Here is a 55,906-nt window from a genome sequence, read left to right on the forward strand (position 1 = left end):
CCTAGTCAGGAGCAGGAAAATCTAGTTACAAGGTATTTTGCAGTGTAGCTCAGTGTAGGGCATAGGAGATAAGTAACGTGCTAGGCAGTGGACAGGTGGCCAACAGTGAGGAAAATCCATGGAGAGTCACAAGAAACTGCCTTTCTGTCCTCCTTGGTTCCCTATTTGACAATCTCTGCCCCTCCTGATATTCTAGTCCTTCCCTTGAAATGGAGACTGGTCCCAGCCTATCCCAGCAGACCAACCACTTTATAACAAACTATGAGGGCTGAACATTTTCCCAATGGCATTGCTCTTCCAGGAATCAGCTACCCAACTTTCAACCAAGCATAAATGAATCTGACTTTGTTAAAATTAAAAATAGCAAAATTTTATTTAAGGACTTGCAAATTGGAAATACTACCAGGTAATACCCAGAGTGTTATCAATGGAAGCTGGGAATCCCTTTCCCCACTGGGTGTAGGGGGCCAAGTTTTTATGGTACCTTGAAAAAAAATTTTTTTTTAATCTCACAAGGGAGAATAAATGATTTTTATTTGCATGTAGTTATATCCCACAGTTTCCAAAGTCCCATTTACCTTAATCCAGTCCTGGAAGAGGTGCAGTTAGGAATCCAGCAGAACTAAACAAAGCTAGTGTTCAGAGTTTCCTTTCCATGGTGGAGAGTCTGGCAGAGCATTAGACTAATTCCAGTCCATCAGTCCATGGGGTCCACAAAGCTATAGGCCACTGGGCGAGTGCAGAGCTTTAACAGCCCTGCAAGCCAGGAGTCAGGCGTCAGCAGCAAGAGCAACACGAAACCTCTTTGTTTAGGAGTTTAAATATTAAATCTCCGGCTCTTGCAGTGGTCGTGCCTATATGACTCCTCTTACCAATGCTCTGTTCCCAGGTATGACTGACAAGCACTCTCCTTTAGGATTTATTGGGCATGTATGTAATATTTGGCCTTCCCTCTCTTCCTTTCCAGTTAATTAATAACTGGGTTAAATTATAACAATATCAAGTGTTCCAAAGAAAAGAAAAAAGCTGAGAGCTCTTAACAGTAAAAAGTATATTCTTAAGAAAGAAGAAAAAAAAAAAATCAGTCCTGCATTCTTAACTTCTGGATTGGTCCAAAATGGTAATCTTTATCTAGTGGTCTGGATAATTGATGTCAGGTGATCTGGATAACAGGTGTCAGGTAGTCTGGACACATGAACATTCTTTCCTATGTTCTTCAGAGAATGATCTACACACAGGATATATATAAAGACATTGATAGACTACTAAAAATTCAAATTTTAAGTCTGCAGGCTAAAACAAGGATACAATAATTTTCTCTTGCCTCAACCTACTTCATTTTAATAATTTAGCACTTGACTGTAATTTTATTTCTTGACTCTTTCCTCTCTACTTTAATGACACATGGGTTTTCATATGCAGGAAATCTAAGCCTGCATTTGCAATGCACATGGCTTTGCCCTGACTCTGGCTTCTTTAAACATCTTGTAGGGAAAAAAATTTCACCATCTTCTGTGGAATAAGAGACTCAGGGTGTGAGCGCTCTATCACTCATTGTGGATGTCATCTTTTGGGCAAGAAAGTCTATCCTTGCTGTCTTATGTAGGGAAAAACAAAGGAAGTTCAATTTTTTCCCCTCTATTCATTACCACTAAATAAATATAAGTAGACAACTACTTGTTTTCTGAGATCCAGAAAGTGTCAGATAACCACTACATTTTTAAAAGGCTTCCTATCCAGGAGTGCTCACTGTGAGCCTTTTTCTTCAAGAAAGGAATGAGAGAATAAAATGCCACTGAAATTTAAACTAGGCTCTATAATTAAGCACTTTAAATCTGCACAAAACAATTTCCAAATATTCAAATGCTAACAGAAAGCTGCTTTAAAAATATGAACAGACAAGAAAATCAGCCCTAAGGTTCATTGATCCAACAGGAAAAAAATTTATTGTGGAACTTAAGTTCAATGATTAAAAAAAGAAAATTATCATGAGTATTTAAAAAGCTAGGTTGGGTCGGTTAATGGCAAGAATGACCAGGTAAACCTCATCTAAGTACCCTAGTTAAAATAGGCTTAGAGATGGAAAGTTGGCCTAGATCTGATCAAACTATCTTGGCCTTTTAAGAAAAGCAAGGTGAAAGATACGAACGTACAAGCTTGGATTTTCAAAAAAAGCACACCTCTATTTATTATATTTTGCAACTATGATCTTTTAAAACAGTGGCCTTAGGAAAATCTGCTCTGGCAAGCAACTGCAGAGGCTCCTGTGGAGAGGAAGTGGAAAGACTGGGCTTATATACAAGGGCTGCCGGCACCTTCCAAGCGCAGGGAATGGTTCACAGCAAAATGTAGTCCTAAGTAAATGGGTTTCAGGCAATTTCAGTGTTAAGATAACATCATTAAGAGTAGAACAGATTGTGCTCAAACCCTGCTGTTTATAATTAACACATTGCTTCCAAATACTCCAGGGCCCCTGGTAAATAGTCTTCAGCTCACATCCACCCAGACCAATCAGAGTATTTTCATCAGATTCCATGCTGGGCCAGCACCTGTCTGGACAAATCCAGTAGAGCCAAAGAACTCCTCTCCCTGGCCAGCTAAGTAGTTGGATGAACACAGCTTGGCTTAGTCATTGTCACAGTGTCCATATGGCTTTGAAGCTTGTTTTCACAAGAAATCATACAAGTATTTTATTATGTCAAAGTTCACCGTCCTATAAACAAAAAACAGATAATAGGTTAGCATCCTCACCCCCGAGACTGCTCAGCTTTACATGTATGACTCTGGGAAACACGTGCAAAATAATTCACACTGATGGTGAATAATCCTATGGTGCTATCAAAAGCACCATGATAGAATTGACAATGATTTTTCAAAATGTTACTAGGAAAAGAGTTTCTTTAAAAAGTTTATTTTCCCTCTCATGAAGTTTGTTTTTCTAAAAAAAGGAAATGAAGTTAGAACTATTCAACATTCTGCATTTCAATTATACTGCAGAAAGTTTAGATTTCATTTGAAAGCTATTTGCTTTTTGTCTAATAATCAGAATAAAGTAATTAGAGATGCAAAAGTATTTAAATCTTCTTTGCTTTTGAATACTGTTTATCTTCCAAAACACCTGTTTTGTCATTAGAGAATGCATAGCTCATCTGTCCTCATTTGTAGTTTTTATTCTTTTAAGACTGGCTGACCTGTGTGCGTATTGTAACTAAATCTGTATGATCCAAGAATATGCTACAACAGACGACGAGAATGTATATTTTTGTACTCTTGTAGCAGGCAGAATAAATAGCAGTGAGAGAAAGACACATAATTATTTTCCTTCCTCCAAACTCATTCTTCACTATAAATATTCAGACGTAGAGGTTTATTATTTGAATAAATGGTCAAAATAATTAGATATAATGATCTAGCAATAAGTATAAAATTAAAGCTTTAAAGTATTCAATTCTACAAAAATAATCACCCATGTGAAAAATAGCCTTCTAAAGATTCACTAATTGCATGCTCTTATTTATTAAATCATCACCAATTAATGTTTTTGTCTATCATTTTATAATATACTTTCTAAAAATGTTTCTAACCAAATGACTGACATCAAATATTTTTTAAGATTTGGAATGTGGAAGTATAGATACTGCTTATGAAAAAACATTTAAAAATAGCTGAAATGAGATTCTATGGATATTGTGGTACCTAATGGTGGACTGAAAAATACCTTAATTGTCTTATTACAACTGTGCCTCTCTGAAAAATTTCCAAATGCATAAAAACACTGCCAAAACAACCTTATTATAACTAGCAGTTATAAAACAACTAAAAATAGGTACTAAAATTTTTAAAATCTTATCTCAGGCATAAAACCACAAAAGATATAGTTATATACCATAAAAGCTATTTTAGTTTTATGTGTTTTTCTTTCATTCAGTTCTAGAACACTTACTAGCAACAAGGTATTACTAACAAATCACTTTTTTTTATTTTATTTAAATCATGGTATTGGTTGAAAAGATGTGTTTCAGAGGATCTCAGAAGAAAACATAATAGCTATTTTTAACCACAGGTAAAAAGGGAGGTGAAATTTGTACATCTCTCCAGGCACCTTTCCCCATGATGACTGGATCTTAAGGTTATAAACCTTAAGTGATAAGGTAAACTTAATGCTGTTTTAATGCCATTTATCTTTGACATTGGGTGAAAAAGAAAGTTTAGAAGAAGCTAAAGATTAAAATAATTTAACTTCTAATACTCTGGGATTAAAAGACATTTGATAGAATATTACATAGCCATACAAAATGATCACTATGAAGAGATACCTATACTAAGAGGGGAAAGGAGAACAGAGAATTGTACTATGTTGTGACATAATTGTTTGTATAATGGACTAAAACTAGGAGAGAAAAAAAAACAAATTAAAATATTTGTTTCTGGTAGGATTCCCTATTTTACTTAGTAATCTATTTGTGTAACTATAGCACAGTTTGTGCAATAAAATTTTCTTTAATAGGATGAATGAACTGATTTAAAAGTACTAAGCATTTAAATGCATTCATTTATAAAAGCTGCATTATACTCTATTCTGCTTTGCCCCTGGAAGTATTCAAGCAAACTGAATCATATAGTTAAAAACTTTTTAATTAAAAACCAAATTAATCAGGAAAAGGATATGAAAGATCATTCCCTTAAAAAATATTTGCTGATCAACATGCATGACTACTTTTATCATCCCACCATCCCCCAATATAAACAGATGACTTGGCAACTGATCCCCAAATTAATTATTCTAAGACATGGAAATATTTGACAGAATAGCCACAAGGGCAACATCAAAAATTATGTAACATATTCCAAAGATAACTTTGTGCTTTAAGGACTTGGAGACAAACAATTCACATTAAAGAAATTTTGTTTGCTTAGTTGAAGTATATTTATATTTATTTCAGAGAGGAAGGGATAGGGAGAGATAGAAACATCCATGATGAGAATCACTGATCAGCTGCCTCCTGCATGCTCCCTACTGGGGATAGAGCCCACAACCCTGCCACATGCTGCTGAAGGTCACCGCTCAACTACAGATCCCCACCAGTTGGCCTAAAGGAAGTTTTAACTTACAAAGGGAGTTATGTACTCTGCAAGTACTTTCTCTCATTTTTCATGGTTTCAGATGCAAATTAGATTCCAGGTCTACTATCCCTGGTCCCTTCTAAAGTGGTAAATGGAACTGCATTTCTCTGGATGGGTCTAACATCACTGATATTGTGGATTAAGTAATGCCCAATTCAGTTTGGTTCACTGCATATTCTCCATACTGAGCATTCACAAATCTCTGCCCTGTTCATGATTATGCTGGGGCACGACTCAACACACTTAAAGCAATGACAAAACTCCTGAAGTAAAAGTGCTTCATTCAAAAGTTATGCCTTTGATATAAGCTCCTATATATAGAATTATTAATACCATTGTTTGAAAATAAAGTTATTGCCTTATGGTCATACTGAATACAGTCAAAAAATACTTTGCTCAATTTCTTCTGTGTAAAAATTTGCCCAATTTTATTGTAACAACACATTTCAAAAACCTTATTTCATGTTTTTGAGTCTATATGCCAAAATATCTCAAATACCGCATCATATAATCACAGATCTTTTAATTCAGAAGAGATTTCAGAGTACAGGTTGCTAACCTGTATATTTTAAAATTTTAATTCATTAGAGATCTGCAAATCCATAATGTCAAGCACTGTTTTTAGCCGGAATAAGTAATGTTTCACGACTATGTGTTATTAATTTGAAATAAATGTACATACTCTCATGATTAATTTTAAAAGAATATTAAAATAAAATTTTCATATTCAAGAAGGCTGGGAAGCACTGTTTTATGGGTTATCTTTTGCCACATGCCAGTCTACATTCACATTACCCCTTCTACTACAAGTCCCAACAGATTATTATCCAGCTGCAACCATGAGATGAAGTAATTTACTCATATAAAATGGCTGGAACGTTTTCCCTAACAGCAAATATACCTCTTTGTGAGAACGTGTTGCATTTTTAGACAAACAGTTCTTTCCTAGAACTTCTAATGCTCTATGATGACTCAGAATTAGTTCCACCCATTTTGTACATGACAACCCCTGAAATACTTGAAACAGCTACCATATCCTTCATAAGGTTTTTTCTCACACCCTGTCCCTCAGTCAGACATGGTTCTCCTCATTCCACCACTGTCATCCTGCCTTCTCCTCAGCATATTCCCATTTGTTAATGCCCCTCTTAAAACTCCAAACACAGAACACCAGATTTGGCCTGCCTAAGGCAACACCATAGTAGACAGACCTTTTACTCCCCTTAAATGAGACACCAGGATGTTTAAAACCATGTAGTCAGCTCAGATACCCAGAACTTAAGCCAAGTCTCTCCCACCTTGTTTTATTACATAGGCGAATTTTTTTTTGTGTTAACTGTCATTATATCTGACCTTGCTATTAAGGGGTCATTTTTCCATTCTGTTGTCTTTAAGAATCTTAATTTTTGCCATCCAGCATATTAGCTAATTCTCCCAATTTTATGCCATTTGTAAATTTGATAAGAGGGTTCATTTTACAGTGAAACTTATTCATTTGTGGCACTTAAATATTCTTTCCTTGCTTAAATAACTACCGTATTTTTCGGACCATAAGACGCTCCGGACCATAAGACGCACCAGTTTTTAGAGAAGGGAAATGAAGAAAAAAAGATTCTGAAACAAATAGTGTCCTAAAATATTTTATGTGCATTAAAACCCAACATCACAGTCATAAACACATGTAATCAACCCTGTAAAGTAAACAGCAGCATTTAGAACCATTTTAGAGCCGGGCAAGCACACAGAGACCACACAGAGCCGGGCAAGTAAAAAAACTTTTTTTTTAAAGTATATGTGTAGGCTATATTTGGACCATAAGACGCAGGGACTTTTTCCCCCCACTTCTGGGGGGAAAAAAGTGCGTCTTATGGTCCGAAAAATACGGTAATGATATTACATTAATTTTTACATTTAGTATATAATTTCCATAATTCAAGACATTTTATGTTCACAATTACTCTATGCTTACCTAGCGATAGCTCTGATGAAGTCTAGAGATACTGTGCATTTGTATTTTGGTCCATCAAGCTGGTCATCATGGCCAACCAGGGTTAATAGCTGCAAGGTCACTAGAGAGGTAATCTAAATGTAAGAAAGCATTGTTATAAGAAAATGTAGCAATGAGTACATCACGACTTTATTTCTAAAACACTTTATAATTCCTTTGATAAAAATATATAATTGAATTCACAAGAATATGTACAAAGAATGTTACTACTATAAAATGTATACTAGTATACACAAATTTGTAGATATGCTTAATGTCCTAGTTAATCAAACTAACAGTAAGTCACTAAGGATTCCACGAGACAGCTTTGTTCCGTTAATGAGTCACATGCAACTGCTAACCTTTAAAAAACTTCAAATAAATCACATTCCTTCTCTCTACTTAATAATTTTATGGAGTTTCTAAATACTTCAGAATATCAAATGTAAACTCCCTTGAGAATCGAGTTAAAATGTAGATGTGGACCTTTTTCAGAGCTGGGTAGCTGGATGGACAAGCAATAAGAAATACATCCTTCTGAAATGGGCTTAGTCTTGCTTTAAAAACTGATTACCAATTAAATAGTCAGGAAAACACCAGAAGGACTACCCTAAACTAAAACAACCAAAGGTTTGCTATAACAAGATCCCTTATCAACGAAATTCCTAAACTGTACCTTCAAGAGGAAGAGATCCCATTGAGAAGGTCTGAAATGTAAGGAATGAATTTTCTTGTATACCTAATAATAATAATGTATTATGGGTTTGAAAATAGGATAGCCTGGCCAACATGGCTCAGTGGCTGAGTGTCGACCCAGGTTTTGGGCAAGGAAATAAAGAGGTCAACGGTTTAATTACCGGTCACGGCACATGCCCAAGTTTTGGGATTGATCCCCATAGTAAGGGGTGTGCAAGAGGCAGCCGATCTATGTCTTTCTCTCAATACCTCTCCCTTCCTCTCTCTAAAAAAAAATAAATAAGTACGTAAAAACAGGATAAATACGCAATACCAGTAATATATATTGGAAGCGGAGAAAATAAAATAGAAATGTTCTAAGGTCCAGTGGCATCTGAGAGAAAAACAGAAGTATTCATTAACTTTCAACTTTGGTAATTCAAGTATAAATATGCATTTATGTTATAATTTTTTGCATAGCAAGTAAGAGAATAGAAACAAGAGTATCTACATCTTCGCCCTGCCGACTTGGCTCAGTAGATAGAGCATCAGCCTGCGGACTGAAGGGTCCTGAGTTTGATTCTGGCCAAGGGCACATACCTGGCTTGCGGGCTCGATCCCCTGCAGTATGGGGTGTGCAAGAGGCAGCCAATCAATGATGCTCTCTCATCATTGATGTTTCTATCTCTCTTGCTCTCCTTCTCCCTTCCTCTCTGAAATCAATAAAGAAGTATATATTTTTAAAAAGAGTATGTACATCTAAATTAGCAGAGTGGGGAAAAACTAAGTTATAAAAATGATAAATCCAAAGAAAATAAAACAGGTAGTTTTATTTTAATAAAATAAAAAAATATAAAATAAGATAATATAAAAATTACAACAATAATTATAAGTAAACTAAATAAATACTACAAATAAAAGAAAAAGATTGACTAATTGAAAAAAATAAACCCAACTATATACTGCTTAAAAGATACATCTAGAACAGAAGACTATCAGAAGGTTAAAAGTCAAAGGACAGAATAAGACACATCAAATAGTAACAAAAAGAAAAATGAAGATATATTAAAACAGATCTTAAAAGAGGTTTAAAGAAAGGCCCTGAGGTCATAGCTCTTACAATATGGGTTGCTTCAGACCTTTAGAATGAAGGGTGAGACAGAACAGGATGGGAGCCACGGGGTACTGGAGTCTTTGGGGGGAAAGTAAGTATTGCTGAAAGTAATTATTGCTGAAAGTCAAGACAACCTCATATCCCTCCCAGTTTAGAAACAGGTGGAAATCATGATAAAAGTAGACCTGAAATTGTAACAAGTGAGAGATACGTAAGAGTTAAGAGTCTATTATGGCACAATATATTCATTAATTTCAATCCATTTGCTAAATAAAGTAGGTAATAGTCATTTGAAACTCATTAATCTCCCTTTATTATTATTTTTTAAATATATTTTTATTGATTTCAGAGAGGAAGGGTGAGGGAAAGAGAGGAACATCAATGATGGAAAAGAACTATTAATCGGTTGCCTCCTATTGGGGATCGAGCCCACAACCCAGGCATGTGCCCTTGACCGAATTGAACGTGGGACTTTTCAGTCCACAGGCCAACACTCTACCCACTGAGCCAAACCAGGCAGGGCACCCTTTATTATTAATGGCAGGTTTCTTTAGTTCTTTTTCTTTTCATATAAAAGAAACCACTGATTATCTTGTACTTTGCCAGTGGCATTTCTTTATAATAGAATTATAACTTATAATTTCCTGTGCTTCAAATATCCTCATATATTTGATCAATTCTTTAACTTGAATAATATACTAAATTACTCTTCTTCCATATTTTTCATAAACACAAAATCTGCCCTTAACTGAGTTAAAATTTCATGAATATTTTCAGATACTTATAATATTTACAGTATTATATTACATTTACCACATTAATTACAACAAATTTCCAAAGGCAGTAAGTTGAACCAGAGAGTCCCTTAAAGTCACTCAGTTCTACCAGGATTTCATGGATATATAAATCATGTAAATTGTGCAAAAAATACAGTATCATTTTAAGATGTAGCAGTCAAAAGGCATTTCCAAATATTAAGGTAAATGCTCAATTTGTGGGGAAGGGATCTGATCTAGGAAAAGCTAATACAAAAAAATTTAAGCCAATAATTAAATAATTAAATAAGGATGTGATTTTTCACATTAAAAAATAACAATTTCAGATATTTGTTTTGTTATTCCTTAACTTTACCATATCAACACAAAAACAACACACAAAGTTTAGAAGAATATTCCATAATGCACTGTATAAATGTACCAACAATTTAAAAGTACTTTGCCAGTTTATTAAAATATTGCTATAGCAAAACTGAATAAGAAGTTCTTGAAAAATATATACAACTTTGGAAAAATTATTTCTATGCATGCAGAATGAATTTTCACAGTAGCTTTATTTGTAATAGCCAAAAAACTGGGAAGAACCCAGATGTCCTTCAATGGTGAATGGTTAAACAAACTATGCTATGCTCATATTATAAGTACTTACTCAGCAATAAAAAATAATAAACTATTATTAGCCTACACAATAATTTGGATGAATCTCAAGGACTTAATTACAATGAGAAAACGTCAATCTCAAATTTTACTTACTATATAATTCTAATTTATATAAATTCTTGAAATGACAAAACTTTAAAGATAGGATTAATGGCTGTCAGGGATTGAAGGAAGGGGCAGGAGGAAAGTGGGTATGGTTATCAAAGAAGGGGTCCTTGAGATGATGGAACTGGTCTGTATCATGACCGGTGGAAAATATACAAACTTACACATGGACTAAAATTTCACATACCAAATATGCACAAAGATACATACAAATGAATACAAGTCAAAGTGGGAAATCTGAATAAGTTCTATGGGTTGTATAAACTCCGATTTCCTGGTTGTGATATTGTACTACAGTTTTGCAAGATGTTACTATTGGGGAAAACTGAGTAAAGGTACTATAAATAAACCTCCACCTCTAAAGTTTAATAATGCTTCCACTGGCGTTTTCCCTCAAAAAAAGAAATTCTAGTTCTTGGTTTGAAAATAAACTCCATAAAATCTGAAGCATCTTGTTATCAAGACAATGGTATTTCCCTAGCTTTCAACATTAGCAGCATATTGACACTAACTAAAAGATTTCATTTTACTTAACTTAAAATAATCACTCTAATTCAAAGCCAAAGTATTTTCTCCTGACTAGCTCCTAAGGCATGACTGATGCATTTACAAAGGAAAAATGAAAACTTCCTTATACACAGAATATTTTTAATTTACCTCTTAAATGGGGTTGGGCAATATTTGCTTAATCTTTGTTCTGTGTACTATTATGTTCTTTGTTCTCATCCACGTGGGGGATGAGCAGATTATTTATGTCCTAACAATAGGAGTTCATGTACCATGGTGAGGATTTTTTCTCCTTAATCTGAGAGGCAGTCTCTAACAAGCTTCGGCTGGAAGTGCTGAATGTTAAAACAGTGTGAACCTGTTCCCAGGCTAATACACTACGTTCTTTCTGCCAACAAAAGAAAATCAATTTACAACTGTAATTAATTTTTAACATGCTCATTATTTTTATACTTTCATAGGCTGGTTCATGAAACAGCCTATCCTAACTGATTCATGAAACAGCCTATCCTGCTTGCCTTGGAGGAGCTTTATTATCTGAAACATAAAAATTATTTAAATAAAAAAGCTTAACATGTGATATGTCAGGGTATGAGGTTCACACCCAAAAAGTACTACATTTGATCTGATTTCAGGCGATGTATTAGTTCATGAGCATGTGGCATATAACAAGCAAGTTTAACGGACATTTTTACACACACACAAGGAGCTCATGGGTGCAGCAATTGAGAGACAGGCAAATACCATCAAAGCTATTCAACTTAAAATCATCACCTCTAGAAATTTCTATTTCCCCAAAAAAGGCAGGAAGTGGATTGATCAGTCTTTAAATATGATCAGGTGGACAAAAAGTGAAATGTATATTTATATACAGAGGACCTAAAATAGCTCCTCTCCTCTCTGGAACCTTTTGTACACAAAGGACTGCAAACCTCTATCTAGTAATCAGAAAGGCCATGACTGCATAGGTAGGGAAATAGAAATTCATTGAGTGAGTGAATCCCATGTTCAAGGAACTGTGCCTGAGTCAGAAAAACCTTGTCAAAGGTTTTTGCCCTCAAAAAGTTCAAGGTATTGGGGAGACAAACACACAATAAAATGGTAACAACACAATATGAGAGCTATACTGGTGAAAAGTATAAATGCAATTATCTGATTACAGAGAAGCGAATAAACAAGAGGAAAGGAAGCAAATGTGAATTAATTGAAAAATGACATTTGCAGGATAAACCATGAAGCATAAAAGAGACCACAACAGTGACTGAGAAACAACACATGTTAACGATACAAAAGAATTGGTGTACTTTTAGGGAACAGCTTGCTGTGAATGGTGCACAGGGTGAATGAAGGAAGTGGTAGAAAATGGGGCCAGTTTGTAAAGAACCTCACAAGAAATGTTATGGAATGAAGACTTGCTTTTATAGTTAATGTAATTCACTTAAAAAGTGTAAGCAAAAAATGAGACCAACTTTTTAAAAATAATTTATACTGATAACTGTATGGAAGATGAATTCGGAAAGTGTCTGTTGACAGAAAAACCAGTTAACGATGTAACAATTATGTTAAACTCAAGGCCGATAGGCCACATGCCTCGTTTAAGTAAACGAGGCAGTCCTGACTGGTTTGGCTCAGTGGATAGAACATCAGCCTGCGGACTGAAGGGTCCTGGGTTCAATTCCAGTCAACGGTGCATGTCTGGGCTGCAGGCTCGACCTCCAGGGGGGTGTGTGCAAGAGGTAGCCAATCAATGATTCTCCCTCATCATTGATGTTTCTCTCTCTCTTTTCCCCCTCTTTCCCTTCGTCTCTGGAATCAACAAAAATATATTAAAATAAATGAAACATGTGGCCCACCAGGTATGAGTTTGACATACTTGGCCTAAGAAATAATGAAGCTATGAATATAAGGCAGTGGCATTCAGGGTGGAAAAAGTTCGAGAGACATTTGTACTTAGGAGGAAAAAAAGATTGGATTTGTTGACCAACTAAATGAAGTAAAAGCAAAAAAGAAGGTTCTGAGATAATTTCTCCACTTAACTAAAAAATTAAAAACCAGATATTAACTTTGTTTAATCTTTATTATTTAAAGTACTAGAGTCCCGGTGCATGAATTTATGCATGGGTGAGGTTCGGCCATCGGGGAAGTGGGTGTAGGGGGAGGGGGGGGAGGTTGGCTGGCCAGCCCCATCCCCTGTTCGAACTCAGGCAAACTCCCAGTCAAGGAGACAATTTACATATTAGCCTTAATTATATAGGATTACAGAAGTCTCCTTTTTTCTGGTGTCTACCACTCTACATGCCACAAAGTATGTGCTTATTAACAAATAAGTAATAAATGAATTAGTTTTGAAATCTGAAAAAAAAAAAAGAGAGAGAAAAGGTTTAGGGAATAATTTGGTTTGAGATATATTTTAGTATGTGATGGATATGATATATTCAAGTATTACTGTTAAGTTGGCAAGTTGGGTCCAGAGCTAGATACAGGCTAGAATGAAGAATTCAAAAGATATCAGCATACATAGAGTATTTGAAGCAAGGGAAGTAGATAAGGCAGTTCCAGATAAGCCAAGTTCGCTTTCTTATTCCTAACTATATGGACTTGATTACTTCCTATACTAAGAATTCAGCTATCATAGGAGTACCCAAGGTGAGAGAGCAATCCGGTTCCATTGTGACACTGGGACTGAGGACCCTAATTTCTCACCTAGGGGAAATGACAGGCTTTTCTGCAATACCAGCTTCTGAAATGTCTATGAATAAGCAGGTAAGGCCAATCTCCTCCAAAGGACTCCAATTAGTTGTGAGCTGACAAGGAATCAAGACCATTTTTCTTTGGAAACCATTCCTGTAGGCATCAACATTTGTTTTAATAATCACACCTCCATAACGTAGATTTTTCCAAATCATTTATCATCCTAACTCGTTTTATTAAAACTCCTTTTCTAGTCATAATGCTATATCTAAAGTGTGCATTTGCCTATTTGCCATATATTGACAGTATATATTTTCCTAAATAGGCAGAGGCAAGCACATTCACACAAACTTAGAATTTCTGTGCTTTCAGCAAAACATCTGCCAAATCAAATAAAATGTACTGGTGTCAAATACATTTCCTCAAAAATGTTAATAAGAGGTATACATTTGGTATATTTATTAGAAGCAGTAGTAACTTTAAGAAAGTTATAAAGTATTGCCTACAAAAATAAGATATCAACCCTACCCGGTTTGGCTCAGTGGATAGAGCATCGGCCTGTGGACTGAAGGGTCCCAGGTTTGATTGTGATTAAGGGCATTTACCTCAGTTGCAGGCACATCCCCAGTAGGGTGTGTGCAGGAGGCAACTGATTGATGTTTCTTTCTCATCGATGTTTCTAGCTCTGTCTCTTTCCCTTCCTCTCTGTAAAAAATCAATAAGATATATTAAAAAAAAAAAAAAGATATCAGTGTACTATTTATTCAAAAGTCGAAAGCCTAATTTATGCATTTTTCTAGAGTTCCATAAAAAATATTGCTAAGCTGATAAGACTCACAAAAACAAAGTGGTAAAACTGAAGAAACATACACCACCGGAATTAGGGAAGGTAAAAGAAGAGTAAGGGTAAACATTATTCTTTTAAAAATGAAAACAAGAAAGACAACTTTTTATCCTTACTATAGGCCACTATAGCCTCCTTTTTATTATCTTTGGTAATGATTAATATTAATATCAATATCCTTTACAACAAAAGTGCAATTAGGAAAAAATTATAGATCAACTTTACTCTTTTGAAATATGAAGCATCCCAAAACATTGTTTAAAAATCTCCTGAAACAGGCACCTGCTGCATAATGATATGATAGCAAAATAGTAATGCATCCACACCAGGGACAGTAGGAGGTTTGAGAATCTAATTTACTGCCCCAGAGGAGATTGAGCATCATGGCTCTTCTCTGCTAGAAAAGGGCTGCCTCAGTAAAAAAGCACCCTTGCTGACCTAATTGTCAGCGAAGTAGGTATTAAGTAAAGCTTCCTTATCATCTGTAGAATGGAATGTCTCACAGTTTCAGTTGTGGTTAGGAAAAAACATAGTAAGATTATTAGAAAATGTTAGCATTCAAGATATTTTCTGTGATTTACATAATTTACTTTAATAGCATCAAGCATTAAAGTTGGATATTATAGACACACTGGAATGCTGGCACAAGCCTAATAAAGCATAAAGAAATTGAAAAAGAAGAAATAGCTTGACACATTTCCTAATATTCTAGTATCCAAGAAATTTACTTTTAGGAAAACTGTCCCATTTGTTCACCAATTTTAATATCTATAAAGATAATCCTCATATTCAAATCACTGTATATGAATATATTATAGCTAGATTTTTAGGATGTTACACACTTTGTGTTTATTACACTGAAATTCATATGCATTGGGTAGTATTTCATCATCAACTATGATTTCTGATGCTATATAACTAGCATTTGATAAATATTATTACTTTATTATAAAAATAGAGGCCTGGTGCATGAATTTGGGGTCCCTCACTCTGGCCATCAATTGAGGCCAATGGGAGGATGAAGGGAGGCAGCCAGCCAGGGGGACAGACCGCGAGAGGTTGGCTGTGGAAGCACACTGACCACCAGGGCTCAGCTTCTGTGTTGAGCATCTGCCCTCTGGTGGTCAGTGCGCATCATCATCATAGCAACAGGTCGACCAGTCATTAGGTCGCTAAGGCTTTTATACATATAGATATAAATCAATTATAATATTATGCATTGTAATAATTTTTAAGGCAAAGAGGTTTTATAATTATAAATGAAATCTATAAAATCAGTTATTTGGTTAAAGTGCTTTTGGTTAAAATCAAAAGTAGTTTGAAATATTGTGTGTGAAAGAGCGCTATAATGAATATAACATTTAATCATAAGGTATTTGAAAATAGTAAAACCTCAATATAATGGACTAATTCAGGCAAGGGGGTGGGTATCTGTTAAAGCCAAGTTATATAATAAAGTAGATATTCCTAATGTGTACAGTAAAACATTGACCAATCAGTTGGTTTATTGTTTTTACTTAGATACATTTGTGTAATTAAAATTATCTATGGATGAAAAGTTTTGTTTTAGAGAAACATTTTCTATATGTATTATTGTTATTTTTAATTTATACTGAATAGATCTAGTAAATGCATGCATTCACAGTCACCTTGAGTAAACAAATGCACACAGCTGGGGTGTGGCTTAGCACACCTGGGTACATCGACAGCACACATTAAAACTGATGTAGAAAGTCACACCACTTGACAACAGAACCAATTACCTCAGGTGATATGGCATGAACATTTGCTAATCATTTGCTGAACATTGTTCATGAGTGGTGACTCCTGGATTTAAATATGTAGACTAGAGTTGTAGATATGTAATATTTATTTATATTGGTGAAATTACTAGTGTTTTTCCAACATATGGCCTATTCACTGAAATTGGTTAAAGATAAAAAAATAACCTGTTAATTTAATTATAAGCAAATCTTAGTTAAAACCAAATTAATAGGGTATCAATTTTCACATATGACATACAAACTGAAAATTTTATCCATAAATCTGAAGTCCAGTAAACCAAGGTCTGCAAAATCTAGGGCTTACTGTATAGTCATGTAACTATGTAAAAGTCACTTAGTTTATAACAGGCCACACACAATATACTACTTATTTGTCCATAACTTAAGTTCTTAATAAAGATACTAATAAATACAGCTAACTAGCTATAATTAAATATAATGGATAATTAGCATAATTTAGCTATGACATAGGTATCAAACAATCATGCTCCATTCACAACACTAAGTTCAAGACATGTCAGAAGGAAACATTCAAGAAAAAGGTTATTTTACTCAGAAGAAGACATTTAACTACCTATATTATCAAATCACAGAACTACTAATGAGAAAAATCCTACTTTTATTTATTCACTTCAAAACAGTTCCTTCAGCATATATGTCCTCCCAGTAAATATACACATGCACTACTAACAACTCTAGTACAAGGTAGAACCTGGCAACCACACCACTACAAATGAAGGGCAGTGGAAGCCACAAACTATAAGCCACAAACTAAAATTGCATAAGGCTAAATTTTCTTACAAGTCTAAGAAAATTTAAAAACCATATTTCAATTCAATAAATATGACCATTATTCTAATGTAAAATGTTAAATGAACTAATATTCTTTTACTCATTGAGACTAAAGTTAATGAGTAGAATCTTATTCAAAAATGTAATAAAGAACATTGAAATTAAGAATACCAACCTCATACTATTACTAATAATGTTGTTAATTTATTATTCTCAATTCCAATTTTATTAACTTTAAAGATTCCTTAAACTACTATTTTTATAACTTTATTACAGAATAGATTTAAGTGAAATGCAATGAAAATAAACTTTTGCTTCAAGAGAATTTGCTTCAATGAACATATATAAAACATCTGATAAAACTGTTATGTGAAAAATCCTATATAATAAAAAGGTAATATGCAAATTGACCCTAATGGTGGAATGACCAGTTACTATGATGCACATTGACCAGCAAGGGGCAGACACTCAATGCAGGAGCTGTCCCCTGGTGGTCAGTGCACTCCCACAGGGGGAACTCCACTCAGCCATGAGTCAGGCTGATGGCTGCAAGTGCAGCAGTGGAGATGGTGGGAGCCTCTCCCACCTCCTCCGCAGCACTAAGGATATCCAACTGACAGCATTCACACATCCCCCGAGGGGGTCCCAGGCTGCCAGAGGGATATCTCACTGCCAGCTTAGGCCTGATCCCCCAGGGAGTGGGTCTAAGCTGGCAGGTGGGCATTCCCCAAGGGGTCTCAGACTGTGAGAGAGCTGAAGGACCCCCTGAACCCCAAGTGCATGAATTTTCATACACTAAGTTTCTAGTTATAAATAATTATGTAACTGGTAAACCAAGCTATATAATAGCATATCACTAAAAAATAAAGCCTTAAAACAGGTGATAAAAAGTAAATAAATAGAAAAAATAATCATTGCATATAAACATATTACAGCCATTAAGAAAAATTTTTCTCCACATGGAAAACACTCATGTAACATAATACCTTATCAATTTATTTATTTGAGAAAGCATGTATAGCACGTACATGTATACCATTAAATATCTCCAGATAATTTTTATTATATTCAAATAACTATTGTGTTAAATTAACAAACAGCTTTTTCTAAATATCAAAAACAGTATTAACAGGTTCTTAGTTTATCTTAAAGCTGTAATGTAACAATATTGCCATCTAGTGTTCATATCAAGTAAGTACTTCACACTTTTATTTTTCACTTAAAAAAATTATATGTGCAATAGGTTAAATACAAATTGTTATTCCTATCGACAAGAGTGGTTTTCATGGATGCATAAAAGCAGAGAACAACAGAAAAGGTCACTGGGAGTCAATGGAAATAAAAAGAAAAGGCATATTAGAGAATTACCCATCCTATGGATGTGATTTCTGTCACATTTTGTTCTTCCATACAGTACATATGTAACCTGATTATCTCAGATACTTTAGGGTCAGATGCATCATCCATTTGTAGTCCCCCACCCTTTGTATCACAAATGGAAATAAAGCAAGATCAAGTCCGAAGTGATATGATATCAAATGAACACAAATTCATTTAAGCCATGTTTTAAATATACAAAATTTATCATTTTGATTACTGCTAATGAGAAGATGAATAAAAATTGTTTTAAGTTTATGGATGAAAAGAATTTCATAGTTGTTAAGGTAGAAAAATTTAAGTTGGTTAAAAAATAAAGATGTATTTGGGTACACTGTTTCTTAATTATATTATAAGCAGTGTTGAAAACAAAGACAGGTGACACTGTTCATCTCTAATCAAAGTCTGTTGCTCAAAAAATCTTCAAGTCTGGATGCTACCAGTGATTTGCTATGTGGCCTTGGGCAGATTTCTTAGGCATTCTGAGCTTCAGTTCCTTTTTGTTAAAGATTAATTTAGTATGTCACAAGACTATAAAATGTAAAATGCCCACCAATATAAGGTACCAAAAAGCAAGGTAAAATGGATGATGGTGGCAGTAGTACTACTTACTAGATTGTAACAATGACTGCTACCACTACCACAACATAATCCACTTTCAACTAAACCAGTGTGTGGGTCACAAAGATGCCGTGGGTTTTCCTGGTCCTCTTCGTGCCCATCAAAAACTTCTAGTCTACTAAACTCTATCCACTGGAAATAAGGTGTCGGCTAATTTTATCCGTTTTATTTACCCATTTTCTCATTTCTGTACAATAAAAATGGAAAAACCCTACTCATTCTCTATAACCCAGCTCCATTTTTCACCTTTTCTATGAAGTCATCTTCCAATATTCATGCCCAATCCAGAAGAATCTCTCTCTGCTATAAATTTCTTAGCAGCACTAACAGCATTCATTTACATTATTTTTATGTACATCTGTACCACCTTCCCTCCCCCACCTCCAATAAATTATAAGCTCTTTAAAAGGGACAAACATTGACCATCCTTCTTTGTATCCTCCACGAAGATAATTGTGGGTACCTGAGAGGTACAATCACATGTGATACAAATGCCTTCCTGCTCTATTTAGGAGAACCTTACTTCCCCAGGCTTTAGTTCTCAAAGAATTACATGTGTCACATTGATTGGCAACAACATTTAAACTCTCCAAGCCTCAATTCCTTAAGATAAAAATCATAATGCCTATTTCATAGTTATTGCAGCAGCAAAAATAAACATTAAAAAGTATGTATTGTATAAAGAAAGCTATTAATAAAATGTAAAGTTTGGTTAAAAAATTACTTTATTTTCAGACAAAGCATTTTAAAAACATATATTGAAAAAAAATTCTCTGCAATACAGATTAAAAATGAATTGGGTTTTTTAAACTATTGGCATTAGGGCTGCCAATCTACCTACCTATTTAGCTAGTTATATGCATAGCCTAATAACTGACTACATTACCTTTCCTCAAGAACACAGTAAAGATATATAAAATTTTCTATTGTATAAATGCTGACATAAAAATTATCTAACTTAAATGTTGAGTTAAATGAGAACATATATATTTGGTTCTCAAAGGCTCCTTTGAGTGAAGAATTAAAAGTTTCCACCAGATTTTAGATTACAAAGTCTAACATCCATTCAGGAACCAAATTTATTTACAGTGAATAAGAATGTAAATGCTATTATTTACATATTTCTCAACCTAAAAACTTATACATAAACAACACTGCAATATCTCAGGTGACTTTGTTTTTCAATAAATACTAGTCTCATCATTTTTTTTCTCCTCTAGTCATTCATATCCGTGAGATCAGTATTGTTTTTCTGGACCATATAAGAAATGTACTTTGAGGACAAATATTGATACCTTAATCAGTAAAGAAATTTAAAAAAAAAAGAAAAAAGAAATGTGTACTATGACTATATTTTTAATAAGTTTTTTAAACTGCAATTAAAAAAATCTTAACTTTATTAAATATTTCATGGTTCCTATTTTTATGCTACTGCTGCCATCTAGTGAAAAATTTGAGAACTTAATAATACTGAAGATGAGAGCATTTTTGTAAAAAATGCATGTCAACCTAAAAGGGCATATTTGAGGAATAGGAATATTACTTGCAAATAAAATTTTTAAATTTGTTTTAATTAAATTACACTTTTATATTATACTTCATCAATAATCATGAAGCCTTTTGTTTAATCATCAAGATTATAAGCGTTTAATTTAAAAATTCCTTAACTTAAAAAAACAAGAAAATTAAACTGTTTTATCATGTGGTTATACCTATATGCAAATTCAGTGATATCATTAAAGATCTGGAATTTTCAATTACTTACCTAGACCATATTACTTATTCATGCTGATTAAATCTCTAAATGCTTGGAATTCTACCAACTATTCTACCGAAAAATTCCATGAAGATAAAGATAGATAACAGGCTTCAAAGCTTACCTGGGAAAATATATTTGCTGTTGGAGCAACTCTGCTGTCCACAATACTATATAATATTGCTAATAATCTATCTAGTGGAAATGGTTTTGGTCCGAGGAGATGATTGCTTGTCTATAAGAAAAAAGAAAATATATTTTCTTCTTAAAGCAGAGGACTCACTCTTTGTACTACAAATTCCCAGTATCACAATATTTATATCCTATAGTTCCCCAAAGATGCTAACAAATCCAGCTTGCAGTCTCTATGCAAAAACTTTATCTAATATAATCATGATTTATCCTTACATTTTCTTCAAGATTTTCTGTCTTAGCATCAACAAATATTAAAGGATTCACGAGTCATCCAGCCTCGTCCTAAATATCACCCCTATTTTGCTGTTGTAACCAGATGATAAGTGACAACCAAGTCATTTGTCAAGATAGTATATAACCAAACAACATGAAAGACAAAAGAGGCTATTACTATAAAAGTCAAATCTCTAAGAATAACATCGGAAGAACTAGAGTTCATCTAGAACTAGAGACATCTTCATGATGGCAGATGCCCTCTCAACACCATTCTTTTCCTAGATTTGCACAAACCCACTCATTCCACAAAGATGGTCTAAAGTGCCAGCTCTTTCACAGTCCTCTCATCAGCAGGACTCATATAAATCTCCCTCCTCATATTTCTTGGTGATTTAGTCTAAAAGGTAAAATTCTTAGCTTTTTGTTCATTCTTTCATTTTCTTCATTCATTAAATTTGTTCATTTTTAAAATAAGCATCTATCAAATATCACCAAGTGCTGAGATACAGAGGAAAATGGGTGGGCTCCCTTCCCTTAGGGAACTGGTGAGTGAGGATATTCCTCCAGAATCCCAGACAAACCACAGTGAAACTTTAAAAACACAAAAGGAAAAGGAGAAAAGAATTTAAAGCAGCTAGAGAAAATATAAATTTAGAACACAGACTTTTTTTATCCCTAATAATAACTCCCTTGAATGTGTCCTTCAATCACTGTATTCAGCATAAGAGAATATTAGTACAATATTATAATGATACCAAAGCAATACAAGTAACTTCTTATATCCACATGACTAATAAAGGCATGAATTTATCCACTCCCCATAGTGTCCTAAATTCATGAGTTTTTCCCATTAGAGAAATTAAAATGAAAATACCTTTTCATGTTTCTTTAGAAAATTGGTTTTCTTGATTTTCCCATGATGCTACAATTAAAGAAAATGATTATTAAGATTAAAATAAAGATAGTATTTCATAAAAACAGAAAACATAATTTGTTTAAAACATGGCACAGATAACAATAATTTAGGTATCTTAGGCTTTTTTTTTTTATTCTACTTGCCCACCTAATTATTCTACTAGCCTTGATTTGACTTAGATTTCGCATGTATAGGTTACTTTGGTATGTCAAGAAAAAGCTTTTAAAATAAAATAGTGATACTTCCTAAAAGAACTTAATGTGGTTCTTGTCCTCATGAAACAAAAGGTGGGAGAGGTAGTAAAAAATAAATAAATACATGTTTATTACAAGTACTTTTAATAATAAATAAAATTGCATATTTTTTCAAAAAGAAAATAATTCTAAAATCAGATTTATTCACCTAACGTATATGCAGAAGAGGTTCCTGACTATTCTAGATAATGATATATGAATGCATGACACTACAGCAGGAGCTTCAGAATAAAAAAGTTAGTATCCTTAAAATTATTCCCATCTCTCATACTTTAAACAAAACCTTATGCACTTTTAAAGTCTAGCATTATCACCTAAGATATACCTGAGCTCTTCCTTGAAACTATTCTTCCCATTCAGGTTTTGATCTTAATTTAAAGCCTTAGAGGATGAATCCTAAATACTTATTTAGCAATCTCTTATTCTAAACTCTCATCCTTAGAAATTTAATGATTGAGAAATTTCAAACTATTCATGGGATCTTCAAAAATAAAGTAAAAAGAAGTAATTGTTACCTTAAGGAAAAACCTCTTGTCGGTTCTTGATGGATTATATGAAGCAAGGTATGCAGCAATTAAAATAAACTTAGAGTAATAAGGAAGTTCCACATGAGTATATGCTGAGAGACCTACACAACAAAATAACTTTTATGAAGGTGTTTAATAGGCTAACATTAGATTTTAAGTACCTCTTATATTTTCTCACTTATCTTTTTACTTTCATATCACATTATTTAGTCAAAATAACCTACGCCTTGAGCTTAAAGTGCCATGATAATAATGGTGGTGGTAGTAAACATTATCATCAATATGCTTTCCTCATTCTATTATTTTTGTTTGGTTTCTTCTATTCTGGTCTAATGCTACCCAACCTGGCCTTCAAAGCCACACTTTCCATTAAACCTTCCCTTGATGCTCCTCTATCACACCAAAATAGAAAAATCTCTCTACTCTGAATTCCTAGTTTGTTCGTGTGTGTGTATTTTTCACTTATGGTCCACATAACTTTATACCTGTAATTATTACTTATAATTACACTATGGGCCAAGTGCATAAAATTCGTGCACTGGGGGTAGAAGGTTCCCCTCAGCCCACCCTGTGCCCTCTTTGTCTGGGACCCCTCAGGGGATGTCCGCCAGCCGAGTTGTGGCTGAATGGCCTTCTGCTGCTGCAGAGCCTGCTGCTTGAGCTTCAGCAACTGCTGCATGTGCATGGGCTGGGCCACCACGGTCTGTCCTGTGAACACCATCAAGTGGATGAGTCAAGTGCAGAGGCAGGCCCAACCTGAGTTCCCTGCACTTCTCTGAGTCACTGAGTTGTTCAGACGGACTGCCTTCTACAGAGAAAAGCAGCAGGATAGGGCCTAAGCTGGCAGGCAGACATCCCTCTTGCAGTCTGGGATCCCCTGAGGGATGTAGCAGTGTGCCAGGTGGCAGGCAGTCAGGGAGGAGCCTGAACTGGGGCCGGGCGCTGCACCACTTGTGCTCATCCCAGCCAGCTGTGCCTGCTGCCACCACTCAGTAGTGCTGCCACGGAGTCGGGAGAGGCTCCTGCTGTGGCAGCTAGCTCACCAGCCATGAGCCCGGCTTCTGGCTGAGTGGCATTCCCCCTGTGGGAATGCACTGACACCAGGGACAGCTCTTGCAATGAGCGTCTTACCCTGGTGTGTCAGTGCACATCATAGCAACCGGTCGTTCCACCATAATGGTCTCTTAGGTTTTTATTATATAGGCTAGAGCAGCGTTTTTCAACCGCTGTTCTGCGGCACGAGATGTTGCCTGGTGTGCCGTAGGTGCAGACAAGACAAGAATTTTATAATTTTTCACTATTTTGTTTACTTAATATTTCATAATAAAGTAATTATAAAATACTTTCTTTGTGTTTATTTGATTCCTATTCAAGAGAATTACTTTATATATAGTCAATATAGGCACAGAGTTAAATTTTTTAACATTTTCTAATGGTGGTGTGCCTCGTGATTTTTTTCATGAAACAAGTGTGCCTTTGCCCAAAAAAGGTTGAAAAACACTGGGCTAGAGGACCAATGCACAAAATTCATTCATGGGTAGGGGCCCTAGATCTGGACAGTGATCAGGGCCTATCTGCAGGGTGACCTATCTGCAGGTCCCCCTCCCCACTGGTACCTGCCTTGGCTGGCCTGGGGCCTACGGGCTGGGGGGAGCTCCTGAGTTAAGCACCTGCCCTCTGATAGTTAGTACCCATCATAGCAACTGGTCATTCCACCAGTGGTTCTGCCATTTGGTCAATTTGCATATTTGGGCTTTTATTATATAGGAATTAAAGTTATTATACTAAAATTATATTTCTTTAACAAGCTATATTGTTCACTGAAGGAGCCATGTCTAATTTTTTTTCTTTCTTTTTGAATCTGAGTGCCTTTCACAAATGAAATAATTGAATGAATGGATAAATAAAACAAATGGGTCACTCAAGCAGCATTGATTTTTACAAGGAAATAAGAAAGCTGATAGTTTATGAAAATATAGTATATGTCAGACACACCTACGCATCTCTTAATTTGCTGTAACTTAAAGCTAGATATTCTTCCCATTTTAGATGAGGACTCTAAATTGAGCACAAGATCACACAGTCAACCAATTATTGCATATTTTCTAATTCTCACATCTATTTCTTTCCATTACAACACACAATTAAAAATCACGTGTATAGCATCAGGAGCACTGAGAAACCAAAACTGACAAAACAGAATCTCAGCTCAACTTCATTTCACACCAGTTGCCCCAACCAATAAACACTGATCTATTTTTAAATAATATTTTAGATATCTGCTTATTTTTTAAGTAAAAGCTGTTCTATTGGGATAAATCCAAAGTAATAATTTATTTAAAGAAAACAAAAGCACAAAGCTTTTAAAACATAGTCAACTGAAATGTATCCTACAACTGAGTTAACAGAAAATTGAATTTTATTCTATAAAACTCATGAAATACATACTGAGATGAAATTATGTAATGTAATTGTTTTAACAAAAGATTTAATAAAATAAAAACTTCTTGATTTTCACATGATACAATCAAACGATCAGAAAACTGGTATACAAACTCTACTTCCTCTATTTAAAACAGAGTTTCACTTAAAAGAAAATGAATTAAAATATCACTATAGCTTAAGAAATAACTTTAACTGTGGTATTAACTTTAGCATCTTGATTATTAGTAATAAAATAGGGTTTCTGGTAACTGTCTCAATACTTCCTTGATACCTTCCAGTTGTCCTGGATCTTGGTCATCTTGCTGTAGCTTTTCCCATTGTGAACTAAATGAAAATATAAAATAAGGGGTAGAAAAAATACTACATCAAAATACCATACTTAAAACAGAGTCCTAGAAAAACTAAAACTTACTTATTGACAAAGTAGATTCAATTTCCCTATAAACAAGACAATATATATATATGCAATATACATGTTTATACTCTACAGAATCATGAAGTGTTTATTAGAACAATGTATCTTATTTATCAACTAGAGGCCCAGTGCACCAAATTTAATCATGCGTAGGGTGCCTAGGCCTGGCTGGCGATCAGGGCCATTAGAGCCTTCCGGTTGCCAGCTGGGGCCTCCCTTCCCTGGATGCCAGCTGCAGGCAAGTGCCTCCCTTCATTCCACACCTCCCCCTGGTGGTCAGCACACGTCATAGAGAGTGATCAAACTCCCAGTCTCCCTGTCAAACCCCTAAGGGGACAATTTGCATATTAGGCTTTTATATATAGATAGATAGATAGATAGATAGATACCCAAATGTTAATTTTTTAAAATCTCTTTTCCTCTGATCACCATTGTAAAGCTACCAAAAAGTACCAACAAATAAATAATATCATCTGTCATTCAATAAAACTCCCAATGTTCCAGTTACCATATGAAATAAAATTGTTATACACAATTTCTAAACTCAGTATCAATCTCTTAACACATTGAGGACCAGTAGTTTTATTGATAGCTTTAGCCAGGGGCCAGAAAAGTTTCTATTGAACGAGTACAACAGAATGTTAAATGCACGCTTTAAAATTAAATACCCATTGCATTTTGAAGTTATTTATTACATGTTCTTACAAACTAATATCTTTTTAAAGAATTCTCATGCCTTAACCGGTTTGGCTGAGTGGCTAGTGCATCGGCTTGAGGACTGAAGAGTCCCAGGTTTGATTCTGGTCAAAAGCATGTATCTTGGTTGCAGGCACATGTCCAGTGGGGGTGTGCAGGAGGCAGCTGATTGATGTTTCTCTCTCATCGATGTTTCTAACTCTATCCTTCTCCATTCCTCTCTGTAAAAAGTCAATAAAATATATTAAAAATAAATAAATAAATAAAATGAAATACATTTTTTGAAAAAATAATTCTCGTGATTGTCCACAAGTCTTAGAACAGAAAACATGCAAATTCTCATGATCTGTCCGTAATGTGTTACAATAAGGATCCCTATATCAGAAAACTGAGGCCCACAAGTTAAGTTGCCCCAAGATAACCAATCAGTCAGTACTGGAGCTAAGAACTGAATCCTTGAAGATGTCAAAAGAGTTCATGGTATTTCAATGATCTTACTTGTAATGAAAACTATTCAACAGCCCCAAATATTAAGATTATGCAATAATTAAGCTATGTCAAATCAAATTCATAAGGAACACAACACAGAGTAAAGACTGTCCTATTAGACCAAAGCTTTAGCTGTATGATCTTGAATAATTCAATAACTTTCTCATAAAAAAATAAGGCCAGCCCTGGCCAGTGTGGCTCAGTTGGTTGGAGCGTTGTGCCATACAAAGAAAGGTACCAGTTCTATCCCAAGTTGGGAAGGGTGTGGGAGGCAATCTAACCATCTCTTTCTCTAGCACTCCCTCCTCCTCCTCGTAAAAAAGGCATGTCCTCAGGTGACCAAAAAAAAAGGTAATTAAATGCTATGATCTGTGTAAAGACCCTCTCCAGCTCTAAATCTCTTACAAAGCTCTTAAAATGCTAATTTGAAAGTAAATGCCAGATCAGAACAATTAAATATATTAAGTCAACATATATATTTTTTCAAATCTATAAGCATAGATGAAAATTCTGGGAATACAGCAAGTGGTATATTTTGATAAGCTACTATAGTAACCTATGTGAAGAGCAAACCTAGTCTAACAAGCTGACTTTCAAAATAGAGCATTTCTTCTACCTTACTTTAGAAGGCATTTTCACATTCCTTTGAGATAGTTTAAAGCCATAAGGTCTTCTTATATAGTAATTACCCATTTAATGTTATTTAACTCTCAAAGGACAACCAGTGAAAAACTGACCATCTTTAATGGGAAAAGAAGAGACTATAATATTTACTAAATTTTTACTATGAACCCAGCTCTTAACATGTCTCCTTTATTACTCACAAACTGTATTTCTTTTCTTTTTTTACAAATGGCAAAACTGAGTCAAAGAGGTTAACTAATTTGCAAAGGCTGCAAGCCTCTAAGCCACATGTGTCAAACACAAGGCCAGCGGGCCAAATCCGTCCCGCCAGGCCTTGCAATGTGGCCCGCACCGCGCTGTCATCACTGCACTCCACTGCGTTTCCATCACAATGACAGTTTATGACTGTTCAGTAAACCATTCGGCCCGCGATTTAAGCTAGATTTTAGATTTTGGCCCCTTCTCTGATTGAGTTCGACACCCCTACTCTAAGCGGTAGAATCAACGAATATTTTTATATATATATATATACACAAAGGATAAAAAATTCTATGTGGTTAGAAAAAGAGTGAAAGGGATAAAGATGGGTGTGAGAAAGGGAATCAAACCATGACCTCTTGGTTCATAGGTCGGCACTCAATCACTGAACCATGTAGGCTGGGCAAGACTGGCATTTTTAAGTCAATTGCTCAGACATGGTTTAGTTGGAAATCAAAACCATGTTCTTCCCACTGTACTATGTGCCACCATATCACCTGAGCAGTTTCATTACCATGACATTCTAATAAAAGACAAATGTAGATTTATGATTTGATTCACATATTTCTTTAATAATCAAATTTTCATGCTCCCATTCAAATATTCCACATAAATATATTTTTAAAAGGCTAAAACTGATTGCCCTGTACCTACCCAGATATTTTACATTTTGCAATTGTTCCAAGGTGTGTAGCATACTGGTTAAAAATTGTCTTCCTAGCCCAAACAACAAGAATTTAATTCAAACCTCCAGTTTTTTCCAATGTGAAGAAGGTAAAGGAAAACTGTACAATAACTAACCAAAAAAAAAAAAAAAAAAAGATGTAAACATATTAAACAAAAAATTACCTTGATATTTCCCTGAGATAAACAGTCTGCATGGCTTTCTTCAAATGAGGTTCGATATTTCTCCAGAGTTTGCGAGTATCACGTTCACTTGCTACCAAAATGAAGAAAATTTCAATAATTCAGAGCTTATAAAAAATTTTTTAAAGATGATAGATAAAATTATATAGTTACCTTCTCCTTTAACCACAGGTTCACAATATTTAGGAAAATTAAGTACTGCCTATAAACAAAGAAAAATAGTAGTTATCGACCACAATTAGGAATTATTTTTCACGTAAAACTCTTAAACTATTCCAGCAAATTTTATTGTGATCTAATTTCTCAGGAAAATGTTATTCAAGCTTATTACTACAATAAAACAGCAAACATCAATAACAGTAGTAAAACAATATGAAAAATATTCCTTAAGTGGCAAAATCCTGCCTACTAGCCCCTAGATATAAAGTAACACAACAAAACATAATTTGTAATTTTAGGTCATAATAATGTTACAAAGGAACATAAAACACAAATAAAATACCCCTAGCCCAAAGGATTAACCTGTTATTTTCCAACGTCTGATCATTCTCACAAATTAAACATCTAGTGAAGTAAAACTCAAACTATTTTGACTGCCAGCACTGCCTGAAATTGTTACAAATCCAAGTTCTTAGCATCCTCTCAGGCACACTTGGTCAGAATCCTGAGGATGAGACCCAGGAATCAATGTTTTAACAATCTGACTAGGAATTCTATGTATCCTAAAGTCTGAGAAGCAGTAATTAATTATAATCACTTAGTAGTTTTCCATGAATCAACATTGAATTCTACTAAATGGTAGTTTAAGCAAATTGAGTAAATGTAATTGTCCAAACACAGTCTCTGTATTTAAATATATCTATAAAAGTGAGACCTTACTAACAAGTGGAAGTTTAAAAAACAAAATATTTGTCAAATACAAAATACTTTTCACAACTTTGACTATTAGCATTCAAATATGCTCTCCAATATTATGCCCACTTCTCTTAAGTTAATCCTCAAATATAGGCAAATTCCTAGTTAATTGTATTAGGGTTATGCACAAATCTAAATTCAAGCCCACTGGTATATTAAACTACCCACAGAGTAAAAATATGTATAAAAAAACTATTAACAAAATCACAAAAATAATTCCAAAGCCCAAGCAGAAATAGTTTTAGATGATTTTTTATATTATAAATTTTCACAACCATTGTACATTCTCCCATATAGCTGCCCATTATTCATAACCACTTAAGTATATAATTTACTCTTAACTAATCTCATCAATGTAAAGGGAGGGGAGGAGAGGCACAACTTTATTAAAAAATGACCAATTGCTCAGGGAACATTAGTATTCCTAATAATAACAGAGGGAGAGTAATTATCAACAGCTAATTATGGCCATCTGTTACCTCATTCCTGACAACTAAACTTTCATTATGCTCATTTGTCAGCTAAAGGAAGAGAAGCAAAATATAATTTGCCTACAGGCACACAGAGATTCTACTGCCTGAATTTATGATTGTAGATCTGAGATGTTCTGGAAATTTACCTCCAAACCAAAAAAACAAAAAACAAACAAACATATGCTGTATGTTTTCATTTAAAGAAAGTTAAAAAACAAACCTAATCTTTGAAATTAGAAGTAAAAATAGTTATTACTTCAGGAGGAAAGATTGCTTCAAGTAGGCTCCTGAGATGCCGGTAATTTTCTACTGTTTGACCTGGATTATGTTTACAGAAGTGGTTTTGCTTTGTGATAATTCATTGGGATACATATTTATGATTTCTGTGCTTTTCTTCAGGTATAGTATAAGAAAGCTAAGGAAAGCTAAGAAAAAAATAAAAGAAATATAAAACTAACTAGATTATTTGTCCTAATTAAACACTCCACCACTCCCTTAAGTACCCATAACCAAAGAACAGCTCTTATCTGTGAAAAAGTCATCCTCATCCATAAAGCAATCAGTATCTACCTATCTATATAAAAGCCTAATATGCAAAGTGTCCCCTCGGGAGTTTAACTGATCAGGGATTCAATCACTCACTATGATGTGTGCTGACCACTAGGGGGCGATACACAATGAAGGAAGGCCCCGGCTGGCAGCTAGCAGCCACTAGGAACCTACCCATGCATGGATCTCATACACTGGGCCTCTAATAAGACTATAAAAGATTGGTGAAGGACACCCATTCACCCAGCTAGATTAACTCTGACAGTCAATAGGATGACAGCTCTTCTGCCTCAGACTTTATATGACTTCAATCTCTGATACAAACCTAAAGCAGGTATTAGCAGTCTCCATACTTGGGCTCTGGTTTATGTTTTTGCCAATCTCAATCTATTTTTAAGCCCACAGACTTTTGTTCAGCAAAAGAAAGCAAACTAAAATCAATGGATCCCCAATAGGTTATCAGGCATTTTATATGTATTCCTTTCTTTTTATTTCACAAAATTCCTTTGAAGTGGGTATTATATTGTATATACTTAACAAGAAAAAACTCATGTTCAAAAAGGTTAGGTAATTTGGTCAAGATCACAGAGCTGGCAAAGGAAGAAGTTTATTCATCTGTAAAATGAGGATTCATGACAGTACCTTCCTTCATAGGGTTGTTGTAAAAATTAATTGAGCTAATGGTAAAAAAGTTCATAACATTGTCTGGCACATAGGAAGTACTTAACCAAGGCTGGATCTTATTTAAGAAGTAACATAGTATAATGCTTGTGATCATATGCTATCGAGCCAGACACCATGGCTCTTTATTCACAAAATGTTACAATCTTTTTCATTTTAGTTCTCAGGGACCATTTTTTCTATTTTACAATCACATGGCAAATAAGCAAAAATAACCACTATGTACCAAAACATATTATTATATACCGTCTTTATAAATCCACTTATAGCTGAAGAACAGATTTGCAACCATTTCAGAACAACCTCTTCCTCATCAAAAAATAATTTAAAAATAGATGAAAAAATTTGGAATCTAAGAATGTTATGATACCATTTGAAGCAGTCAGAGATTACCTTGAATTGGACAGGTGTGAGAGAGCTAAAAAATAAAATCAAAACTCCAGGAAATGCTGGGTCCTGGCTATAAAAAGCAGTTATGCTACTTTATTATTATAAAATGATTCACCAATTATCAATGATGCTCTCAGAAATTATTTGTATTTAAAAAAAATATTTATTTGCCTGGCTGGTGTGGCTCAGTGGTTGAGTGTCGATCTATGAATCAGGAAGTCACGGTTCAATTCCCAATCAGGGCACATGCCTGGGTTTCGGGGTCGATCCTCAGTAGGGACTTGAAGGAGGCAGCCAATCAATGATTTTCTCTCATCACTGATGTTCCTATCTGTCTCCCCCTCTCTCTTCCTCTCTGAAATCAATTTAAAAATTTTTTTAAGTGTTTGTTAAGGTTTTATACCTTTCTTTGACTCTTCATTTTTATTTTAACAGAATTTTAAATTTTCCACAATTAAAAAAAAAAGAAAGAAGGGGTAAAAACACTCCCAAGGCCAAGTGAAAAGACCTAAGTAAAGACAAATGAAAGTTTTCTAATCGGTTCAAAATTTGTAGTAATCCACAGATTTCTTCCATTTTATGGTGTATTAGTCTCAAAGGGCAAATCAAAATTTCCATAATAAATTGTCAGCTTCCAACCTATTCCACATTATTTCTACATGGTAAAATATTAAAAGGCATACTTTTTTTAAAGCAGAATGCTAACTCACCAGATGTCTGAGCTCTTTCAAATCCCGGCAAACAGTGTAGAAAACTCCCAGAAGAATATTAATGTAAGCAGCATAGAAATCAGCTGAATACTCTGGAGGATGATCGTGGGACAGGATCTTTTGAAGGTTCCCTATTCCCAGGACACAAATGAACGTAGAATGATTAATATAAGCACCCTATTTATATCTTCCAGCATTTTATAACAAAGTTTAAAATAGCAATAATTAAAGAATAAAACTATCAAAAGACTTAAGTAATACAAAAGTTGAAACTGAGGTAAAAACAATTATAAATCTAATGTTCTAAAAAAAATTAAATGTTGCTTAACACAAATATTAAACAGTGACATCTAAAGAAAATTTTAAGATCCTTATTACTGGCAAAATCATTATCAGAGACAAAAAATAATATAGATTCTACTTTCTTTTTCTGCCTATTAAGTATATCTTCCTGCCCTGTTTCCATGCTTACTTATTCTAACTCCAACTTGACTTATCAATTAATGCTTCCTCTCTGAAAGCCTTTTTGTGTGATTATGGTATTTTTGCTTAAAAAAATTCAATGTACTGGTAAAAGGCACTTGAATTTAATAATCAGATTAAATTTAGCTCTGGTTTTTATATATTTCTTAAAAATCTATTATCTCACACTTTAAAATTGTCAAAATCACTTTAGTTATTTAATTATGACTTTAAATTCTCTCCATTTATGCTACTTTATATCTTTTCATGTTTTAAAATTTTAATTAAATTCTATAATTCATTATACCATACTTTAATCCAACTTCACTATGATGTAGAAAACCAGGATTTTTTTATAATCTTAAATTTCTAAATAATTTTTCAATACTGAAGGCTAAATGGGTCATGAAAAAAATTTAACTTCAGTGATGACATAGCTACAAAAAAAACTTTTTAATTAAATACTTTTGATTTATTCTTTTCTTCCTATCCATTTCTCATTTTGTGATTTTCATGAAAGAGAACCTATTGAGCCGAAACCAGTTTGGCTCAGTGGATAGAGCGTCGGCCTGCAGACTGAAGGGTCCCAGGTTCGATTCCGGTCAGGGGCATGTACCTTGGTTGGGGGCACTTCCCCAGAGGCAGCTGATCAATGATCTTTCTCATTGATGTTTCTAACTCTCTATCCCTCCCTCTTCCTCTCTGTAAAAAAATCAATAAAAAATATATTTATAAAAAAAAAAAAAAGAGAGAGAGAGAGAGAGAGGAGAGAGAGAACCTATTGAAAATAAGGGCTCCTTGAACCTATTTTGGGGTTATTTTAAAAAATATATTTTTATTAACTTCAGAGAGGAAGATGAGGGAGAAATAGAAACATCAATGATTACAGAGAATCATTGATTGGCTGCCTCCTGCATGCCCCACACTGGGGATTAAACCCACAACTGAACGAGACCTCCTGGTTCACAGGTCAAAGCTCAACTGCAGAGCTACTAGCCTATTTTGGGTTTCTTTTTTTTAAAAAATCTCAGTTAATTAGTTAACACAGGAGATAGTTTTTTGTTGCTGTTCTTGTGAAAATAAGCAAAAATGTGTTGATTTTAACAATGAATATTTACAGTTGATTAGTTCAGAAGGATAGTGTTGATAAGGCCAAGGTCAAGGAATGCTATTTTTTCAGACCCTGCTAACCACCTTATGCTTCACAGTTACAGTCTTTGAATCAGAAATATTGTTTCTGTATAGTAACATCTCAGTATTAATCTGTAAAACTATTCAAGAATACAAAAAGCTTTTGTTTTCTTCCAAAGATAAAACCATCAGGATCTATGAAGTTTAAGATTAAAGATAAACCAAAAAGAAATAAATACAAAAGCTAGTAATTGGAACTCTAAGAGTTACAGTAATAAAAATGAGATTTACAGCCGAAACCAGTTTGGCTCAGTGGTAGAGCATCGGTCTGTGGACTGGGAGGTCCCACGTTCGATTCTGGTCAGGGGCATGTACTTTGGTTGCGGGCACATCCCCAGTAGGGGGTGTGCAAGAGGCAGTTGGTCGATGTTTCTCTCTCATCGGTGTTTCTAGCTCTCTATCTTTCTCCCTTCCTCTCTGTGAAAAATCAATAAAATATAAAAATTAAAAAAAAAAGAAAGCTGAGTCTCTACTCATTCTTATAAAAAAAAATGAGATTTACAAAATCAAAAATATATCTCACATAGTATTATACTTAAGCCAGCTTCATGGTAAATAAAGATTTCAATACAATTTTATTGTGCTTTGCTCAGGTGAGAATTAACAACAAAACAGATGTATCTATTGCATTTGTAGCACCCATAGAAGAATCAGAGTAGGTTGGCAAAGCACATTAAAATTGTATTGAAATCTTTATTTACCAGATTCTTGTATGGATGCTACAAATGCAATAGATACATCTGTTTTGTTGTTGTTAATTCTCACCCAAGGATGTTTTTCCATTGATATTTAGAAAGTGGAAGAGACGGGAAGAGGCAGAGAGAGAGAGGAACATCAATATGTGAGAGAGATACAATGATTGGTTGCCTCCTGCACATGCCCTGACCAGGCCAGGGATTGTGCCTGCAACCAAGGTACATGCCCTTGAATCAAACCTGAGGCCCTTCAATCCATGAACCAAACTCTATCCATTGAGCCAAACCTGTGAGAGCAATATATACATCTTAATGTACTAGCTAAAAAATGTGGAAACAAACCATTAGCACAAATATGTGAGAAGTGCTTATTCAAAAAATATTAGTAATTACACAAGAATAACTCCGCAGAGTTCCAAAGTAAACCCACTATAAATGCAGAAAGACAAGTAACATTTTGATATTGGATGTAAACTTTAACAGATTAAGACATCTGAGTATTCCCATTTAAACATGCTAGCTTAATTTTCCACAGACTATTTTACTGAGTATCACTGGTCAAAATAATGTTTTAAAATTTACCTATGCTATAATCAGGGAAGTACAAGACAAATGGTTCAAAGCATCCAGTATTTGGACGGAATTTTTCCCAAATAATTTCACTGAGAAAGATAACAGTCACATTTCTATCAGTCTGTAAAAGAAAAAAGTAATAAAATTAACTTTGCATTTAAAAATCTTAGAGCAATTCCACTTGAATCTTTCTTTCAAATTGAGCAAAGTTCTAACATGTAGCAAATTATTTGCATATTAACACACCATATTTAGAAAACCTAATCAAGGAGTTCATCTTCTTGCAAATTTTCATACATAATTACTTGGGAATTTCCATAAAACTTTTAGGTTAATCAGCATTTCAGTTACTCATGAATGCTAGGACTTATTTTATAGAAATTAAGAAATGTTTGCATAAAGAGTTAAGACAAAACCTTTTTATGGGAATTTTCAAAGAAATCATTAGCTTTCAATTAATAAACAATCGAAGAAAGGCAAAACTTAATATCTCTCATCATTAAAATGGCTACAGTAATCCAGAAAAAAAAATATGTGAGTTGAAGAAAAACAAATTAAGTCATATTATGTAACCACATATTATTGTTAGAAAAACTTAAAAGTTGTTTTAAAGGATATTTTCACACAAATTAAGTAAAATTGACTTTGCATATACATTAAAAACACAAACAACTAAGATCTAAAACAGCTCTGTTAAGTAAACAGGTATCTTTTGAAGTATATTTATAAATTATAATTAGTATACAAAAAGAACATTAAGAGAACAGCCCACTGTGTACGTTATCCTTCTACAAAGTGGCCACTAATGTCTTATGCATGCTAGTTAGAATTTATCTGTAGATACCTCTGCATTCTCAACACAAATTTTACTTTTTCCCATATTCTTTTTAACATCTCCCAAGTTGATAAGCAGCTTCAACAGAAATTCTCTTTTCTGGTAGAGTCGAGATTACTGTGCATCTTTTAATTTTCTTCAGTTTCCATAATTAAAACTAAAATAAAAGTGAAAGCTGTTTTGTTCTGTAACTATTCTTAGAACACTACCTCACAAATTTTACTATACTTTGATAGTGATTTACTTTTTATTGATTCCTATATTCCCTCCTTCCCCGTTAATTCTTACCTGAGGATATTTTCCCATTGATTTTTAGAAAGGAAGGGGAAAGAGTCAGAAAGAGAGAAACATCTATGTGAGAGAAACATATCGATTGATTGCCTCCCGCACATGCCCTGACCAGGGCTGGGAAAAAAGTCTACAACAGAAGTACCTACCCTTGATCAAAATTGAACCCAGGACTCTTCCACTGACACTCTACCCACTGAACCATACTGGCTAAGGTTGATTCCTATCTTATGTATAATTTTATATTCCAATTTTCATTGTTTAGAAAAAATTATTTTGGTTAACAAAAGCAGCTAAGTTCGATAGATTAATAATGCCACAAAAATTTAGCATCTTTATGAAAGAAAGAAAAATATCTTTATTTTCAAATGTTATCTTATAAACCGATTTTAAGAATCCTTGAATTTATTTCTATAGGGATAAAGAAGTATGATCTAAACACAATCTTGATTCAAAGCATTGAGTTGTTTTTACTTTAAAATGATTATTCAAAAGCATTTTATAAAATCAGTTAAAAATACTGAGATTAAAAAATTGTATTTGTCAGTCTGAAAGGTTTTTAACTTGGTAATGTTATCTGTTTATCTGAAAGTACTTCAATATACAATATCCATTCATTTAACTCAAATATTTAATATAAAAACTGGGAAATGCTTTTGCTATATTTCTCTGAAATGAAATACATTTTTAAAAAAAAATCAAGCATGTTTTCAGAAATGTCAAACAGCGATTCTCATTTCTGATAGATGACTATTACTGTGCATCTTTTCATTTTCTTCAATTTATATAAATTAAAACTAAAACAAAATTGAAAGGCCTAACTGCTTGAAGGGAAGCATAATCACCATTACTGAACATGGGGGGAGGGGGGGATGGAGTAAGCTATACTGGAAAAGCAAGAGGAATGCACTCTGGATACCAGACAGGAAGTCCTAGACCAAAGCAATGGGAAATAATGGATGTGGATACAAACACAACAGAAGAGAGGAGGAGACATCTGCTCATACAGGATGGGTCCCTGATCTCAGTGGTGAAATGCCAAGAATTAATCAAACTGCCAAAGGCTGGATTGTGTGAAGAAACTTCTAGGATAGGCCACCAAGAACTATACTTAATTTCTTCCTGTCCTCTCCATATTAGCCCTGAATACTATTACTAACTGTGAATTTTAGGATTCAGCCTTAGGCACACAATGATTTCAGTGACATTTGGAAAGTTTTTCTGTACGTCTAGCAGTTTCTCAAATGTGAGTAATGTATTTAACTTTTCAAGGTGGAACTGCTCTAAGCACTTCTTCCCAAATATTTACTTAATTTTTGTTATAATGCTACTTAATACTTAAATAATACAGATATAAAACTAAGTAAATATAAACTATTTATGCTCAAAGCACTTAGAAAAATTTAAGCTGGCCGGTGTGGCTCAGTGGTTGAGCACAAACCAGGAGGTCATGGTTTGATTCCCCATCAGGGCACATGCCAGTGTGGTGAGCTTGATCCCCAGCAGGGATTGTGCAGGAGACTGCCAATCAAAGATTCTCTCTCATCAGTGATGTTTCTATCCCTATCTCCCTCTCCCTTCCTCTTTCTGAAATCAATAAAAACAGAAAAATATAAAATCAACATAAATGTATAAGTTAGTGAAAAATTTAGAAAAGCAAAAAAATTTAAATTGACATTAACTGAATATGAGAAACAATAGTTTGCTCAAACTAAATCTTTGCTCACTTTATGAACATGGTTCTAATAGGAAACAGCAAGTTCTTCGGAGTTTAGCATTAGTATACAACTGATATTGGTGAACAATGAATTTCTCACCAATTTTCTTTACTTAAGCTATTGTAAAACCCTGTTTTCTGCAATAATATTTGGCTTTCACCCCACACATATGCACATGAAAAAAGATGCTTGCTCTTTTTGTAGATCATGACCCTTCGAATAGTATTAATACTATTCACTGACAACACAATTGTAAATTAAAATACAACACTGAGTGACCATGATACTGAACTCAAGGTGATCCAAACTAGACATAGAATTATTTTTTTAAATTACTGAAATGAAAAGAAACTTTTAAAATTCTTGCAGGAAGTTCAAAGTCAAGTCCACTGCCATCTAGTCTAGCAAACACCTAAAATCAGTGTTAGTCACAATTAGAAATAAAAAGCTGAAAGTGAAGTTATCAAGTCACAAATTAGCTTTGAAAAAATGTTAATTTCACTCATAATAGAGAAATGCAAATTAATATATTAAGACTAGAGGCCCGGTGCACGAATTCGTACACAGGTGAGGTTCCTCAGCCTGGGCCGATGGGGGGGTGGCTTGCCAGGGGAGAGGGCCCAAGGGAGGTTGGATGGCCACCAGGTGTAGGGTAGGGACCGCTGGAGGTTGGATGGCAAGCCTTCCTCTGATTAGGACAGATCAGGAAGGCCAGCCAGCTGGTGGGAGGAACCATGAGAGGTTGGCTGGCCGGGTTGAGTGGAGAAGGGGGAATCGCATGAGGGTGGCCAGCTGGGGGGAGAGAGTAAGGGGTAAGGACCATGGAAGGTTAGCTGTGTGAGTGCACTGACCACCTGGGGGCAACTGAGTGCCTGCCCCCTGGTGGTCAGTGCACATCATAGCAACTGGTCGACCAGCCCTTTGGTCACTTAGGCTTTTAGATACACTGAGTGGCCAGATTATTATGATCTCTAAACGCACAATAATCTGGCCATTCAGTGTATATCTCACATAATAAAAGGCTAATATGCAAATTGTCCCCTCGACCAAGAGTTCGACCAGCAAGCAGGCTGGCCAACTACCCATGTCCCCTCCCCCTGGATAGGCCGACTAAACCCCACCCATGCACAAATTCATGCACCAGGCCTCTAACACATATATGTGTGTGTATGTATGTATGTATGTATGTATCTGTATATGTACACTGAATGGCCAGATTATTATGCATTCAGAGATCATAATAATCTGGCCACTCAGTGTATATAAATGTCATTTCTCACCGATCAGATTGGCAAAAGGAAAAAAGTTGACAATCCAGTGGTCAGAAAACTCATTAGTCAACAGAGCCAAATATCAACAGTACAACGATTGAAATTTCTTTTGAGAGCCAAATTTTTTAAACTTAAACTTCTTCTAATACCCCTTCTTCAAAATAGACTCACCCAGGCCGTAGTATTTTGTGGAAGAGCCACACTCAAGGGACCAAAGAGCTGCATGTGGCTCGTGAGCCACAGTTTGCTGACCACAGATATAGTCAATTGATTAGGCCATAGAGGAAGATCTCAAACAATACTTACCAATTCTTGTAACCTAAGAAACCCAGGCAAAATATTCGCTTCCATATCTCTTAGATACTCTGCTTTATCTAGAACCTTATTAAAAAAAAATGCAGGATCAAAATCAATTTGCAAAGCCCTTTACAAAACATTTACCATTATATAAGCATATTATAAAGATTGATAATGTACAATTCAAGAATTCAACTTGCCATGTTGAAAGGAAAAATTTTAATTTTTGCTATTTACATTTGTGGAAGACATTTTTAAATAGGTCAAGTAAGTTAAAAATGGACTATTTATAACATATTTTAACTCAAATTTCTAAACAGAAAATGAGTCATTTTGCCCTACATTAAAAAGGTTTATTTTACAAGTACACTATAAAAAACATAAGGATACAAGATGTTCTGGACATTTTCTTAGGTTTCCAAGAAATACAATCATGTGGATTTTTTTTATTCCATTTGATATAAAGATGTCTATCATAAAGCAAAAACTACAGCTTTTTCTGACCCAATTTCATCATGTAAAACTATTTTTCCCCCAATATATTTTTATTTTAGAGAAGAAGGGAGTGGGAGAGAAATAGAAACATCAGTGATGATAGAGAATCATTGATTGGCTGCCTCTTGCATGCCCCGCACTGAGGATTGAGCCTGCAACCTGGGCATGTCCCCTGACCGGGAATTAAACCCTAACTTCCCGATTCATAGGTCAATGCTCAATCACTGAGCCACCTCAGCCGGGCTATCATGTGAAATTTTTATTGCTTGAACTTTTACTGCATGCTAAACTTTGTTTAACTGGCTAACAGATCATGTTAAAAAAGGTAAAATTTTTTATCTAGTATACATATATAGTAGCTATATAGGGTAGATATAATGGAATTAAATACTTACAATATATACAGTCTGATCTTTGAGATTTTTAGCGTTGGTTACTTGTTTAAACAAGCGAACAAAGTCATTAAATGTGTCACAGGTTATTTCAGTAGAACATCCCTCCTCTGAAGAACTAAGATAATTCAACCTGTTTAAAATTTGTTCCAAAAGCAGCCTCAGCGTAAAACATTCAACACAATTCACAAAGACATGTGGGAGCTGAAAACAAACAAAAAGGTGTAAATAGAAAAGAAAACACATACACAAGCATGGCTCTGCTAGATATTTCCCATTTGCCCTTCTGAAACAATACCCCATCATCTTCCAACCTACTCTGTGTCCCAGGAGTCTGAACATTACACACTGCATTGCCCAGACTGCCTCTTCTTTTCCAGCACTGACTGGATTCAGCCAATAGGAAGAACCAGCAAGAGACTGAAGGAGCCGAAGCCGGTTTGGCTCAGTGGTAGAGCGTCGGTCTGCGGACTGAAAGGTCCCAGGTTCGATTCCGGTCAAGGGCATGTACATTGGTTGTGGGCACATCCCCAGTAGGGGGTGTGCAAGAGGCAGCTGGTCGATGTTTCTCTCTCGTCGACGTTTCTAGCTCTCTCTCTCTCCCCCTTCCTCTCTGTAAAAAATCAATAAAATATATTAAAAAAAAAAAAGAGAGAGAGACTGAAGGAAGCAATAAGAGAGAGAAGTTGAATATATATTCCCTGATTTCCAGCCCACGCCTCAAGAGGCCCACAATTTGACAGTGGCTATGACCTGCTATCTAACGTCACAGCCCCAGTTGGACAGCTCTTATTCAAAGGCTACAGGTCTTTTTTTTTTTTGTCTTTTTTTTTAAAATATATTTTATTGATTTTATACAGAGAGGAAGGGAGAGAGATAGAGAGTTAGAAACATCGATGAGAGAGTCATCGATCAGCTGCCTCTTGCACACTCCCTACCGGGGATATGCCCGCAACCAAGGTACATGCCCCTGACAGGAATCGAACCCGGGACCCTTCAGTCCCCAAGCCGACGCTGTATCCATTGAGCCAAACCGGTCCCGGCCAAAGGCTACAGGTCTTGCTGGGGTCTGGTAACAACTCCTTTCTCTGGCTAGTTCAGGTCTGGGAGGGGTAAAGGCTATCACTGCTTCCCCACTCCTTATTGGTTCCTTAACGTTTCTTCAACCTTTGTAAAATAGTCTCTTTATTAAACTCAATTATTTAAGTTTGCCATTTGTTTCCTACAGAGATTCAAAGCAAACTTGTATTTTCTTCTACAGAATTCTTATAAGAAAACCCAAGTACATTTGAATGTGAAAATTTTTAGTAGAAACCTCACATTTAGAATTTTAGATAATATCCTTAATGCTGAATGAGCCCATATATATATATATATATATATATATATATATATATATATATTTTTGTTTGTTTGTTTGTTTGTTTGGTTTTGTTTTGTTTTTGTTTTTGTTTTTTTAAAGTTAGAAACCACAGTAATCCCCTTAGAGCAGTGGTCACCAAAGGTTTCCTTAAACCAGAGGTGACCAACCTTTCATACCTCATGGAACTTAGTTTGGCTATGATTAAAGGCACATAAAGTCAAGAAATTAATAATGTAGAATGAATAGAACAGATTTACTGGTTTGATTTACTGAAAGAGTGAGGATGAGCAAGGAATAAAGAGAAAGTTTTTTGACAACTACATTAATATTGAGACCATTCACTCTGATAGGCAATATGGGGGAAAAGGCAGGGTAAAGGAGCTATAGTAGGTTTTGTAAATGTGGAGATTCAGAATTATCAGTATCAATATTATAAAAACAACAATGGAAAAGAAAAAGGTTTTAATACTTTTTGAAGAATTTTTCTTCATAATTTTCCCCAAATATTATCAGCCAATGAAAGTTAGAAATAAAAAATAACTAATATCAAGGCTCAAGTTATCTAATAATCCCTTCTGAAGCTTAGTCTTTGAAGGTATTAAAACAAAAGTTTATCAAAAATGTTTTATGTAGATGATGAGTGCCTCAGTGCACAGATTTGTGCACATTGAAAGGATATTAATTAGAAGGTGGCTGGCAGGGTGGGACTGGGCAAGAAGGGGCTGGACATGCCCTGGAGCCAACCTCCCAAGGTCCCTCCCTAGCCGGCCGCACCTGGGGCAGCACTGCGGCTCAAAGGTCATCTGCGAAGTGAGCAGGGTAACTCTGGCAGGCGGGGTCCCTCAGCCTGGCCTGCAGGGATGGGGTTGAAGCTGGCTCTCTGACACCCCCTGGAATCGGGCTCCCCTTCTTTGGTTCCAGATGCATTACCCAAGAACTGTTGCTGCCAAGTCACTGCAGCTCAGCAACTCCTGTGTTGAGCATCTGCCCCCTGGTGGTCAGTGTGCATCATACCTACTGGCCAGTCAGATGGTCAGTTAGCCTTTTATATATATAGATAGATAGATAGATAGATAGATAGATAGATAGATAGATATAGATATAGATATTCCTTAAGAGAAAGGTTAAACTGGACTAAAAATGTCCCAGATCCCTTCCATTTTTAAGACTGTGAGCACAAAACAATTAACAGTAGGGGTTTACTCTTACCTCTAAAGTTTTTAATAAAGTTTGTGTGACATAAGTCTTTCCACTGGCAGTATGTCCATAAATAAAAATGGATGGAAAGCTGAAATGATGTCTCTAGGGAAGAAAAGATGATTATCAGACTATACATCCAAAACAGAAAATAAACATTTATTATCTAACAATAAAATTTTATGTGGTAAAGTAAAATATTCAAATTATTTTAGCAGTGAGAATAAAGTGGGGTCATCACCACACTTTGAATTTACTTGCATTCAAGTCTAAGCACTTTCTCTGTTAAGAAATTAAAATTTCTGAAAAATATTTGGCTTATTATATACTATACATAATCATACTTTTTATATTATTTATGTATAATGCAAACTCTTATATTTTCAAAGGAGATTTTATAGGATATTTAAGAGATTTTTTTCAAGGATAATTTTGACCACATCAAGGAGAGCAAAACATCCACTAGCTGCCTCCTACATGCCCACACTTGGGATCAGGGTTGCAAGGGCTTTATCCTATGTAATTGAGATAATATGCAAATTGACCATCATTTCAACACAAGATGGGCACCCCCGTGTGGTCAAAGATGGCCTCCCCCACATGGACACAAGATGACAACCACAAGACAGCCACCAGTGGAGAGAGGTTGGGAGGGACCAGGCCTGCAAGGGAGGGAGTTGGGGGTGATAAGGCCCGCAGGGGAAGGCAGTTGGGGTGACCGAACCAGCAGAGGAGGGCATTTAGGGGCAACCAGGGCCGTAGGGGAGGGCAATTGGGGGAAATCCAGGCCTGCAGTAGAGGGCAGTTAGGGGTGACCAGGCCTGCAAGGGAGGGCAGTGGGGGGGAGGGGGGGGGAGGCCAGGCCTGCAAGGGAGGGAAGTTGGAGAGGCAATTGGGCTGGAAGGGGAGCAGTTAGGCATTGATCAGGCTGGCAAGGGAGTGGGTTAGGGAGTAATCAGACTGGCAGACAGAAGCAGTTAGGAGCTATCAGGCAGGTAGGCAGGCAAGTGGTTGGGAGCCAGCAGTCCAGAGGGATCCCAGATTGGAGAGGTTCAGGGACATCCCCCCTGCACGAATTTTGTGCACTGGGCCTCCAGTATAGGATAATCCCATATAAGCAGCAACTTCATTATACATTTCAAAGCTTTGAAACTAGACAAATGTAATTACAGGGTTAGAATAATGTCAAGGGTCCTCTCTTAGAAAAACTTACAGGATACTTTCAAGTTATGCATATTAAATTTATCTCGCCTGCATGAATTAATTTCATTTTTAAAAAAAAGATAAAATCTACATAACATACATTTCAAAATACATATTTCCAAGATTCTCCTGCAGGACATTAAGAGTCATCTGCCTAGAAAAAACAATACTACAAATATATTTCAGTGATATAATGAACATTTATTAGAAACCTTTTAAATACTGACAACAATGATGCACTGAAACATATATCAGTTAAAGCCAAAATCTGCTTTGGAGGAGTCTAGTGAGAAGACATACATTTTAAAAATAATTACAAGAAAACTGGATGATGCCATTTTTTCCCCCCCCGCCCCCGCTACCCTCCCCACCTCCCCCTATCTGGATGATGCCATTTTCATGAGTCTCTATGATCATCATCTAACAGTACAATAGTCAACAAAACATTTATTACATTCTAGCCACTAAGTTATACATTTCCTTTTGCAAGACAAATTGGAAATCAGATTTATACAGGAAAAATTTTCCTAAAATAAGCTCTATATTGATATTTCAATATATTAATCCCTTTTTAATAATGTATCTAACAATCTTGTAAATTAACTGACTCAAAAAATCTGTCCCATTAAACACATGCTTGCTGAGAATCTCTGCTAAACAAATACTATATTTCACCTTTAAAGAAAAGTTTAAGACTTTTATCCTTCAGCAAATTTTTTCAAGACACACAAAAACTCTCATTTTCTGAAATCCTGCCAAACTTGTCTGCATCCATTATTTGGTGCTTAATAATATCCCACCTCATAACATCTTTCCTACGGTTCCCTAAAATTAAATTGAACTCTTGCATTGTTACTTAACCTTTCACCTTCACAGACCTTTCTCCCTAATATAAACTGTAATAAGCCAGGATCTGGCACAGTCCCTGAACACATAAATAAACCTGCTTAAAAAATATGAACTAGTTATCCATATGTCCCCATGCACGGCACCTTGCAGAAAAGTAATACTAACATTGTTAAACACTATTTACAGTAGGAATAAAACTCAAAATCCTTCCTGCGGTCCACACCACTCTTATACTGCTAATCTCTCTCTGCCAATCTCCTCTTTCAGGGGGAGCGCTTCTGGCTGAACTGATCTGGAGTTTATCAACTCCGGGAAGGAATGCACAGAAAATAACCCCTGAAAACGTCTCAGCGATAAGGAATCCGGCTAACTAAAACTGAAAGCCTGATGACTAAACTACTGAGAATGCAGTCCTTGTCCTCTTACTTCCCTCACTAAGGTGCCCCTTTAGAAGGCTGGTACTTCTCCACAAATAACTGCACAGGCCGCCTCAGAACGCCACCATCATTTCCAGTGGGATGAAAACACTTTAGGGCCTTAAAAAGGCTAACCAGAAAATGGGAGGGGGACCAAGTCATGAGCACGACTCTGAACTCACTGCTCCTCTCCTCACAGACAAGATCCAAGTCTGATCCATTCCAAGTCTAAGGCATATGTGGGCATCAAATCCAAGCCTGATGAAATACGTCTAAATTAGGCATAGGAGGCCGAAACCGGTTTGCCTCAGTGGATAGAGCGTCGGCATGCGGACTGAAAGGTCCCAGGTTCGATTCCAGCCAAGGGCATGTACCTTGGTTGCGGGCACATCTCCAGTAGGGGGTGTGCAGGAGGCAGCTGATCGATGATTCTCTCTCATCGATGTTCCTAGCTCTCTATCCCTCTCTCTTCCTCTCTGTAAAAAAATCAATAAAATATATATATATATATTAAAAATAATGCATAGGAATCAGAAGGCCTCCCCCCAAGGTGAAAGTAATAAAACACAGATTAAGTCTTGCATCTATGACTGCTACCTCACGCCTATGAAAAGGGACTCCCTTAGCTGTGTCCCTCCAGAGAAGACAGGCACTGAACCTCTCCTTCTCTCCGCACTGCTAGCCCACAAGGGCAGCCCAGACCTCCTCAGGGCTTTTCCCATTCTGGAGAAGCCGCTGAGTTTTTAAACCGGAAGCCCTGCCTGGCCCCTCCAGGGTCTAGCCACACTTGACTTACACCAAGTCAGTACCTCCCAGAAACGTGCCAAGTTCCACTTAACTAAATCACTCTCTGCACACACTCCTGTGGCATTAAAAAAACCTGTTCTGCTGCTCCTGGCCACTTCGGGTTATAGCCCCGTTCCCCAAAGTGGGTCGCGTAGGAACCCACTGGTCCCGCACCAACATCCTGTCCCGCCGGCCGGTCCTTCCGGTGCCGTTTTCTCCTGGAAAAGGGTCTTCCCACAAGTTCTTCCGTGTGAAGGAAAGGGGGAGGCGTACAACACGCCCTATCTCAACGCAGCCGAGGGTCTATTAACCCTCCACCCACACACGATTTTTTTTTTTTTTTCTTAAGAAGAAACGCATCGCCAAACCACGGAAACGTCTGCCCGCGGGACCGGGAAAACAGCACAATTACCTCTCCGAACAGGGACTGCAACGTGGACACTTGGGACTCGCGGCACAGCACCACGTTTTCCAAGTGGGGCATGCTGGCGGCGGCCGGGGGCAGCGCGGCCCCGCGGCCAGCCGGTCTCAGGAAGCGAACCGCCGGGCACCCTCCACAGCGCTAACGGCGTCTCCCTCCCGCCTGGAAACAGGCGGCCGGTGTGGGCGGGGCGGGGCGGCGCGTGTGTGCGGCGGCGTGACGTCAGCGCGCACGCGTCGCGTCGCCCCGCCCTTCGCTGTGTGTGAGTTCTGCCGGGGAAGAGTTTCGCTGACGCTGCTGCTTCCGGGGTGGGCGTTTCCACCCGCCACCCTTGCCATCCACAAGGCTGAGAGGAGAAGGGGATGGGTGAACGGAGATGGGACTGAAAGAGCTGAGGGGCCTCTGTGGGCTCCCAACGGTCCGCGAAACCCTGGCTTCGATTTTCCCTGCTGGAGACCCCAAATGTAGGAACCTTTTTTTAAAATATATATATATTTTATTGATTTTTTTACAGAGAGGAAGAGAGATGGGTAGAGTTAGAAACACCGATGAAAGAGAATCATCGGATCAGCTACCTCTTGCACACCCCCTACTGGGGATGTGCCCGCAACCAAGGTACATGCCCTTGACCGGAATTGAACCTGGGACCTTTCAGGCCAAACCGGTTTTGGCCCAGATGTAGAAACCTTGATTACCCGGGAGCTGTACACCTGGAGGAAGATACATACACCCCACACTGTGGGGATTGAGCCTGCCACCTCACCGGGAATAGAGCCATGACCTCCTGGTTCACAGAGGGATGGATGCTCAACCACTGAGCCATGCTGGCCGGGCTGCAAGAAGATTTTATTTTGTCAAGTTAATAATGGAATGTTAGGAAAGTAATTCTCTTGCCACTCCCGGCTCAGATTCTTCTGTCTCATTCCCCTCCCAACCAGATCCTCCAAATGCATAGGACAGTGTAGATACCCGTTCCTTACCTAACCCCTAACTCATCTTCTGCTTCTCTTCCTTAAGCTCACTCCCCTTCAGCTGCGCTGGCCCCATGGCTTTACCTGGAAATGCTGGGCATGCTCCAGCTTCGTGTGACTCTGCACCTGAGGCTCCTCCTGATTCTTTTCCACAACTTTATGCATATGGCTGGCTCACTTCTCAACTTCAGATCTCTCCTCAAATGTCAACTTATGAAAGAGGCCTTCTTTGACCATGAGTCTCTGCTATGCCCCGTTCCTGTTTTTCTTTTTTTGTTTTTCCATATTTTGGTTCACAGTGCTTATCATCATCTGTATATTTTCCTTGTTTATTGTCAGTCTTCCCCACTAAAATGTAAGCTGTTTTAGGAGCTTAAATAACCTAGAAGAGTTCCTAGTGCATAGCAGGCACTCAATAAATATGTATTGAATTAATTAATGCCTTTACTTATCCCCAGTGACTGGCATGAGCTCTGGCACAGAGCAGGTGTTTAACCCTATTTGTTTAATGGAATGGTATTAAGGGAAGATTACTAATAAATTACCAAACTTTAAAAAAAAAGTCTTAGTTTTAATTGCAAGATGATTGCTGTCTGTGTTATTAAATAATGGCATCTCATCCTTACTCAGTAGTCTGATTAACACAGTTATAGCCAAAGATAGCCATGACCTAATTCCAGGATCTGTGAATATGTTAGATAATATGGCAAAAGGGAATTCAGGTTGCAGGTGGAAGGAAGGTTATCAGCTGACCTTGAGATGGGGAGGTGAAATACCTAGATTGGCCCAGTATAATCACATAGGTCATTATTAGTGGACAAGGAAGGCAGAAAGATGAGAACCAGAAAGTGACAGTGTGAGAATGGTTTGGCCTGACATTGTTGGCTTGGAAGTGGGTGGACATGAGCCAAGGAATGCAGGCAGTCTATGGAAGCTGGAAAGAGGAAGGAGATGGAGTATCCCTTAGCACTCCCAGAAAGGAATGCAGCCCTTGATTTTAGCCCAGTGAGACTCATGTCAGACTTCTGACCTCCAGAACTAGAAGAGAGAGAAAAAAAAAGTGTTGTTTTTAAGCCACTGTGTGGTGATTTGTTACAGCAGCAATAGAAAACTAATACACCACCTGTTATATTAGCATTAATTCTGATATTTTTGCTAGTACAAAAATGTATATACACTCCACTGATTGGTACTCATATTGATTAGTTTTCATAATATGTTTGGAAAAATTTCAGGGATATTGAAGTGATTAAAAAGTTTATTTGTCTCAGATTTTAAGAGTGAGGGTCATTATACAATATACTTTGCAGTATTGTAACTTTCTTATTCCTCAGACTCCTTAAACCTGCCTCTTTTATCCCTAAAATTCTTTTCAGTAGCTGCTGCATATAATTCAATTGTATGGTGCATCATAATTTATTTAACCAATCACTCATTCCCAATTTTTGCTCTTATGAGTATTTTTTTTTATGAATATCTTTAAATAGAGATCTTGACATGTGTTTAAAGATTTCCTTAGGTTAAAATCCTAGAATCAGAATTATTAGGTTAAAATGTCTATAGATTTTGAAGACTTTTGATATATTTACCAAATTTCCTTCTAGCAATTTGCTTCAATTAGCTGAACTAATTGAAGCAAATTGCTAGATTAAACAGGAGAGACTGAAAAAAGGTGGTCACAAGCCAATAACGCCACCTTATTGTGGACAGAAGGCAACGAATATCTTCTCTAGAGAAAAGCGTGCATTTATGGACAGGGAACAATCCCGGCTACTCTACCCTGGCAGGAGCCCTGGCCACAGAGGAAAAGACAGTCTCCGCTGGGGTCTGGAAGTACTACATGGAGATGGCTTCAGGCAGTTCTGCAGCTACTCTTCTCTACCCCTAGATGTCGCTCTTGGAGTCAGAATACAACTGTATCCCTGAGAACACTGCAGAGAAAAGGATTCTGAATCTACTTTATCCTCATGGGGAATGGCAAACCCTAATTGGTTAAATTTATACACATTCAACCCCAAAACTGCAGAGGTGGGTGTGAGGGACAAATAACTGCTCTTTCTCCTCCAGGGTCAGATATATGAGGGGACTGGAGGTCAGAGGCTGGAAAAATGGTACAGCAGTTGAATTGCCTAAAAGAGACTCCAGGAATCTCTGTTGTCTGGACAATAAACTAGTTTGGGCCAGAAGAGCCTGCAACTTTTTATTGGCTCCAAAACCTTCAAGGTGCTGGGAAGCTGGGTTTCCCAGAAAACTCCTTGTAAACAGCTGATGTTGGATTTATCATTTCCGGGAAACTAGGGAATCTCAGTGGTTGCCCCACTGGCAGTTATTCTCAGACTTGCTCAATAAAAAAGACAGGTGATGGGGTGACTCTTCACTGCAGGTTGGTTGTGTGGTGCACAGTGGCATAGATATCCCTGGGGTGGAAGAAGAACTGGGACACTCAGGTCCTTGATTGCTGCCCTTGGCTTATGAATGTCCCTCAATAAAACCTATTCTTTACCCCTTACCAGGTGATATAGCAGGATTTATCTTTATTCACCTTAGCACACTGCAGAAAAGCAGAAATGAAGAGAAGATTATAAAAATAGCCAAAGAGAAAGTAGGAAAAACCTAACAGGAAACCACAAATAGACTGGCTGTAGACATACTCAACAAAGAGAACCAGGAGAGGAAAAATATCTACTAAGAGCTGGGAGAAAATATCTATCTCAAATTATGTGCCCAGGAAATCTTTAAAGAATGAGAACAATGTCCTAACTGGTTTGGCTCAGTGGATAACGCATAGATTCCAGTCATGGGCATGTACCTTCCTACTTAAATACAGGTTGCAGGCACATCCCCAGTAGGGGGTGTGCAGGAGGTAGCTGATGGATGTTTCTCTTCTACTGATGTTTCTAACTCTCTATCCCTCCCCCTTCCTCTCTTAAAAAAAAATGTTGGAAAAAAAGAATGAGAACAAAATAAATTCATCTTGATAAGTAGGAAACTTAGAGAGCTTCCTACTTAAATACAGATCAATATTTAAGTTACATGTGAAAGTTGTAAAAGGGAGGAAGATTACATCAGAAGGAAGGTCTGAAACACAAGAAGCAATGGTGAGAAAGTGCTAAACATAGACAAATATAAAACATTATTTACCAAAAAAATGATAATAGACGGTATAAAATTTTAATTTAAAAATTATTTACCAAAGTAATAACAATACGTTTCTAGCAATAAATCTAAAAAATTAAGCAACACTTTAAAATAACCACAAGCTTGTCACTTTAAAAATATACACAAGTGTGAGAACTTGGAGCTACTTTGTCCCACCTCCAGTCACCTGACAGGAACACTGGCAAAAGCCCCAGGGCCACTTTCAGGAAGACCCTGGGGGTTGGGGAGGGAGGATACTGAGAAGGCTTAATAAGAAAATGGATATTTGTCAACTCAGGGAACTCCTCAACCATGTATTGCTCCTTTTGCACAGTACATCCCATCCACACAACTATGGCTTACTCACGATGCGGAATGATAGTTGAAGGGTCTACTAGTGCTTCTTCATAAGCAACGTCCTACCACATCTTGGGGGAGCCCTTCTTAGTCAATAAACAAGACCTTGTTTTCTTCTCAGAGACATAATACAACCTGAGTGGAGTCAGTCATGAAGAATTGCTGTGGATATGGAGGACTTTGTTCAAGACACTTCACATGTACTTATACTTGCCCACTGCTAGTCTCTGTTAGCCCAGCAACAAAGATGATAGATCTACTAAGTGTTCAAAGCATTCCTACTGTCAGTCGCTGTTCCCACACCCCAGACCGAGGCAGAGCTTTACCTAAGAGGAGATACAGATGGGCCAATGGTTGCAGATAGAAGCAAATATAATTTAACTGTTTGTTTTACAGGAGGTCACACTCAAGCTCACAAATGCTTATTCTTTTCCTTCTTGGTCACCCCAAAATATTTTGCAAAGAGATTCTTTCTCATCAAGAAAAGAAGAGAATAAAATGGAGTGGAAAGGAAGAAATGTGAAGAAGTTTAAAAATGTAAAATATAAAGAATATAAATCAGCCTCTGGTAATCAGGAGTAGGGCAATACTATAGCTAAAAAATCAGCCAAGAGATAAGAAAGGTGAGAAAAAGATGTAGGAACATTAATGATGGCAAATGTGAATCCATACACTTAGGTGCATAAACTTGTTACCTCACTTTATTTTTAAATATATGTCATTTAATATGACTTTGGTCCCAATTCCTATAACAAAGTCAAAAAGAAAGTACAATCTCAATCATATTATAACCCCCTAGCCCTTACCTCAATCCTATGAAGGACTCCAGGAAAATTATAAAATATTATAAAATGGGTGGTACTTCCCATTTCCAGTCCAACCTAGTTATCACTAATATTTCCATTGTCTTTGGTAGACTTTTGAAGGATCTTCTGTTTTGTTGGGCATGTGAATTTTTTCTAATTCTAGGTGACTGCTTAGTCAGTTAGAGCTGCTGTAACAAAATACCATAAACTGGGTGGCTTACCAGGGATGAGGAACTTTTTTTTATGCCAATAAGTATTTGGATACTTATAACATAATTTGAGGGCCATACCAAATTATCAACTTAAAAATGAGCCTGCTATATTTGGTCAAACATTTACTTTACTCACCCCTAATGGCTGGTAAGGCCAGACCAAATGATTTCTTGGGCCTTATATATCCTATGGGCCAGATGTTCCCCATCCCTAGCTTAAACAATGGACTATCATTCCTCACAGTTCTGAAGGTGGGCAAGTCCAAGATCAAGCACAAACTTGGTTCCTGGTGACGTCTTTCCAGGCTTACAGATGGCTACCTTAATTGCTATGTCCTCATATGGCAAAGAGAGAGTGAGCGAGCTCTGGTCTCTCTTCTTATAAGGATTCTAATCTCACTATGGGTCCTCCACTTCATGATCTCATCTAAATGTAATTACTTCTCCAAAGCTCCACCTCCAAATACGTTATATCAGGGTTTAGGGTTTCAGCATATAAATTTGGGGGAGGGGACACAAACATTCAATCTATAACAGTGACCATGCAGCTAATTTCCCACCCAAGGGTTGTCAACTTTCCCAATTCAGACTCAAGTCTCCATTTCCTGTGGAGACTGCTGACCTCCAAACTCTTCTAAATCTTTGGGACCCCCCCCCCCTCCTCAAATAATTCACTTTCCATTTCTTCCTTGCATTATTTCCTCAAGGATTTCTGGCTTTTGGGGAACAAATGCCAGAGAGGGAGATTGTCACCACAGAGGCAAAGGAATATCATTGGAACCAGGGGATTAGGGAAAGCACTAAGAAACAATATAAATTAATATCTCAACAAATTAATATCCTTTCACATTAAAATCAAAGAACCTTATATATTGTCAGCTAGACTCAGTACTTTGATTAGGCAACAAACATCTCATAGAAGTGGGTCCTTGCACTTCCCAGGCTCAAGAGTGGGGAAATCATGAGTGAAGACTGCTGATCACAGTGCTGGAAAGGCAACATCCTCAGCAAGTTGTTGAGGATGTTGGCCACTCCTGAGTAAATAATCAGGCACTGCAGTTGGCACCCATATCATTATTAGCTACTATCTGTAATATAGGTCCACAGTTCAAAAATATACAAAGCTCTGGAAAATGAAAGGTTTTTTTGGCAATTATTTGGAAGCAGTATCTGGATTGATCTGACTTGACACTATTCATACTGACTACTTGTCTTATTTTGTGTGTATAGTCATATTTTTGCTGCAGAGGAATTAATGTTTAATAATAGGTTGTTGTCCCAGACTTGCTGGGGATAGTAAATAATATATATCCCATGCACCATATTTTCTTTATAAAATCTGAAAAATTCTGAATTCCAAAAGACTAAACCACAAGGGTTTACAAAAATGATTGTGGAACTTGTGCACTTTAATCTTACTGATTTACACACAGAACAGTTTTGCAAGTTAAGACTCTTCAAGTCACTTATTCCAACTGTAGAGAAATACTAGTCCAACATCAGAGCAAATCACCCTCAAGATTGATTAACCTGAAGGTCTAGTCTCTCCCGAGGGTCAATGGGGAGCAATAAAATGTGAGGAGAGGTAGCATGTGGCTGGGACTCCCTGATTCTCTATGTGGTGTGTAAGTCTGCTGGCCAAGGAAGCAATAAATGTGGCAGAGCAGTAACTCCCTCCTTTTCGGCTGGCCTTTATCACACGTTGGGAACTAAAGGGAAAGCTGAAGCTATGTTCTATGTCCTTGAGATGGGGTGCAAGGTAAGAGGAGAGAGGAGTGGGCAGTCGCTGTTGCCCAGCCTGAAGCATATTAGCAGAAAGGGATCTTTTGGGGAACATAAACCCAGGTCTTGCAGCTTACCAAGGGATTTTGCTGAGTAGCAACCACATGCTTATTAGCTCTTAGTTTTATAAGAAAAAGAAGATGTGGCTGGGAAAAGGAAAGCAGTAAAGAAAATGAAATAGGAAGGCACTTCAATAGGAAATGGTTTCTTTCTTTTCCTGCGGTCAGAGCTACACAAAGAGAACATTCTCTAAGCGGTAAAGGTGCAGACAAGAGTAAAAGAAAATCAAGAGGTAAGGTACTGACATCTGTGGTCCTCCTTGAAGCTATTTATAGTGTGAAAAGACATCTGGGGGCTATTTTCACAGTTTGAGAAAGCATCCATAATGTGAAGACTTGATTATATAAGAAAACATTCATATGAGCTAGTTCAAATGTTTTACTGAATAAAAGTAAATAAACAAGTGTAATATAAAGTTGTTTACCATATAGCAGACATATATAACATATCTTGGAAATGTTCTGTGTGTTCTTATGTAATACTGTTTCTGTGAGCTTTACAGAGCTCACCACAGGATTTTTTTGTTTTGTTTTGTTTTGTTTATGTTTAGAATCTTTCATTATCATTTGAGGCTTGGCAATCTGTCTGTCCTATAGAGATCCTTGTCAACCATATGTACTTGAGCAATGTTTGCTCCATAATGCGAGTTCTCATGAAGAGGCTGGGGAAGAGGGGTGCAATTCTCACAGGCTGACTTACTCACCAGATGTGGCAAGTTGGTCTTGGACCCCTTAGTCTCATTGGGGGTCCCCTGGCAGGCTTCTAGCACAAGCCGTCCAACTTTCACGTGCTGTTGGTTCTCATCTCACATTACCTTGAGCATCTTGCCAATTGCCTTTACTCTCAGCTTCTGACTGTTTTCTCACACATTTTCTTGGCTGCCTCCTGAGATTACCTTCTGTTCACCCTTGGTTTGTATTTTATTTCCTGGCTTTGGGATGCCATCCATTTTACCTGTTTATATGGTTCTCACCCAGCATCATCTCTGGCTAGATTCGGTATCCCCATTCCCTCAGTCCTCTTTCTAAGAGATGCTGCATTATTTCCCCCTCTGATTAGCCCCCTTCTTCTGTGCCACATTGTTATTCATCCTCTCCTTGATTATTTACATATTTAGATACCAGAGTCTGCCATAGATGTCATTAAAGTCTGTATACTGTCTATTTTTTTTAGCTGGATAATATTAATTGCTCATTGAGTATTTGAAAAATTGAAATCAACCATACTGCTTTTCTTTTCTTTTTTAAATATATTTTATTGATTTTGTACAGAGAGGAAGGAAGAGAGATACAGAGTTAGAAACATCGATGAGAGAGTGTCATCGATCAGCTGCCTTTGTACACCCCCTTCAGGGGATATGCCCGCAACCAAGGTACATGCCCTTGACCAGAATCGAACCCGGGACCCTTCAGTCCCCAAGCTGACGCTCTATCCATTGAGCCAAACCGGTCTCGGCCAACCATACTGCTTTTCAAAATAGAATTAATTGTGGTAATAAAAACACGTCGATGAGTCAGGACAAGGATTTAAAAAAAAATGAAGTAGAATGTGAAAAAAATGGAAAATATGAGTGCATTGCAAAAACAATGGTTTTGTAAAACTTGTGTTTTACAAAAGTTGGGGTCTTAGGATCAAGTTGTTTTTTATCAATGTGGGTAGATCATGGTTAAAAAAGCTTAGAAGTTATGAATTAGA

The 55,906-nt window shown here is 36.5% G+C and overlaps 1 protein-coding gene across 3 annotated transcripts; it reads right to left on the reverse strand.

Annotated features, from left to right (window-relative positions):
* Window positions 1–515: 515 nt before the first annotated feature.
* Window positions 516–47,072, reverse strand: ORC5 (origin recognition complex subunit 5). 3 transcript variants are annotated; one of them, XM_036429659.2, is made up of 14 exons: window positions 46,877–47,072; window positions 43,223–43,315; window positions 40,654–40,854; window positions 39,773–39,847; window positions 35,364–35,475; window positions 32,434–32,564; window positions 28,869–28,917; window positions 28,698–28,788; window positions 25,638–25,690; window positions 22,910–23,022; window positions 22,099–22,146; window positions 20,938–21,048; window positions 7,094–7,206; window positions 516–1,239 (listed from the first exon to the last, which is right to left on the reverse strand). In XM_036429659.2, the coding sequence occupies exons 1-14, from the start codon at window positions 46,946–46,948 to the stop codon at window positions 1,128–1,130; spliced, it is 1,374 nt and encodes a 457-aa protein (XP_036285552.1). In that variant the 5' UTR covers window positions 46,949–47,072; the 3' UTR covers window positions 516–1,127. The 3 variants fall into 3 exon arrangements, with proteins under 3 accessions (XP_036285552.1, XP_036285554.1, XP_045434487.1); XM_036429661.2 differs by lacking the exon at window positions 516–1,239 and adding an exon at window positions 2,168–2,713; XM_045578531.1 differs by lacking the exons at window positions 516–1,239; window positions 7,094–7,206 and adding an exon at window positions 14,027–14,141.
* Between the last annotated feature and the right edge of the window lie 8,834 nt (window positions 47,073–55,906).

Source organism: Pipistrellus kuhlii, unplaced genomic scaffold, assembly GCF_014108245.1.
Source record: "Pipistrellus kuhlii isolate mPipKuh1 unplaced genomic scaffold, mPipKuh1.p scaffold_m20_p_10, whole genome shotgun sequence".
NCBI lineage: Eukaryota > Metazoa > Chordata > Mammalia > Chiroptera > Vespertilionidae > Pipistrellus > Pipistrellus kuhlii.

Coding starts and splice junctions, on each gene's coding strand:
- ORC5 (XM_036429659.2), bottom strand. CDS start 46,948: ATGCCCCACTTGGAAAACGTGGTGCTGTGCCGCGAGTCCCAAGTGTCC. Junction 40,855..43,222: donor CTTTATTAAAAACTTTAGAG/GTAAGAGTAAAC, acceptor GTTTGTTTTCAG/CTCCCACATGTCTTTGTGAA. Junction 7,207..20,937: donor CAGCAAATATATTTTCCCAG/GTAAGCTTTGAA, acceptor TCTTACATTTAG/ATTACCTCTCTAGTGACCTT.